The following is a 72,089-nucleotide window of genomic DNA, read 5'->3' as shown; positions in this document are numbered from 1 at the left end:
ACTAGGTGAGCGTGGAAGTGGTTGCCAGGGTCTAACTGATGAAAATGAGATTACCTTTAACAATTAGGAATTTCATTCATAAAAGCCTTTTCCAAAAAAGATTTAAAATTTATAAGCGGAAAAGCACCTTCGAAATGTCAAGTTACAATATTATTTAGAGGCAGAAAGAACAAGATTGACTGTATGTGCCTTCGGGCTGAGAAGCTTGCCGCTCCCTTTCAACACCTGTGAAAGACTACACTGGTGCAAATCTTCTAACATTCTGCGTGGTGTCTGTTTGATCTAAGTCGTGTTTCCCTAGCACTTTCGCACAACGACGCTCTGGGCGTGTTTTTTAGGGAATTGACTAGTTTGAACCTGGGACCTGTTGCTGGTAAGGAGACGCCAGACCACACATGACACGTAGAGTTCAGAAGAGTTCAGTGAGACTAGCGATGATATAATCAAATACTTAATGATTTCAGCGTCAGCTCCACTGCACTCCCTGTATAAGAATCTTTATACTAACGATATTTAGTGGAAGGGGTTCAAGGCTTTCCTCTTTTTAGTTAGCTGGTAAAATAACGTCGAAAAAGCAGTTAAGTTTACCATTGAAAATTTTATTCTACTCACAATATGTTGTTTATAAATTGCACTATTGATAAAAGGAAATATTTTAATACAGGATGATAAAAACCAACTGCGTTCAACCAAAATGTGAACGAATATTCCCTGAATGGGTTTCCAAGTTCTACAATGGATCGAAGGATCACCTATGCCATATCACACTATAATCTAGATTTAAATGAAGTTTCATGAAAGAGAAAACTATCAAAAATGGTCTACAGTGACCCTCAGTCATCTTTAATTACTTATTTAACTTGTCGTAAATTACAGTGGCTGATGCGGCTTCTCAATAATTATATAACAGAAAAATCTAGTAGCAAATGTGAATACCATGAGCTTTAATTGATGATCGACATTAGTATTATGCAAAAATGGGGTGTAACAGATGAGACTTCTGCAGTTCTGAGTGAAGCCTTATGTGGTATCGCATACGTTCATTACCTTGTCGTTGGTTAGGCAGCGTCAGGGGGCGGCAGGCGGCGCAGCTCCACGCATCTCGCCGTCTCGGAATCAACTCTCTCCTAACTTCTCCTTACTACAATTTACCGAAGTTGGTTTAAAAAAAAAAGGTATCAGGCTGTGTTTTCAACTGACCAGTCAGGGTTTTAATGTTAACCTTAAGCTCTGCCTACAAAAATTCTGTCTATCCAATAAGAAACATTATACTTTTCGTGGTGGGGAAATGTTTTTAACGTTTGCAACGTAACAGAGACGCGTATAGTCTCACGCTAAAACTTTCAGCTGGTGTGGTCCTTTTAGTGTTGTCGTAAGATCTATACTGTTATTCTGGAGGGCTCTATCTTTTAACATGTGCTGGAGGGGGGGTGGTCCTGGCGGTTGGCTGGCGACGTGGGTGTCCGTCCCTTATCGTAGGGCTTCCTAGCCTACACGACGGTGCTCTCGGCTTCTGTCCTCGTTTCTTCTCTCGGAACTGAGTCTGTTTCACGGTGGGAAGGTATGACATGCATTTAGGCGTTCTTGTGTTAGTGTGTGGTATTCCATTTTCTCACTCATTGATCGTATTACTTTGGTTAATTTAATGTTAGGATTTATTCGGAGCTATGAGACATACTGCCGGATTTGCTATCATGTCAGTGTTTTCATGGAAGGTGTTGGATTTGCCTGACCCCTTACAAACTGCAACACACCAGATTACTTTAAACTTAAAATTTTCACAACTCACACAAACACATTAACTATGCACTTTGTAATAGGAATGGAAATGGTACAAACACTCACACTAAGAAATTATTTGCAACCAAAAGTGCAATTTGTTTTTAAAATACTCTTACGGTGGAAGGGTGGCAACTTTATAAAAATGACTATTTAAATAAGACCCATGAAATTCAGACTTACATAAAGTGTACAACATGCTCTACTTTACACATATACCGCATCGCAAGCTGATATGCAAGATAAAAAACATATATAAGGAATTCGAACTTTACACCTTAATTCTATAAATTCGTTAACACCGAATCCGGCAAACATAACAGAGGCAGCAATTAACGTACGGCAGACCGACAGACAGACAGACGGACACTAACTGCCTAACAAATGCGGACGAGAGACAGACGAACAAGCTGGGACGAGAGACTGACCAAACAAACAAGTAGAATTTAACAAGTAACTGAAACAACATATCACGAATCACTTAACTTCTGATAACTGCGATTTCTGGCAAAGACCTGGTGCAGCACCCGCAAAACGCTCTCCCGCAGGTTGCTCTAAACCTCCCCAATTCCACAAGGGAAAAACGGACCACCCAATTCACAAATAACCACCTTACCGCGGGTGGGAAAACGGAGAAGAATGGTGGGACGACCCCAAAACAAAGCGGCTGGTGACCTCACCAAAAAAAAAACCAAGTAGAATTTAGCAAGTAACTGAAACAACATATCACGAATCACTTAACTTCTAATAAACTGCAATTCAGGCGAAGACCTGCCGCAGCACCACCAATGCTCTCCCGAATCGTCCGCTGCCAGCCGCTTCCTCGGACGCAGGAAGGCGCGCCGATCTCCCGTCTCACGGCGTCGCAGCTCTCCCCGGCCAGCCCGATGTCGTGGATTCGCTCCTGTTGCTCTCGTGTGAACCGCGAAGCCGCTACCCCTTCTATACGGCACTGCCCACTGGACTCACGTGGGGACCTCACATGCGCCGACGCTCAAGGCGGACAAGTCATCTCGTGTCTCGGTGCGCGACCGACCAACCGATCGATCCAACCGCCAATGACCGTTGCCGGACCAACTCGAGCAGACTGGCGGCCTAATGCGCAGACTCAGAAGCAGGAACTCAGCCCCGACCGGGCGACCACTAGCTGAGTTCTGTTACTGGCGGAGTGGCAAGACTCTCATTTTCTGGCTTTAAAGTTTTGTAGTAGCTCCTGATAACGCCTGCAAAAGGATGTCCGACACGATGTGGCGAGGTATCCAACAACGTTTGTCACCTCAGTGGAAACCTGTTTGCTCCAACTAAGCTTTGTTTTTGCTAGCTGTTCTGCTACTACAGACAAAGAGGTACCTGTAAACGAGGTCATGCAGCGTAAAGGGTGAATGGCGGTGAGCATCAATTCAGCAGTATACTGCAGCACAGTTCAAGGAGACCGGCAAGGCATTTAAAATTTCTCACTTCTGATGCTGTCGTGCTATAAATACTGGCCCGTGGAAAGTTTGGACGGTCAGAGTAATTACTATTCCTACATCAGTACAACACTTTGAGTAGATTCTGGGTTTCCAGAAAGGACATGATACGCGAGCAAAAAACATGTTCTAAAATTCTACAGAAGATCGAGGTCAGAGATATAGGCCTATAGTTTCGCGCATCTGCTCGACGACCCTTCTTGAAAAACTTTTAAAAAGTAGTTTTATTTACTTGGAACGGTTATTACATTGTATGCAATCATGACATTGTCACACCAAGTTCCATTGCACCTATTCGATCAGCATCGATCACTTTTCATACAAAGTCACAGGTAACCAGTAGATTTCTTTCTAGTCTATTATGCAATACACATTTTACGTCAGGCCGGGAAAGAAAAAAAGAGAACATGTAGGTTCAGTTCAGGTGAAGGACCTTACCATAAAACAGGACCTGCCCTTCCAACCCACCTTTCAGGACACGTCTGTATCGAGGAAAGATTCTGTGACAATCTGCGAATGAAAAACTTGAGGAGTTAAAGCGAAGGAAATAGTCTGAATTTTGTGTGTGAACTGATTAGTATCAGCTAGCAACATGGTTAGGCCAAATAATAGACGTAACCGTGTGGAGGTTGAGAATTACGGAAGTGAAGACCAATTAGAGAATATTACTGGATCTTTGATAGGAGGGTCGGGAGCAAATGAAAATGAACAAGCTACGATCCCACATGATAGTGTAGTATCGCAGATTGATATTCTCAACCGAGTATACAATCGCTAGGCAGACAAGAGAATGTCGAGACCACTAGAGAAATCAACTGCGAAAAAGAAGTAGAAGGAATTCGCGCAGGTCAACTTTACAAAACCAAGCGATATGCTTGTACAGCTATTCCGGAAATTATAATTAATGGAACAGCAGAGGTAAAGAGAGCGCGAGGAGGATATCCAACGCCAGAATGAGTTTTTCGAAAAAGTTGAGACTAGCCTAATCGCCACAGTGGACGAGAGGATAGTCAAACGCGAACAAGCGTTGATACAAGAACTGAATCGTGCTCTTGACGATAGGGACCAGCGCATATTAGAACATGTTAACAGCGAAATAGAAAAGGTTGAATCTGAGGTACCGGAAGTGAAGAAAAACTTACAGGAACTACGCAATATAGTAAATACTTTGGCCGGAGAGGTATCAGAGGTCAAAGAGGTGCAGGAATCCCTCGATGCCAAAGTTAAGCAATTAACCAAAGGCATCGAGGAAATCTATTGAGCGAAGGGTAGAAGCTGAAGTGAAGCTTGTAATGCTTGACCATGTTGAACACAAGAGTCAGCAAGGTACCTCCATGAACCACGAACCCGTAAGGCCCGAGATTACAGAAAAGCCAGCGAATGACAGTGATAATAGAATCACGAACTGTGCCGCACCTAGCCCCTGTTGCAGTCGTTCATGTAATGCACAGCAGGGCGAAAATTACGCTTCAAATCGAGGCGCGTGCGGAAACCCACTAGCAAACAGTGTAACTGTCAGTCCACACGCAGCGAATACAGATAAAAGTAACCCGATAATTGTTCGCAATGAAGCACACACTCGGAGCACACTGAAACAGGAAGAGTCATTACTGAAACGTAGACAATTTCAGGTATTTTCTGAAGAGAAAAAATCCTGTCATCCAGTAATATTTATAAAAAGTTTAAAGAATGTGTGACCTGCATCGTGGCAGGAGAGGCAAAAGATACAGTTTGTTATCTCAAATATTACCGGAGATGCCGCATTATGGGCATCTGAAGTTGCCGAGAACTTTCATTCTTTTTGTGAGTTCTAGCATCAATTTATGGCCGAATTTTGGTCGGCTAGTATACAAGAGAGATTGCGGAAACAGGTATACAATCCGGAGATGTACAATTTCAAGCAAGGAACACCTAGAAAATATTTTGAAAACTATATTAACAAAACAAGGTACTGGTCCGAGCCGATCGCTACATGCGACGTGCTTAGGATATTGAAATCTAAGTTGCCGAACTCAATAAGGAGAGAATTGGTACACGTACCTGATAACGATTTAGAAACAATCATGTCGGTTGTGGATTCTCTAGATTTGAAACAAGAGGATGCACGACAACAAAGCAATAACGGTGAGGGGATAAATAATAACCCTAAACCTAGAAATAACGGTTATAGAAATCAAAACCGAAATAAGAATTGGGGACATGAATGTGGCGGCAATAGATATGAGAGAGTGAATGGATAAAAGGGAGGTAATGGGAGTAGAGGAAGTGGTATGTCGAGCGGTAACTGCTCGCCCAATTAGGATTGAAATGACACGATGTATCGAAAAAGGAGAAACGATGAGAATACGGAAGTAATTTTCAACCTAAAAATATGAAACAAGTTGGCCAGTGGCGTCAGAATGTGACTGCTAACTGGTCGGCGCAGTCAAATAGAACTGAGCAGGGAGTCCCGATTAATAGAGTCGAGGTTATTCCTATGCCGGAGAATACTGCGACTCCAAAATGGGTTAATAAACTAAGTACCTCACAAAATAGTGAGAATAGACAGCACAATGTGCAAATAGTAACCGAGGAGAACCAGTCAACAAATTGCAGGGGGTCGATGTAAGCCTTTGGCACTCGACCACCAGGAATAGAAGCGAAGGCAGACTCGAAAATAACAATAATCGGATGGCAATGCTGTGCTATAATGACGGTCAGGATTTGTGGGAGGAATTAATCACCGAACCGCGTAAATGTTCTGACCAGCAAACAGAGATTGTGCAGGCTGCAGTACACGTGACAATAAACGGTCTACTTGCTAAGGTTTTGATTGACACAGGAGCGGCTCTGTCAGTCATGTCTGAAGATTTATTTAACGTTATTAACGACAGTAAGAGACAGCCTACGTTGCCAGTTCAGAATTGTAAAATTACGGGGGCGCTAAAGGGAAAGGCACAAAGTGTCAAGGCCCAGGTGCAGGCAGGAATAGAAACAGGAAATGATGCGATATTATGCACGTTCCTCATTGTTAAAAATTTAACTGCAACTTGCATCCTGGGATGGGACATCCTGAGGGAAAGAGTTCTATAATCTACGTCCCTCAGGGCTCGTGCTTCCTGCGAACGCCTACCAGGTAGTTGCAATTACCGTCGATTGAAACAATGGCAAGGCACAATAGGTATCGTTGGTGGTTCGAAAAGATAGAAGTAGAACCCTTTATACTCAATATTCAGGATAATGTACCACTAAAGGCGTATCCTGAAACATATGAGCAACATGACGAAGAAGTCGTTCAGATACGACAGGAGATTCAATCCAAGGTTAAGGAGTCAGGATATTTAACCGATGAGCAGCAGCATGAGCTCTCTAAATTATTGAGTGATTACGCTGGCACATTTTCGGAAAAACCCAGCATACTTCAAGGCTACGTATATGATATGCAGATACATCCGCATCAGACGTTTTGTCATGCTTCTTCTTTCATGCCGTGGAGTAAACGTGAAGCTGTGTGGAAGGAAATAAAGAAAATGTTGAATTGGGGAATCATTGAACCGTCCCTTTCTCCCTATAGTAGTGCCTTACTAGCTGTGAAAAAAGCGGATGGTCTCGAGGAAAAAATGAAACAGGCGCTGCGGGCTTTGAGTCAGCAGGCGGCTCTCAGGAAACGACGATATGACCAACAATTAAAAAAGGTGCAACAATACCGCGAAGGAGACCTCGTATTGTTAAAGGTGCACCCAAAAGCATCAGAAATAAAGAAAGTAAACCCAAAATGGCAAATAATCTACACAGGACCGCACAAAATATTCAGAATTGCAAATGAAGGATGCTATATTCTGGTGTATCCCGACTCAGGAAAGAAACGCGGGTTATAGCGACACCATAGCTTAAAATTGTACCTACAGACAGACACTTGAGCAAGTGAGCATTTGTTCTTGACTTGTAATGCACATAGTAAAATACTTTGGTAAGGTAGAAAATTTATGTTCATGAGTCAATATCATTGATATTTTAGTAGTTTTAGGATAAGATATAGTGGTAATAAGACCTTCAGTCTGAAGGATAAACTTGATTTCGAATCAAAAAGAAGCAGCAAGGAATAAATTGCATTGAAGGTAGAATTAAAAGACAGTTGTCAGTTTTGTGTGTATATTCTAAATATAAGAATTTATCGTGAATTTTTTTGTGAGTAACCAATATAACATGTGATTTAATATTATGTGAACAAGAACCTACCGATGTAATTGGAAATAATAATGTGAAGTAGTTACTAACAATTGACTTCTCGGTGTGTGAATATAAAGAATCATATTGTGATTACTTAAGAACACTATTGAGACCACATAATAGTTTGCTTGTTCTAGTAGTGGCCTTCAGCCATTTAATTGCACGTGTCCGAGGGGCAGTATTGAGAACTGAAGAGAGCGTCTCATGTAGAGAAAGTAACTTCATGACACCAAGTTTAAGGTTGAGGTCTATCAGGAAATGAAGAGTGCGAAAACGTGGATTGTATCTATGAAGTTGAGAACTGGGATTAGGGCAAATGGTTCCTCACTTAAAATTTAGAATAGTTAAGGGTGTGGATCTGTGATGCATGGCTCATAACACACGTGTGAGGATCGATAGTTCAGACGGCCCAAGGTCTATTTTCGGCACGAAAGTTTGAGGACAGTTGATGACAAAATGTTATAAATAACATCAAATCCTAATGTGGACAAAATGATAATGTCATGACTTGTCAAACTGAAAACGTAATGTCCATCTTAACAGGATAGATAAGTCGTTTTCCAGTGAGATTAGTCAACATTTTTCCGGACTGAAACTTCTGTCATACATATAAGAAGATTATACTTCCTCTCCCTTACCCCTTGAGAAAACATGCACTTTAAATGATAACACGCACAAACAAATTTTACAAGTAACGGAATAAACATGCATGTACAATCGTGTGGAAGAACTGAACAGTACTGTGGTATGTCTGGTTCAAATACATCCTTTTGTCCCAGCCATACCAGGGGCCATTGTACTGTTTCTCCTGCGTGGACTTGGGTTTTAAAAAATGTAAATTAAATATTACGATAAATGTTATAAATAATCGACAAGTACGTCAAAGAAGAAGAGATAGAACTACAATGGAGATGTTATTCCATGGACTCTTGCGCTTCTATGAACGAATTATCTTTCCTTTGTCATTCGCTTATCTTATCTGCTTGGATTCGGACCTAAGAGGACGTTCTTGTGTAAAGCTCATCTTGCGGTACCAGCTTATAATACACTCCTGGAAATTGAAATAAGAACACCGTGAATTCATTGTCCCAGGAAGGGGAAACTTTATTGACACATTCCTCGGGTCAGATACATCACATGATCACACTGACAGAACCACAGGCACATAGACACAGGCAACAGAGCATGCACAATGTCGGCACTAGTACAGTGTATATCCACCTTTCGCAGCAATGCAGGCTGCTATTCTCCCATGGAGACGATCGTAGAGATGCTGGATGTAGTCCTGTGGAACGGCTTGCCATGCCATTTCCACCTGGCGCCTCAGTTGGACCAGCGTTCGTGCTGGACGTGCAGACCGCGTGAGACGACGCTTCATCCAGTCCCAAACATGCTCAATGGGGGACAGATCCGGAGATCTTGCTGGCCAGGGTAGTTGACTTACACCTTCTAGAGCACGTTGGGTGGCACGGGATACATGCGGACGTGCATTGTCCTGTTGGAACAGCAAGTTTCCTTGCCGGTCTAGGAATGGTAGAACGATGGGTTCGATGACGGTTTGGATGTACCGTGCACTATTCAGTGTCCCCTCGACGATCACCAGTGGTGTACGGCCAGTGTAGGAGATCGCTCCCCACACCATGATGCCGGGTGTTGGCCCTGTGTGCCTCGGTCGTATGCAGTCCTGATTGTGGCGCTCACCTGCACGGCGCCAAACACGCATACGACCATCATTGGCACCAAGGCAGAAGCGACTCTCATCGCTGAAGACGACACGTCTCCATTCGTCCCTCCATTCACGCCCGTCGCGACACCACTGGAGGCGGGCTGCACGATGTTGGGGCGTGAGCGGAAGACGGCCTAACGGTGTGCGAGACCGTAGCCCAGCTTCATGGAGACGGTTGCGAATGGTCCTCGCCGATACCCCAGGAGCAACAGTGTCCCTAATTTGCTGGGAAGTGGCGGTGCGGTCCCCTACGGCACTGCGTAGGATCCTACGGTCTTGGCGTGCATCCGTGCGTCGCTGCGGTCCGGTCCCAGGTCGACGGGCACGTGCACCTTCCCCCGACCACTGGCGACAACATCGATGTACTGTGGAGACCTCACGCCCCACGTGTTGAGCAATTCGGCGGTACGTCCCCCCGGCCTCCCGCATGTCCACTATATGCCCTCGCTCAAAGTCCGTCAACTGCACATACGATTCACGTCCACGCTGTCGCGGCATGCTACCAGTGTTAAAGACTGCGATGGAGCTCCGTATGCCACGGCAAACTGGCTGACACTGACGGCGGCGGTGCACAAATGCTGCGCAGCTAGCGCCATTCGACGGCCAACACCGCGGTTCCTGGTGTGTCCGCTGTGCCGTGCGTGTGATCATTGCTTGTACAGCCCTCTCGCAGTGTCCGGAGCAAGTATGGTGGGTCTGACACACCGGTGTCAGTGTGTTCTTTTTTCCATTTCCAGGAGTGTATAAGTTGTACCTAAAACCCGAAAAATATAATGGTTATTTTGTCCAAAGAATTTTGAGAACGTGGTCAATCTCTTGTTAGTCTGATAACTAGACTGCCTTAAGTAGATATGGGCCTTAACAAAGAATTTTCATTGTTAGGCGCCGTCCTAGAAATTTTTTTAACATTTTTCTTTTAGCTCATCTACGAGACGTGCCGTCGGTTAGGACAATTAACTTTATTTCAGATCCCACGAGACCGGAGGCAGCTACTAATAATTTAACAATTTTACTTACAGATTTTCTTTATATAAAGAGATAACGTTCCAGGCGGAATAGGTCTGGTCACAGGATTCCAGTTCCATTATAGGATTTCATTTGTAGATGCTACTCTTGTTATCTTACATTGGGGAATCGATACGAAACCACGACATTCAGTTAGGTACTACAGTAGTGTACATCGAACAGACTTGGCAAATATTCTCTGGTGCAATAAGCACACGGCTTCTCACGCGCCTAGTGTTGGAAAAATAAGAAAAGGACAATTAATTGTAGACGATTACGTAACTACCCTGAGAACTGAGCTAGTTTACTGAGTCCTTATACACGCCGGGCTAAACAACGTATTACACTGTTAATAATATTCCTATAGTAGTTATTTCTCTTTTATGTTGAGCCATTGCATTAATGTGTGTTCCTTTTTTGTATAAGTCACGGCTCATATTTTATTTTATTACATTACACTAATAGTCACAAAACAATATTTTTTTAAAAATTTAATACATTACATCACGCATCAGACATCTAGGATGTGTATATGCAGACTGAAGCGAAGAACGAAAATTTGACTGAGACTGGGATTCGAGCACAGGCTCGAGTCCTAGCCTTGGTACATATTTTCATTCCTCGCTTCAATCTGCGTGAGTACCAAAAAAATTTAGACTTGGGTACAAAAATATAAATATATAACTGAATAGTTACTTCATTGGACAGAACTGACTCAGAGAGGGAATATCATATATTTAAAAAGAAAAGCTTTAAAAACAAGGCAAAAATGATTTTTCATCGTTTTTATGGGGTTGTATTGAACCCACTCGTATTACGAATGGTACAACAACCACTGACACAAGAAACTCTAAGAGTGGGTACAAAAATAGGTAGGAAATAACATTTTCGTTGTTGCAGTTGTTTCGTGTGACAGCTGTTCAAAATAATACTGATCGTTCTATTTTCATTAGTGTTACATTCTGGAAATAAACAAACAGTTTATGTTTGGCTCGTGTTGGCCTTTGTGATACTCACTGCAATGAAACATGAATAAATTTCAATTTTTTTTTTACTACAGAAATGAATGAAACATCATCAGATACAGTTGACACAGAGGAAGAAAGTCATATACGTATTTTGAAAATAATAGCTTTGAAAACAAGGGAGAGATATATTTCCCATGCTCGTATTATCTTAACCCAGCGGTACTTGGAGTGTTAAGGTAGTACAGATCTTGTTTATGCTATGTTTTCATGATCTCGCATCGAAATGCATGTGTGTTTAGGAAATTGTGTTAGCTCACGGCGGACTGTTGCTGCCAATGCCCTGAGCAGTGTATTTCACTAAGTCTGGAAACCTCGATAGAAGCTTTCTACAGTAGGCAGCGCTGGTCCAGATACAGAGCCCTGCACCGCCAGTTCCGTGCGACAAGAGTTTCTGGGTCGCCGCCGACAGGTGGCAGTGGCGTCGCCTGCTATCTCCGTGCCGGCAGGAACCACGGGCCGCTTCTCCGACCCCAGCACCCAGCAGCCGACCGCAACGCGGCTTCATGGCAACTCACCTGGCACTGATTTTCCATTCACGTGCTGTGTATACCCCAAAGGTCGATAACACGATGCAGCAACATAGTAAGCAAAAATCGGCAACGGATCAAATCCCTGCTACCGGGAAACGCCACATTCACATGATTAGGACGTGGAATTTATTGTAATAACTTCTCAGCTTAGGAATAAAAACTGTGTTAGAAACTATAGCTCTTATCACCTCTTCTCTTTAACTGCATTAAAACAACTGTAACCATGGAGATGATAAATTACAAACTTGAATTAGTATTTCCAGGTAATAAACATAACGTTTTTAAGTTAAACTGCCAAGTTGTTGAGGATGATTTTTGGAATAAGTTCAGAAATTGTAATAGAAGCATTTCCTTGTGCCAGCATTTCATCTTAGAAAACAAAATTAATGATTAATTCCAAGAGTGGGCCAAAGTACATAGTAACACAAGTTGGTAAATTAGAATATCATAGTTAATTTAAACACGTTGCAGAAACCATACAGCAGAACCAACTAGAGGATACAAATTAGTTAAACAGGAATAGCAATAGTATTAACTAATGTTAAATAAAGCAAGATATGGATCTCTACAAATACGTGACTGAAACACTATACCACAAAAATGGTTCATCAAAAACGAATTTATACATGCTAATACTTAACAACGAACTGGAAGCTGAAATGATTGGAGGTATTTGCTCCCAAATTACCAGAAAAATAAAGGTTGCAATATGTACAGTACAATAGACAGTTGGAAAATTGACAAATAATGTGGAATGTACTGAACTATACAGAAGATATAAAAATTAGTGGTGAAACGAGGGCAAATACATTTTCACTGCTGAATGAATAATAAAAGAAGATATTGTTCTATAACTGGAAAAAGAAGGCAACAAGTGTAGGAACTGCGAAACGGTAACAATAACATTATCAAGGAAGCATATGTATATGTAATATGAAGAAACTATTTTAAGAATAAACGCAAATGACACTCGAATGTCACTTGTAGCACAAAAAAGAAATCAGGAACATAATGGATGGGAAGAAGGCAAACACAACTTGGGGAGAAAATGAAAGAATGATAGGAACCTTCAGATAAGGATCCAAGTTGACCAATATGAATACAAAAAGCTGAACAGCGACTTGTTGATGCCGCGTATTTCACATTCAAAATTATTTTCACTATAATGAGACTGTTTCTTCTCAGGCATCATGTGTCGAAGACTCCTTCTAATATTTAATAACGGACTGAGGAGGAGACCAATGTTCAGAAATCATACATTACTTCATCTAGGTCCGAATTTCGTTCTTCTATTGTAACCTGAAAGTTGCCATCTGATTACATGTTCGTTGTGGAAAACACTTCATTCAGGTGATAACTATATTGAAACGAGGCCTCCAAATGGACTGACCATAAGCGAAACAGTCAGGATTGAGATCTGCCTGTTTTTGTTTTCGGCTTGTAGTCCAGCTCCATGAATGTACTTTAATAGGTACTTAAGCGTACAACTCTTGTGGATAGACTTACCTTGCTGATGTTTCCTCTCGGGATACAGGTCTACAACTTCATAGATGTCTGAGGTGGTACAGCAGTTTGAATTTAAAAAAAAAAATCTTACAACATACTTCCTTATTCTCTTAACTTTCAACACAATAGAAACATACACCCAAATCATACACAAGGTGAATAACAATATGGTTCCGACACAAGTTGCTACCGTGAAATTATTGAAACAAAAATGCAGATTACAGTTAAATGTCAAGTGACACACAATATATTCCAACCTCCTCCGTCATTGTCATTGTCAGAACAACCATTGGGTACCTTCGGCAGAGGCTCCTAATTCCTATGGCCCCAGAGAAGTATGCGTCACAATTTTACATGTGTTACAACTTTAATTATTCTCGATATAATTTTAAATAGAGTGGATGGCAATTTTTATATCAGCCCATCACAATGATTATGGCAGTTCCTTTCAGGCAGTCGTTTTAGTATGCATGCAAAATATGCTTGTAATATGTTGATTTAATTCTGTTTACGTGCAGATAGAAGGACTATAAACGAACAGTAGTTATAATTAGGAAACAAGAATTGAGTATAATATTTTTGTTATGTATATCAAATGATATCACATCATCATCGAATTAAGGATATGGGAGCAGATTTTCCAGAGTCAAGTTCCTTTCCAGTAATTAGTTTTTTTGTAGGTTCAAAAATTAAAAGAGTGTGCTTCAGATGGAACCAATTATCTGAATTGTGGTAATTCAAACTCCTCAATAATTTCAAACGAATTGTTTGAAAGGTGTCAGAAAATTAATGTGAACAATGATCTCGTGTGAAGCTGGCGCGATTATCACGTGGACGTTATAAATTTCTGTGAATAAGAGGTGGTTCTGACTTTCAATAACTATCAGTCATTATGTTTAAATAGGAATTCAAAAGCTAGAACTTGAATCCCCTATGAGAGCTGACAGAGTTAGTACAATTACTGGGAAAAAAGAAATTGAGGACTTCAGTACGTTGCCATATTTTTGAAACAAGAAGAAGGGACGTCTTAAATCTTTCTCAGTGAAACAATAGAGAAAAGAGAAAATGTAAAGTTGTTTCGTTATAAATGCGATAGTTTCGTAACTAATAATAAATAAATAATGCATAATTTACATATATATTATGTCTGAATGCATACCAACTGAACGATGCTGTAGAATTACCAGTGTAGGAGTCGTTGCTCAATGATATTTTGCTGATGGATGGATCATCTTCAGTAGGTCCACTTTATTACAAAACATTTTGTAAGAATTTACACAGCTGTGATTAGAGTTCACCTTATTAATCAACGCAGCTTTCAAGGTCTATACTGAAAGAGCGTTTTTATCATTTGTGCACAAAACATTCATAAGATAAAACACTCGTTCAGCGGGAATGTCATTTCCAGATAAACAATGCGAAAGTTCGAATGTTTTAAGGAAATTGTCATAAGATGCATTGCTCGTATTGCAGTGTCAAACAGTTTCTACCCTACAGCTGCCAGGTGATTTTTATTTTTCCTGTTTCCATTTTTCTAATATTTTCCGTGATATACACTGATGAGCCAACAAATTATGACCACCTGCTTAATAGCTAGTTTATACGTATTTGGAACGAAATACATTACTGATTCTGCCTATCACGGATCCGACAGTTTATTGGTAGTGTTTTGGAGGTATGTGACGTTAGATGACGGCGCCTAAGTCACGTAATTCGCATCAATAATGGGCCACTGATTTTCGTACTCGGTGATGGTGCCCGATAGCGACCTACATGGGTTCCATTGGATTTACATCAGGCGAACTTGGTCACCGAGACATCAACATGAGTTCACTATAATACTTCTCAAACAGTTGTAGCACGGTTCTGGCTCCGAGACTCGGGCAGCTGTACTGCTGGAAGTTGGCACTGCCGTCGGGGAAGCCATCAAGCATGAACGGATGCAGATGGTTCGCAGGTTTGTCTCCAATTATACTACATGTTCCATGCAAGCGCAGGAGAGTGTCTCCCATTGTCTAATACTCCTCCCTCCAGCCTGCGCCCGTTGCGCGCTGCACCTCGATGACGGCGTTTGTGGAACGACTGTTGACACAGTGAAGCAAAAATGTGACTCACCCGACGAGCTGACACGTTTCCATTGATCTACGGTGGAATCCCGGTAGTCCCGTGCCCTCTGCAATCTTAATTGACGATGTCGTTGGGTCAACACGGAAACACGTAGGAGTTGTCAGCTGCAGAGCTCCATGTTCAACAATGTACGATGAACGGTGTGCTCCGAAATACTTGTGCATTCACTAGCATTGCGCTCTTTCGGTAGAGATGCCACAGATCACCATCTGCCCTACATTACAGACTAGGTAAGCCTCCGAAACCACATCCTGTGAAGGGTCGTGGACATCCAACCACTACATAGTGGTAATTTCGCTCTCCTGTTGCATCTTTCCGTAAATGCTCACGAAAGCAGCACGTGAATATTAGACCAGGTTCTACGTTTTCGAGATACTCGTTCATAGCCTCTGCGTAATAATAATCTGTCCTTTGTCGAAGTCGTTTCTCTAAATGGATCTCCCGATTTGCAGCCCATATCTTCGCTAGGTAATTCCCCTTGCGTGTCTGCTCCGCTTACATACTTTTGATACTGCGTCACCAGCCCGCTACGTCACCAGGCGTCATCAAACGTCCGGTGGGCAGTGGTCCTAATAATTTGTCTGAACAGTATATATTCTTTATTTAATATACAGATACTCATTATACACACTAGTATCGTCTACAAAACTTAAGGAGCCATTTCAAGATTGAAGTTTACAGTCTTTTTTATATCCTTCCTTTGATTTACTCCTGCCTTAAGTATTACCCAGCAACAGTCCCGAAAACTCGAAATGGGTTCGAGCCACTTACTTACATATTTAGCTGCAATTGGATAAAATGCATGAACATACGGTTCAAATAAATTTTGCGATGGAACTTCCTGGCAGATTAAAACTGTGTGCCCGACCGAGACTCGAACTCGGGACCTTTGCCTTCCGCGGGCAAGTGCTCTACCAACTGAGCTACAGAAGCACGACTCACGGCCGGTACTCACAGCTTTACTCACAGCTTTACTCACAGACTGCGACTAAGCCATGTCTCCGCAATATCCTTTCTTTCAGGAGTGCTAGTTCTGCAAGGTTCGCAGGAGTGCTTCTGTAAAGTTTGGAAGGTGGGAGACGAGGTACTGCCGGAAGTAAAGCTGTGAGTACGGGACGTGAGTCGTGCTTCGGTAGCTCAGTTGGTAGAGCACTTGCCCGCGAAAAGCAAAGGTCCCGAGTTCGAGTCTCGGTCGGACACACAGTTTTAATCTGCCAGGAAGTTTCATATCAGCGCACACTCCGCTGCAGAGTGAAAATCTCATTCTGGAAATTTTGCGATCTTCGATCAAAGACTCTCATTTTCCAGGTTACGAAGAATAGATCCGACAGTTCACGCTATGAAACCGTCTTCACCCTGTGAAACTAAATTAGCTTATAGATCATTTAACTGGTTAAAAACTGTAATTCTTTCACGCTCTGCTCTTAGATCTGCAGGGTGAAAAACTGATGTTTGGTTGTGAAGAAAGTACAGCCTAGCTTCTCAAAACGGATTTTCAAAGAATTGTTTGATAGTTTGGATACATTCCAAATATGATTTTATAGGAACAAATATACTCACAAGAACATCGACCGCCGGTAGTAAAGCATCTGACTCTCTCTTACAGTAGCCTAAAACTTTCTTGTACTGGTGGTCTACAAAATTCTTACGATTAAAAAAAATTCTTAGTATTTTCAGCCCTTACAAAATACACAGAGAAACAATAGTATATCTCAGCAACAATGCTTCCCATATTAATACGACATTAGTAGCCGTCTGGATACTATTACGGATTATACGAGCTAAACACCAACCCCTAGTAAATTATGACCTAAATTACTTTTCAGTCTTTGCAGAGTTGTTGACGCTCTTTCTGGATACACCTCGAAAATTGCAGTTCATATTATGTGCCCAAAAAGTGATTGCTTTTTCTTGTAAGTTATTATTATTCGAACATTAGCTCAAAAATGTGGCAGTGATTTCAGACGTTGCTTCAGGAAAGATTTCAGATGCGGTATTTAAACTTACATCCCAGAGAAGAATTACAGTACCCAACAAGGATTGGAAATAAGTTCTGATGCACCCGTGATTACTGAAATAGAATTAGGCTTCTGTAAATCAGCTTCTAGTTGAGAAATGGCAGATGGGGTTAAAATATTTAATATACACGTTCGAAACTGTGAAAATAAAATTTTAGTTCGAAAGTATGCTGGTTGAGTTTAACAGGACAGGTCGGTGGTCAGAAAACTTTTTTGTAGTGGGCAGTATGGTAAGCGAACGCTCTGTTAACAGCTGTTAGATTCATATCTTTATTACCAAACCTTTCACTTTAAAAAATTTTTGTCAACACTGTTTTAGAAGAATCATCATAATTTTTCTGTTTTTCCTGTTTGTACGTTGTGACACATCCGATCAGCGCCCGTGTCTTATACTGAAAGTGGATGCAGACTTATTGCTTCGAACGTCGGAGTCAGAATTTTTTTTTTAAGTTATGGGTATTCCTTTCCTAGATCACTATTAAAAAATTACACTTGGTCGGTGGTGGCATATTATTAATTTCAATCGTCCCACACTCGCAGTTTACAAAAGTTAACTATATGTTGGTATTTCACAAATGCAGAACACAGTACTGTCTTCTATCAAAGTCCCGAAAGTACGTCCTCTTCGGCGGTGGCATATTATTAATTTCAAGCGTCTCACACTCGCTATTTACAAAAGTTCACTATATTTTGTTATTTCACAAATGCTGAACACGGTACTGCCTTCTACCAAAGTCGCAACGGTAAATAATTTGTTTTGACTGACACTCAAGCAAATGCGTTTGCAGTTTTCGTTTGTGTTGGCGGCATTCAAATCAAACACGGGCGATTTCAATTTAGTAGTCGATAGAGCAGTGCGACAGTCCAGTTGTCGTCAGCAGCTGTACTTTCTCAAGTGAAGTCTCCACAGCGTTTCAGGTGCGTGTCAACTGTAGACCCGTAAATATACAGCGCTTTGCTTTGTCTGCTGTTAGTCTCTATAAATATTTCATGCAAAACAAGCTATTTTGAATTTTTTGGAACTGTAATTAACGACGTTTTGTGCCCATTCATTGCCACAAAAAAGGCGCATTTTGACGTAGCGTTTTACCTTACAAAATTAAGAGGGTGATTCCCTAAAGAAAAATAACTGTCCTGGCTAATAAGGGATTTCACAGTACAGAAGCTGAAATTCTATCATGTTGCATTCTAAACAACGATTTTTGCGCAAATATTTAAGTTCCGATAAAGTAGAGCTTTCCGTCTGTAGTAGTTCATTATACGTTGATCAAGTTGTTACAGACGATCTTACGCTGTAAAAATAACGGAGACTTCAAGAAGTGTATTACAGGTTTCTGTATGTCCATCCGTTTGACTGGAGGTCTTGGGGACCACGGCCGTTCACTATTGTAAGAGAATGTGAAACGTCCCCTTTTGAACAATTATACATGACTGTGCTTAAACTGACACACAATATTTTGTTAGCGCAACGCAATCTGACTTTCAAAATTCCCTACAAAAGAATGGCCCTGACTAACATTAAAGTATACCTTTCACAAATCACTTACCTCACAAAAATCTTCGCTGCCCAAGCTACTGCAATACAGCGAGCGCCACTACTGCCAGCTAAATAAAAGATTCAAACTACTGAAGGCACTAACTACTGATAGGGATAGTTAGCAAATGAAAGATATTAATAGAGAACAAACAATGTATTTACCTTGATATCATCATATATAAATATAGCAGTTCATGACAAATTACAAAACTCCGCCATCTCTCTCCACACATCCACCACTGCTGGCGGCTCACCTCCAACTGCCCCTCTACAATGGCAGACAACAAAGCAAACTAGCCACAGACTGCACAAATGAAACGCCGGCAGCCGTCCTTATGATCTTACTTGTTGTACAGCTACCAGTTTCGGTGCTTCAATGCGCCGTCTTCAAGCTTTAGTTGATACTGAAGGGGTTATCATGATCCATACATACGCTGCATCAGCGGCCAACATAATTGGTTTACACAGACTGTAACTATGATGTCAGCACTAGAACCATCAACTGGCAGTTGATGGCTGGAGTGCTGACGTCACTGTTGCATATAATAGCCTGCATAAACCAGTTATGTTGGCCACTGATGCAGCATAAACTATTTCTCATTAAGAACACTGCTTGAAGTCCAAAAAGAATATTTAATAGACGACCACAAATACAGGTTGATTCAAAATGAAAGGGACAAAAAGAAAGTATTCAGGAATGCACAGGACTGTGATTACAGTAATGACTTTATTTCAGAAATACACGTATAGACTGAAAGGTAACTCTCTCAGTTCCTGCGCATATTCATAGTTTTTCAACGTGAGTTCCATTCGTGCCAAGGCAGTTCTCTGTCCGGTACAGCAGTTACTACCGGACACTTTCCAATGTAGTAAGCCGCGCCGACTACCCGGTGCTTTAGATACTGAAAATCCTGCGGAACTGGGGATATGTAAATCATTTCCTTGACATATTCCCAAAAGAAAAAGTTCATTGGTGTAAGGTCTGGTAACCAGGGGGGGGGGGGGAGGGGGGGAAGGGCACATAATGAACGGCACATAATTGGACCCGATCCTGTGCTGTGGAAGATGTTCGTTGAGCTGACTACGTACGAGGCTATGCCAACGTGACGGGCTCCGTTCTGCTGCAAAACGAAGTCAGGTATTTCCTCTGTCAGCTGAGGCGGAAACCAGAGAGGAAGCATATTAACTTTAGATTCTGCGAAGAACAAACAACAAAAGATATTGCGGTTGGATGTGGGAGAATCACGTTCATATGCCAGAGAGGCATGAGGGTTTCGTGTACTGCATATTCTCAAATGGTTCAAATGGCTCTAAGCACTATGAGACATCTCAGGTCATCAGTCGCCTAGATTTAAAACTATTAAACCCAACTAACCTAAGGACATCACACACACACATGCAGGATTCGAACCAGCAACCGTAGCAGCTGCATGGTTCCGGACTGAAGCGCCTAGAACCGCATAGTCTCAAATAATGCTTTTTCACTTTACCACTTAACTGAAAGGTGGCTGTGTCTGTCTGCGAAACCATCCACCTCCATCCGTGCTTGATAATCAGTGTATGTCTGTTGCCTTTTTGGTTTATAAGTTGATTTTAGCGCTTGCAACATTTGAACTGTGTCAGCCTTGAACTGTGGACGGCACACTGTTGAATGCAACATACTCAGTTCTCTGTTCTAAGGACGTGTGAATTTTGTAGGGCTTTCATTCGTAGATCGTACTAATGCTTTCCACCACTGCATTACCAATGGACCGTCGTAGTGCGGTTTTCTTCTTACACGTGAATTTCGTCTTAGCGAGTTAATTTACCCATCAAGCATTTTTGTCACGGTGTGGTGCCAGTTTAGCGAACTTGGTTTGAAAAAGTCTTTGAACAACGATTATTGATTATGTTTGTGTATTCTACGACACAGCATTTTGAATACTAATTCCAGCGAATTTCCGTTCTTTCACTGTACGAAGCTGAATTGTGAGGGTTAACCTTTCAGTCTATATGTGTATTTCTGAAATACATTCATTACTGTATCCAAAGAAAGACTTTGTTTGTGCCCCATTCACTCTGAAGCGCCGTATTGTCTATTTATGACGAAAGCAGTCTGTGGCAGCGTTTTATAAATACTTGTCGCAGACAGTGCCAATAGTGTAGTTGTGGTTGTCAAAGAGGGAAAAAAATCATCTTGATACGCAAAGCATGAGTATCAGGCACAAAAATTCTGACATCGTAACTGGTAGTATAAAAATCAAAGCTTCGTATAATGACGAAGCGCGGCTGAGAACTAATCATTGATTATTGATTTGTTTGTGTGACAGTGGAGTGAGGAACATCAGAACAGCTTTGGAGAAACGTAACCTGTCCTGTTAACTATACAGGAGGTTTAACCATTGTAGGTACCAACGAAAGTGTGTAATAGACAACGCTGAAATACACAAAAACAACTGAACACAGGGCGTGGAGCCAGTGGTTTACCTAAGAAAATGATTATCACTGATTACACGAACAGAGTCCCCGATAAACCAAACTGCAGATATTCAGTTGAGGACAAATACATTGCAACAAGTATTACACATGGGCACCATTCACGTGAAGGCAAGCCTCATCATGTCTCCTCAGCGATGTTCATCACATTGAAAAATCTCAAGCTCGTTCTGAATGCACTGCCAGTCATTCACAAAACGTTCTCTTAGTTCATTGCCACCGTCGGCAGGGCAGAAATATCCGACGTACAAACAACCCAACGGATTCACTTCGGGTGGACATGGGAGACCATGGTATTGCTGAGCCATGACTGATATCGTTGCTGTCGAAGATTCGTGTTACGTATCTCCGAATAGCCACACGAAACATTACTGGTGTGCAATCATTATTTCACCACAAGCAGCGTCATCTAAATACACTGACACCGGCCTCGTTGGTCGTACGGTTCTAGGCGCATCAGTCCGGAACCGCGCGACTGCTACGGTCGCAGGATCGAATCCTGCCTCAGGCATGGATGTGTGTGATGTCCTTAGGTTAGTTAGGTTTATGTAGTTCTGTTTGTTTGTTTGTTTGCTTCTGGTGTGAGAGAATCAGCCGTCTAGGTATACCTAGACGCCCAGGGGACGCCCGGATGTGTAAGGCTTAGTTGTCAGGACACACCCTTCGTGGAGGCTTCTCTCAGATGGAGGCAGCAGAAAAATGGGCTGCCACAGGGCAGTGTCCTGGCACTCACCCTCTTCAATATATACACTAATGACCAGCCGTTACCAGAAGGAACACAGAGCTTCATATACGCAGATGACCGAGCAATCACAGCACAAGATCACAGCTTTGAGAGGGTGAAGCGTAAGCTGACTGATGCTCTGAAAGAATTAACTGCCTATTACAGGGACAATCAATTGAAACCAAATCCTTCTAAGACCCAGACCTTAGCTTTCCACCTCCGAAACTGACAGGCTTGTAGAAACTTGCAGATAGATTGGGAAGGAACCTCTTTAGAACACTGCAAGACTCCAAAATACCTCGGAGTCACTCTGGACCGTGCTCTTACATATAAGGAACACTGCTTAAAAACAAAGCAAAAAGTGGCTGCCAGGAACAATGTGGTTAGGAAGCTGACAGGAACAACATGGGGAGCACAGCCAGACACAGTGCGCACATCCGCATTAGCCCTCTGCTACTCTGCAGCTGAGTACGCTTGCCCAGTATGGTGCAGATCTACACATACAAAGAAAGTCGATGTTGCTCTGAATGAGACATGTCGTACCACTACGGGTTGTCTAAGAGCCACACCTGTGGAAAAACTGTACTGCTTATCCGGCATAGCCCCCCCCGGACATCCGAAGAGATACAGCAGCACGGAGTGAAATGAAGAAGGCATTAACATCCGAAGCCCACCCACTACATGGCCACCAACCGGCACAGCAAAGACTTGTGTCCAGAAAGAGCTTCCTTCACAGTACAGAACCACTCACTGACACTCCACATCAACACCGGGAGAAGAGATGGCAGGTCAGATGCCAGCATCTGGAGGAGTGGCTGATTCCGCAAGAAGTTCTTCCCCCAGGTCACACAGAGAAATGGTCCACATGGAAATCACTCAACCGCCTACGTTCTTCTGTCACAAGATCCAAGAGTAATCTTGAGAGTGGGGCTTTCAGGTGGACTCTCTCCGGTGTGACTGCGGAGCTGCCGTGCAGACATCAACACAATGCACATTACCTCCAACTGTGTACACCATGGAGAACCTCGTAAACGCTACACAAAGTGCACTGGACGTTGCAAATTTTTGGGCATCCACTGTATAGATTAAAATTATCTTATGTTTGACAACACAATCTGTGTCTAATCATTTATTTCATTCTTGACTAGTTTAATTTATAAACCATAATGTATGTATGTATGTAGTAATGTATCTAAAATTGTTTTTGGTTTGCTTCTGACACGATAAATAAATAAGTTCTAAGTTCTAGTAGACTGATAACCTCAGCCATTTGAACTAGCCAAATACAATGACGAAAACAAATTACCAACACCAAGAACGAGTTATGCAACATAAACAACAATTGGTAGGCTTTTCTCTACATTTAAAAGATGGTGTCTATTCAAATCTCCCGCCAGTCACATAAGTTGCACTAGTGGCATAAGTATGAGGATGTAGATCAGGTTTGCTCTAAATACACGCTGAAAGGATCGTGAGAATTAGTTACCTTCGAGATTACAAGTGGTGACTTGGGGTCAGTCAAGAATGCTTTCAGGGAGAAAAAGACGCCATTATCAACGCGCAAGTGAGTTTGCACTAGATGGCGTAATTTAGGGCTACGAGGAGCAGGATGGTCCTGTGATATTGCGGAAAGACTTGGCAGGAATGTAGCCACTGAACATGATTGCTGGCAGCGGTGGACAAGAGAATGTACAGTCGCAAGAAGACCGGGCTCCAGTCGGCCACGTGGCACTACTGAGAGGGAGTGTTCGGCGTAAGGCTCTGTACATCTGCAGCAGTAGCAGCATTCTGAGCATTGGTTGGCGCAACAGTGACACAACAGACTGTTATAAAGCAGTTAGTTCTAGGACAGCTGCGAGACAGATGCCCTGTAGCGTGCATTCTACTGACACCAGCCCACCACCATTTGTGACTCAAATGGCGTCAAGCGAGAGCATATTGGAGTGCAGGGTGGAGGTCTGCTGTGTTTTCTGATGAAAGCTGCCACTGCCTTGAGTTCAGAGGTGGTTGTGCGTTGGATAGGAGAGGGTCAACTGAGGGCCTACAACCGGTATGTCTGTGTGCTGGACACACTCGACCTACACCTGGAATTATGGTCTATGGTGCGATTTGGTATGACAGCAGGAGCACTCTCGCGGTTATTCCACTCCCCCTGACTGAAAATTCGTACGCCAGTCTGGTCATTCAGTCTGTTGTGCTGCCATTCATGAACAGCATATCTGAGGGTTTTTCCCACATACCGCACTTGTAACCCAATATGATGTACAAAGATTCGAAATGTTCCCTTGGCCTGGTCGATCACCAGATCTGTCCCCAATCGAATACATATGGGACATCATCGGACGACAACCACAGAGTCCTCCACAAACTGCATTAACCCTCCTTGTTTTGTCCGACAAAGTGCAACAGGCATGGAACTCCGCCGCACCAAGTGCCATCTGGCACCTGTACAACACAATTCATGAACGTTAGTATTCTTGCATTCAACATTCCGGCGGTTACACCGGTTATTAATGTACCACTATTTCATATTTGCAATGGCTTTTTTGACATTTACATTAAGCGGGGGGGGGGGGGGGGGGGCGGGTGGAAGGACGTCAAACGGGCCGACTTGGAGTAGGAGAGTCACCACAGGACATTTTCATTTCTACTGTCTATACTTTTACAAATAAATTCATAAAACTTTGTTACCATGACCAGGAAGGATTGAGGACTCACACTCATCGCAGTGGAAGTTCAAAAACGTAGCAAAATACCTTGTTTTACATGTGAAATTTCATCATTTTTCACTTATTACTGGCTGCCTTTGTTGGTATAGGTACACTATTTTTCCTAAGTAAGAGAGATTCTTCGATGAATTTTTCATAGCATACAAACAGTAGTTACAGGTGTATGAAACTCTATAATTTTCGAAATCTATTAAAAAGCTGTGGAAAAGATTGAGATGATTAACTATAAACTTTGAGATTTTTCTAAACATCAAGTTTAAAATGTAGCAGTTCATTCATTTTTTCATAAATTAAATAAGTTCTAGAGTTTCATACACCTGTACCTATGGTTTGTATGCTGTGCAAAAGTCATCGAATAATCTCTCTTACTTAGGAAGAAAAGTGTACCTATGCAGCCAGTAGTATGTGAAAAAGTGATGAAATTTCACATGTAAAAAAATGTGTTGTGTTACGTTTTAGAGCTTCCACTGCTATGAGTGTGAATCCTGAATCCTTCCTGGTCATGCTGTTAAAGTTTTATGAATTCATTTGTAAAAGTATGAACAGTGGAAATTAAAATGTCCTGTGGTGCCTCTCCTGCTCCAAGTCGGACAGTTTGACGTCCTACCCCCCTTAACTTGTGATCTTGCAATGTTAATCACTTTGTTATGGTAGCTAGAGATATGCGTTCCCGATATTTCATTACCCTATATTAATCATTTTCTGCTGTTGCGATATTTTCCTTTCAGTATACGTACTCGATTAGCTCGTGTTGCAAGAAATGTGTGTAGACACGACCAGTAGGTCGGGGAAATCATTGCTTTCCTTACAAGTGTTTGTTAGGATTATTCCCGTGTTCATTTTCCTTCGTTCACCCCTCTCATTTGTACACATAAAATGATGATTATAGAATTCATAAACGAGAGAAATAATAAAACCCTAAAGAAATATAAGAAAATATACAAAGAAGCAACACACTCCAGTGAAAATTTATTAACTTCGGAGTGGAGAACTCCTGAACAGATTAGAAAGAGTGAGTCAAAAGGAAACGTTTCACCTCTGTATGGAATGTTTGGGGTTCATCACTCAATTTTTTCAGACCCGCCACTGAAAATGAAATCTGCTGAACAGTTCAGGCCTTGCTGTGCAATGACTAAGGGAGAGTTATACATACCGTTTCTTCTATCTAGTGCTCAGTGAATAAATGCGGTAGTTTGTTGAATGAGTCACATATTGTCAGTATTGTGAACGACAAATCCCATGCAGAAAACACACTCTCACACACATACATCTTTAAGTTTGCAGTGTGGTAAAACTGGTAAAAAAGGGTATTTCGGTAACTGAAAAATTTAAAATTTATTAGATGACAAACACAACTGTTTTTTGTTATTTCTTTAAGGTTAACTTCTTTACGTAGTATAACTTTTTACCCCGACATTGAAGAAGAGGCGTAACCTTAACAATAAGTGTGGGTTAGGTACCAAATTTCAGAAGTATGCAAATTAGTGCTCCATATTCTTTATCATGAAGTAAAGAGAGATGACATAGTTTTTAAGGTTCAAAATCGTAAACGCTGGAAGTTTCTACCGTAGATTTAAATTAAGTATTATTTTCTGAGTTTTCCCTCTGGGTACAAATTACAGACACATAAAACCAAACTGAAACAGTTTCAGAATGCAGGCGTTCCTGAGTGTAGAATAAATGAAGGCGTGAAATCGCGAAAAGATTAACTTTGTTTCAGTAATTACTCTTTAATTAACTTCTAACTAGTTATCAAGAATAATTATCGGTCGACAAATTATTCACACTCGGGGTGAAACAGCACCTTGTTTCCACTGGGGGAGAGCTTGTTGAAAACTAATCAACTCTGTAAAGGAATTACGTGTAACACGATGTTCTACCACGGGAGTTATTTACCAACGGCAAAGATAAACGATAACAGGTTCAGCATACATTGCTTCATTAAGCTGTCACGCACATTAAGGTGCCACAATCTTGTGACGAGCGTTACTGATTCTAAATAGATTGCCGCACCCCTGCAGTTACATTGTTTGCTTTCCTTTCAACCAGTGTGATTGACACCAAAGAACTTTACCCTACCTGTGGAAGTTTACGTCTGTCGAAAACGTCGCTGACGCTCTGTGACATTTCACGCCGTTTTTTGTCATTTCTTTCTTCCTCTGTGTCCATATTTGCAATTTAACGCACGTACATTTTCAGGGAATTTTTTACATGCACAGAAACGATCGCTGGCGATTTCTTCCATATTTCTCTATACCTAAAACTTCACTTTGAATGACTGTAGGAAAATACAACCTGTACATATTATCGATTTTCTGTGATTTACGATGATAGTAACAGCATTTTTGCACAATGACAGTTGCGTATTTCCATATATTCGAAAGATTACATGGCCGCTTCAATAAATATACTATCTTATTTTTCAGTCATTCTTGTGGCCAGCCGAAGTAACTTGTTACTTGGTCCTACATGCTCCCCACCACGGATAATTGCAACTGCTGTTCACAACATTATTAAATAACAGCTACATAAAATCACGTATATAAGTTTATTGATACATACGGTACTTCATTTTTACCAGTAGGATCTATGTATTGGGGCAACCATATAATAAAAGCAAATAATTTGACTGCTTCGACGTATTTATCTACGTTTCTTGTAGTTTTATGTCTACATCTACCATATTATTGTGCGTTACGTACTGAACTGTTTATCAGCGGGCTCAGTTTCAAAGTACACTGGCAGGAAAACATTGCAACAGGAAGAAGTTGTGCATCACAAACAAAAGTTAGGAGGCGTGTTTCTACAACTGAAAGATGATGTTTACCGAACTTTCGCACCAGATGCATAAGAGTGGCGCCGGTAGTGCCACTGTGAGGATGGAAATCAAGTGTTCTTAAAATACACGCTGCAACCGTCATAAGCGTTAGTTACCTCTGAAATTGGACTTGGTAAGCTAATGTTAGGCAAGAATACCTTTAAGGCGACGAAGACACCATTATCAGCACCTCAATGAGTTTAAACGAGGTCGTGTAATAGGGATAAGAAGAGCTGAATAATCCTTCTGCTATACTGCAGAAAGAATTGGCAGGGATACAGCCACTGTACATGCCTGCTGGCAGCGGTGGTCACGATAACGTACGGTCGCAAGAAGACTTGGCTATGGACAACTACGTGACACTACAGAGAGGGAAGGCCATCGTGTTCAGCGTATGGCTGTGGCGTATCTTTGCATCTGCAGCAGTAACTTCAGCAGCAGTTGGCACCACAGTGTCACAACGAAATGTTACCAATCGGTCACGTCAAGGAAAGCTCCGAGACGGACACCCTGTACTGCCAATTCCACTGACCACAAACCACCGTCTTCTGTGACTTCGAGGGCTCACTGGAGAACAGGGTGGATGTCTGTTGTGTATTCTGATGAAAGCTGATTCAGCCTAGGTTCCACCGATGGCCGTGTGTTGGCTAGAAGGAGGACAATTGAGGACCTGCAACCAACGTGTCTTCGTGCTAGATACACTGTACCTACACCTGAAATTGTGGTCTGGGGTGGAGTTTAGTATGATAGCAGGAACACTTTCATGGTTATCTCACTCATCCCGACTGAAAATTTGTTCGTGAGTCTGGTGATTCAACCCGTTATGATGCCACTGATGAAAAGCGTTCCAGGGGTGTTTCCAGTTTGCAGCATGACTGCTCCCGCCTACACTCCGCCGTTGTAACCCAACTTGGTGTACACAGTGTCGATACGTTGCCTTGGCCTGCTCCATCAGAAGATCTGTCTCCAATCGAGCACAAACGGGACGTCATCGAACGGCAATTTTTGTTTTAGGAATTCTTAGTTATATAATACGCTTTTTCCACATCGTGAGTCCTTTCCTCTAAAACAGGTATTTCTGAACGGTTTTTCTTGAATAGTCACCAGCAAATACTTAAATTTTTTTCACCTTTTCTATCGGCCCAGTATCTGTTATGAAATATTTTCGAGCACTTTCGTATTGCTCATAAATTTTGTTTTCTCTGCAGAGATTCTTAAATCTGACATGTTTCTTGTCACTTCCAATTATTTACTTGCACTACTACATTTTCAGAAATGGCTCTGAGCACTATGGGACTTAACTTCTAAGGTCAGCAGTCCCCTAGAAAGAATTACGTCAACCTAACTAACCTAAGGGCACCACAGACATCCATGCCCGAGGGAGGATTCGAACCTGCGACCGTAGCGGTCGCGCGGTTCCAGACTGGAGACCCTAGAACCGCTCGGCCACAGCTGCCGGCGGGATAGGCTACAATGCTGAGCTGCACCAAAACAGTCTCCAGAGCGAATTTCACAACAACAACCATAAAATAACCTATGCCTTCAACGAAAAAAATGTTGAAAAAGGAAAATATTTTCAGTAATACGGATTGGTTAGATTAAATTTCTATAGTCGACGATGTAAGCTGGTTTGTGTACTTAAGATGCATGACGTGTTTTCCGAGCCAGTTAAATTCCCATTACATCAAAACAGACTATTAATATTAATTTTTTAATTTTTCTAGCCAAAATATAAATTTAAACATGTCTTAAGTAATGGTTTCGCATTTTATACATTCCACCACAGATTAATAACGTACAAAATGTTGTACCATAAATATATTATTAGAAGATTAACACTTATACCACTCGATGTGCAATGATTCAAAAAAATAGTTCAAATGGCTCTGAGCACTATGGGACTTAACATCTGTGGTCATCAGTCCCCTAGAACTTAGAACTACTTAAACCTAACTAACCTAAGGACTTCACACACATCCATGCCCGAGGCAGGATTCGAACCTGCGACCATAGCAGTCACGCGGTTCCGGACTGAGCGCCTAGGACCGCTAGACCACCGCGGCCGGCTGCAATGTTTCAAATCTCTGCACATTGCTGAATGTATGTGCCAATTTTTGGAGTTATTCTGTATCATGAAGATTACGTACTTGTAATGTGATGTTGTATGAGTGCAAATTTAAGAGTTACAGGCGGGATCTTGACTGAGTTCAATATATTACGTTACCAGAATAAATTACAAATAAATGAATATGTTTAACGCAAACGATTGTTAAAGTTAATCCATAGAATCAACAATTCTGCTTGCAGCAGACAAAAACTTGAAGAAATCCAGAGCTACAACAGATTTTCGTCGAGAGTAACTACGCAAAACAACACTAAAAATTATACGGGGTGAGTCACCTAACGCTACCGCTGGATATATTTCGTAAACCACATCAAATACTGACGAATCGATTCCACAGACCGAACGTGAGGAGAGGGGCTAGTGTAATTGGATAATACAAACCATAAAAAAATGCACGGAAGTATGTTTTGTAACACAAACCTATGTTTTTTTAAATGGAACTCCTTTAGTTTTGTTAGCACATCTGAACATATAAAGAAATACGTAATCAGTCCCGTTTGTTTCATTGTAAAATGTTAATTACATCCGGAGATAATGTAACCTAAAGTTTACGCTTGAGTACCACTCCTCCGCTGTTCGATCGTGTGTATCGGACAGCACCGAATTACGTAGCGATGCAAAGGGAACGGTGATGGACCTTAGGTACAGAAGAGACTGGAACAGCACATTACGTCCACATGTTAACACCTTTTTATTGGTCTTTTTCACTGACGCACATGTACATTGCCATGAGGGGTGAGGTACACGTACACACGTGGTTTCCGTTTTCAATTACGGAGTGGAATAGAGTGTGTCCCGACACGTGAGGCCAATAGATGTTCAATGTGGTGGCCATCATTTGCTGCACACAATTGCTATCTCTGGCGTAATGAATGTCGTACACGCCGCAGTACATCTGGTGTAATGTCGCCGCAGGCTGCCACAATACGTTGTTTCATATCCTCTGGGGTTGTAGGCACATAACGGTACACATTCTCCTTTAACGTACCCCAATGAAAGAAGTCCAGAGGTGTAAGATCAGGAGAGCGGGCTGGCCAATTTATGCGTCCTCCGCGTCCTATGAAACGCCTGTCGAACGTGTACCTCACCCCTCATGGTAATGTACATGTGCGTCAGTGAAAAAGACCAATAAAAAGGTGTTAGCATGTGGACGTAATGTGCTGTTCCAGTCTCTTCTGTACCTAAGGTCCATCACCGTTCCCTTTGGATCCCTACGTAATTCGGTGCTCTCCGATACACACGATCGAACAGCGGAGGAGTGGTACTCAAGCGTAAACTTTAGGTTACAATATCTCCGGATGTAATTAACATGTTACAATGCAACAAATGGCACTGATTACGTATTTGTTTATACGTTCAGATGTGCTAACAAAAGTAACGGGGTTCCATTTAAAAAAACGTAGGTTTGTGTTTAAAAACATACTTCCGTGCATTTTTTTATGGTTTGTATTAACCAATTACACTAGCCCCTCTCCTCACGTTCGGTCTGTGGAATCGGTTCGTCAGTATTTGATGTGGTTTACGAAATATATCCAGCGGGAATGTTAGGTGACTCACCCTGTATTCCGTTTCCAGTTCTCAAATATCTTTCTCAAGCACTGGAATACACCTGTTATGATAGTGTCAATTACGGCTTCATTTAGTTTCCGAGATCGGTAGTTGAAGCCTTATAATTTAATGTAGGCCTTTCCGCCGTAAGATATTACGGATCGCAATCCCACTGTAACGGTTGCTACCGCTCTCTAGCTAATTAAGTAATTAGGATGAGATGCGGAATGTTCCTGCTGAAATACGCTATTTCTCCGGCCATGCTAAGAATACAAGTTGTTCTTTACGAGTTTGTAGCATGTGGAGAGCTACACTCACCAAATCGTAACGAGATGGTGTTGCAAACATCTTTCAGTTTCTGTTGCTCATGTGTGCTTAACTCATCTTTTGTAAAGCTGTCTCGACGTCCCCGTTGGCTTCCTTCACCACCGATAGCAGATTCTAACATGTGTGTCATCAGTTGTGAATGACAGCATTGGAAGTATGAAAGTTTTACGCCACTACAATGAGTAGTAGTAGTAGTAGTAGTAGTATGGTATTGTGCCTTGCGACAGGTCTTGTCATGGGTTAAGCCTCTTCCACTTTTGTCTGTCAATATCCAGTCTTTTAATTGCTGAACATTTGTCTCCTTTGATATTGTCCAGCATTTGATATCTTCATTTTCTTCTTCCCCGTTTTCCCTCCACCATTCCTTCTATTCCTTCCTTCAATAAACAGTCATTCCTCAAACATTGTTCAATCTAGTTCTGTTTTCTCTTTCTGATGACTTTCAGCATGTTACTTTCTTCTCCAACTCTTCTTAATACTTCTTCATTGCGTACTCGGTCTTCCCATTTCACTTTTTCCATTCTTCTCCATATCCACATTTCTAGTGCCTCGAATCTTCTGTCATCTTCCTTCTTCAGTGTCCAGTTCTCCGCAACATACAGGGCAACGTTCCAGATGTAATATTTGGCAGGTCTTTTCCTCATATCTTTGTTTAGTGGTCCGCAAAGTAATTCCTGTTTCCTCTAGAATCCTTCTTTTGCCATTACAATTCTTTTCCTAATTTCTGTTAAACAATACATATCATCCATTACTACTCTCCCCAAGTAATGAAGTTATTCACTTGCACTATTTCCTCTCCCCCTATTTTCATACGGCATTTTCTCCCCTTTCCTCCAGTTACCATGCTTTTCGTGGTGCCCCTGTTAAGCTGAACAACCCAGTGGAAGGTTGAGGAACCAACCCCAGCGGAAAACTGGGTCATCGAGCCGACAGGATTGTGGAGGACAGTGGAAGGCAACGGGAAACAACCACTAGTATTACTTCCCTAGACGTTAATGGGATGGACCTCTTAGTACTACAATGAGAGTCATGAAATAGAAAGATGCCACCTAATTCTTTAAAAATAAGGAAAAAAACAGTCCCAGAGCCAATAGTTATACCAAAGTTTGTTGAGTCTAATATTCACTAATTGAGCACCACTGAAGGCTCACAAAAATGTCCATGCCACTTCAATTACCATTTGAGGTCGGATAAACGAGAGATCTGATATGAACGTTTGCTGTGGCTGAATAACACATTCAGTTGAGTTGAATTACACAAAATTTCCCGCCTTAGTAAATACAAGGTGTTTGTGTGAAAGTTCTAGACTGTGTACTAGTCGAACACAGTGCAGTGAGCTATCTAACTACAGAGCTTCTCGTTTGGCTGCATAGGGCACTTATCCGGTAGGTCGGTTTAGTCGACCAAAGATAGAGAACATTATATTAAATACTAATTACTAGTTGAGCTTGGTTTTCCAATAACTAAAATCGTGGTTGGCAAGCTGTCAGTGTGGCTAATGTCGACAGTTTAGTTAGGAACGTAATTAAGCATTTAAATATTTAATACTGATAAACATAGTTATACTTTCGCCACCGAGACCTGCCGTATCAATCACCGCATTGTCTGTACTCTCCATCAGAAAATGGCTCCGACTCGCATCTTTGTTCTCGCGCTTCTTAACTGTGAACCAAGTATCGATCACTGACCAATGCATCCTTAAGATTTTGAAAAGCTTCTTGGCACTCATCTGTCCATGCAAAGGGGACGTCCTTGCGACGCAAGCAATTAAATGGAGCCGCGATTTGTGCAGCATTCGGTGTGAACGGAATGTAATATTTCATTTTCCCTAAGACTGACTGCCATTCTTTGACACTGCGAGGAACTGGCAGAGCACGTATAGCTAACAAATGTGACTGAAGAGGATGTACACCCTGACTGTTTATAACATGACTAAGATTCTGCAACTGAGGTTTAAAAAAATCTCACTTGTTCAGTCTACACTTTAGTCCTGTATTAGATAACATATGAAACAAAGCACGCAATGTCGTCCAAACAGTTTGAACATTTTGGCAATTGAGAAGTCAGTTGGGTAACCGTTGGGAGCAGGCGGATGCGGAAGCACTGCCAAAAGGTAAACGCAAATATTTAAACAAGCTTCAATGAGTGTTCACAACACACACTTTTTGAGGTTCTCCATCTAGTGGAATTTGAAAATATGCGTCGCGGAAATCAGTTTTTGAAAAGTAGCGACCAGGACCTAGTTTGTCCATCAGATCCTCTGGGCGTGGCAATGAATAAGTATCAATTACAGTTTGTTTGACTGGCGTAGCACTGAAGAAACTGTCTGCTTGCTAGTTTTGCTAATGACCGCAGTAGGCTTTGAATACACTGCATTGATCACATGGGTCTTATGACTAGATTTTTGTGAGTGGACGGAATTCTTATGTTTGTTCCGTTACAAACATACAGCTTGGTTGTCGCCTGTCCTGCCACAAGCGTAGCACTGTGCTAGCCTGGACGGGCAATTTTAGCGTTTGGCGTTTTTACCATGAATAGCCCCTAAGGCATGACTTAATTCCGTCCACCAGTGTAGAGAGCTGCTTATAACGTGTGAAGAACTGCTTATGCGGCGTGGCCACACATGCTGTTGCTGCCTACTAGGCTGGTCGTAACCGAGGGACGACTGAATCCGACAAATTGATGGCTGTTCAAATTTATCAGCCGACATGGCACCTGTGTCATACTGATGTAGTATTTGCACTGCGTGATGAAATGATGGATCTGACAGTTTCAAAATCTGTTCTGTAACTCGTGACATCAGTGTCATTGTGCATGATCACATCATGAAATATAGCATTTGAATATGAAGCACCACAAGCACATTTGAATTAGCATTTCCTCGTCATACCCTGCAAATCTGTTACGCACTCTTGGTAAGTTTGTTCTGACAATTTCTTACAACTAAAGAATTGGTACCTAGTTGCTACCACATTTACTTGTTAGCCATAATAATTAGTTACCCAATCTGTAACCTGATCATAGGAAAGTTCACTCAGAGTTGCGTTACGGAACAGTTTCTGAATAAGACGAAACACTGCACTTCCTACCGTTGACAAAAAGCAATGTAGTTTCACAGTACCTGGTACATTGTGAGCAAATACGTGGGCTTCAAATCGTTGAAACCACTCAAACCATTCCTTGTCTTTGACATTAAACTCGCGAAAAGACGGAATGGCACTCGGAGCTACAGTTGTTGTATTTTGCACAGTATAGGTGGCTAGAGTCGTCAGGACTTGCTGTACCGTGTTTAGCGGCGAAGCAATTTGCTGGGTCTGAAACATCTGTGTTAGCTGCGTTGCACCAATCGCTTGCAGCTGAGGCCCCTGAGCAGAGGGTGGAAGACGTGGGTTGCTCATACTGTAAGAGACAAATACAAGAAACAGACAAGGTACGCAATAATAAGAAACACACAAGTACTATTAGGTAACACAGTAGCCATATGGTTTTTTGGTTACTGAATCTATACGTCACCCAAGCTCTCTTTGAATGAGGGTTTGGCAGAAAGTAAAGCATCACATTTTTTTCTTCATCTATGCTTCATTGAACATAATGAGGATTACACACATAAAGAATGGTGATTTATCTACACGTCCTATTTTTCCACGTAACCTCTATCCCGTTCTAAGGCCTTCCTTCAGGGCGAAACAAGGGCATGTATGCCCTGTAGGTATCATCGTTGTCCTGGTGGCGGAGGCAGTGCTTCACCGTGTGAATCACTTCTTCATCGTCCTCAAAATGTCTTCGACGAATGCCAGTTTTTAATGATCCAAACAAGTGGAAGTCTGAGGAGCTAAATCAGGTGTGTCAATTGTGACAGCCGTGGATGGTCTCTCCGAGCGCCGCAAGTCATGGAGCTCCACCGAACCGCATTCTGATGACCTCACCCTTCGTGCCCAGTGACTATCTGTTCTTTTGTCGACAGCAGAATTTGTTCGAATGTGTGTGAAATCTTATGGGACTTAACTGCTAAGGTCATCAGTCCATAAGCTTACACACTATTTAACTTAAACTATCCTAAGGAAAAATACACACACCCATGCCCGAGGGAGGATTCGAACCTCCGCCGGGAGCAGCCGCACAGTCCATTATTGTAGGGCGCTACACCGCCCGGCTAACCCCGCGCGGCTCGACAGCAGATGCTCCATAGAATATGCACAAGTGTTTGTGAATATTTCCCACAACTTCTTTCGATGCAGTCAGAAATTCAATGACGGCATGTTGCCTGTAACGTACGTCACCTACAGACAACATTTTGAAACTGTCCTGCAGCGACTCTGTTAGAAGTGACGGAAACCGGAAGCGCTCACTGAGGAGACTTCAGAAAATACGTACATAACGTTTCAAATTCGTAACATTGTTTACAGCTCAGAAAAAAAAATTGGTGCATTACTTTTTGGACAACACTTGTATCACGTAAAGTTTTGCCACAATGTGACTTCATAATGAACTTATTTATTTATTTTACTTGTCCAGGACTTACACAACTCGAAATAATAAAAATACAATACAGTGAGTAACAATATAATACAGCAATACAAAATAATAAAAGTAATAACTTCATTTTGCAAGACATTGCCGGTTTCCTGTTAGATGCTCCAGAGTTCCGCTGTCTTGATGGTTTATGGCTTACTGCATATAGGTCTTCCGTGCTTGGGCCTGCAGCTGATCACACGTACAAAACCCGCCTTCAGACGTGTAGGCCCACTTCCTCAGGTTCGTCTTGCTCCGTGACGCTCCTGTCCTCAGTCGGTTCACTGCCTTTCGTGACACGTAGGACAGATGAAATACCTCGCCCGATACCTCTTCATGTTGTCCTAAGTCCTTTCGGTTAGTAAATTTCTGATGGGCGACTTCCAGGTGCTGATGGAACCGCTGACATTGTGCCCATGAAACTTCTCCTTGATCTCAGGGTAGGTTTTTGTGGGTCATGTCCGAACAAAAATTGCCTGGGATCGATTACCCCTTCCTTTTTCCCAGTTTCTACGGCTGTTCTTTTGTGTACGCCCCGTGGAGCTACACCCATAATTTGATAAATTTGGGTCACGGGAGTTGGTCGTAGGCAATCAGTCACAGTGCGTCCAGTTTACTGAATGCCTTAACCCACTGTCTGGCATGTGTGGGGAGTTTCGTCACACTAGTGCTGCGGGTATTTTGGAGTATCTTAGTAGCATAGCTCTTCCCACTCAGGTAATATTTAACTTCCTCCTGGCTTCTCGGTTTCTCATATAAGAGCGACAGACCTGTGTATTTCCGATATTTGGCTTGAAGTGGTTATCATTATAATTTCTTTCAGACATCTTCGAGGTCTCCAGTCAACTTAATCAACACTACCTCAGAGGTTTTGGCTTGGGCTGCAGTTGCTGTGTCACCTGTATAAACAAATGTTCTTGTTCCAGGGTGATTTCTTGGTCTTTAGTGTAGATGTTGTACAGCAGAGGTCCCAGTATACTTCCATGAGGAAGACCAAACTTCACTGTTCTCCATCGGCACTTCTTATTATGCACACAGAAAAAAAACCTTCTGTTTTACAGCAAATATTGGATAATCGGTATTAAACGGTAGCCATTTGTGACTGAATATATTTTCTAGTCAGCTTCTCGTGGGTGACGATTTCATACGCTGCGGGCAGATATATGAATGCCAGTACTCTGATTTATCGTTTCGTATCTTGTATGTACCGAGTCATGACTTTCCTGGGCTGTAAACTGACTGCTCATTTATAACGTACTTTTGAACATGTTGAGGGATACGATCGAAGAACATCCTTACCCAGACTTTATATAGTTGGCAGAGACGATAAACTGATTCGAAGGGCTTAGGATCCTTGGTTGTTTGCGAGGCTTCAAAAGTAATAGAATTTTGTCTTTGTGCCAGATCTTACGGATCTGTAATTTTGAAATGCATTTGTTCATTAAACCCAAGACTAGAAAAATTTGTAGAGCACCTGTTATTAGAAGGAAAAGTAATTTAAATTGTTTAGACGAACAAGGGTTTTATTGGAATATAACATGGAAATATTTTATTACATAGAAATTGTGTGTGCTTTGGCTTATATTATCTTCCTTTTTTCTCCATTATAAGTTTAATGTGGTTTAATGTGGTTCATGTTGTGGGTTGCTGTAATCATGTCCTAGTTCATGAACCACGGGCAACGTATGAGTGGCCAAGTAAGTGGTCCCGACAGTCGGGATACCAGTTACTTTGGAATAAGGCTGGGCATCTCGGACATATTCTGAGTCGTGGTCACCTTTGTGCTCATACGGCAAAGACTACCAAATCCACCGGTTAGTCCCTCAACCGTTAGGGGTAAAACCCAATGGGACTCGGGGCAAGTAAGGCTAGCAACCTGCTTCCCTGGTACTTTAAATATGATGCTGGCAACAATCAGAGCAAAATGCCTCTGACCTTTGGAGGTGATGGAGTCCCACCTCTAACTGACAAACCAGGGACTTCTAAGATACGACTTGGCAAACAAATGGTAATGAGGTGGGGAGCTATTAATATCAAAGGGGCTGCCCTGGGAAGAAGGTAGAGCTGGCAGAGGCTGCAAGTAATATGGGGCTGGACGTTTTAAATGTTAGTGACATTCGGGTAAGGGGTGAGAAAGAAGAGGACGTGGGAGAATACAAGGTCTACCTGCCAGGAGCCAAAGCAGGAATAGCACAATGGGGTGTAGGGCTTTACATCAGGAAAGAAATGGAACCCATCGTAGTTGCAATAAGGTATATAAACGAACGACTGATGTGGATGGATTTGACAGTATCTAGCAAGAAAATTAGGATTGTGTCAGTATATTCGCATTGTGAAGGGACAGATCAAGATAAGATGGATAGCTTTTATCAGGCATTCAGTGATGTAATTGTTAGAGTAAAGGACAAGGAAAGTGTTCTGCTCATGGGTGATTTTAACGCCACGATTGGAAATCGAACAGAAGGGTATGAAAAGGTTATGGGTAATTTTGGAGAGGATATGGAGCCCAAAAGGAACGGAAAACAACTCTTGGATTTCTGTGCCAGTATGGGCTTAGTAATCACAAACGCCTTTTTTAAACATAAGAACATTCACCGGTATACTTGCGAAGGCAGGGGAACTAGATCTGACACTGACTATATAATAACAGATCAGGAATTTAGAAAGGCTGTGAGGAACACACGTGTATTCAGGGGATTCTTTGATGACACTGATCATTATATAATCTCCAGTGAAATTGGGATTGTGAGGCCGAAAGTGCAGGAGGTCAGGTCCATATGTAGGAGGATAAGAGTGGAGAAACTTCAGGACAAGGAAATGAGGCACAAGTACATAACAGCGATCTCAGAAAGGTACCATTTAGTTTAATGTAGTCAATTACAGTCATTGGAAAAGGAATGGACAAGGTACAGGGACACAGTACTAGAAGTGGCTAAAGAATGTCTTGGAACAGTAGTGTGTAAAAGTAGGATGAAGCAAACAGCTTGGTGGAATGACACAGTCAAGGCAGCCTGTAAAAGGAAAAAGAAAGCGTATCAAAAATGGCTACATACTAGAAATCAGGTAGACAGAGAAAGTTATGTTGAAGAAAGAAACAAAGCCAAACAGATAACTGCAGCATCCAAGAAGAAATCTTGAGAAGACCTTGGAAACAGGTTGGAGACTATGGGTCAAGCTGCTGGAAAACCATTCTGGAGTGTAATTAGCAGTCTTCGAAAGGGGAGGTAAGAAGGAAATGACAAGTATTTTGGGAAGGTCAGGAAAACTGCTGATTAATCCTGAGGATGCCTTGGGCAGATGGAGGGAATATTTTGAAGAGTTGCTCAAAGTAGGTGAAAATACGATCAGTAATGTTTCAGATTTTGAGGTAGAATGGGATAGGAATGATGATAGAAATAGCATCACATTTGAGGAAGTGGAGAAAATGGTCAATAGATTGCAGTGCAATAAAGCAGCTGGGGTGGATGAAATTAAGTCGGAACTCATCAAATACAGTGGAATGTCAGGTCTTAAATGGCGACACAGGATAACTGAAATGGCCTGGGAGTCGGGACAGGTTCCATCAGACTGGACAAAAGCAGTAATCACACCAATCTTTAAAAATGGAAACAGAAAGCATTATAACAACTACAGAGGTATCCCTTTAATCAGCGTTGTGGGTAAAATCTTCTCAGGTATTGTTGAAAGGAAAGTGCGAGCATTAGATGAGGACCAATTGGATGAAAATCAGTGTGGGTTTAGGCCTCTTAGAGGTTGTCAGGACCAGATCTTTAGCTTACGGCAAATAATGGAGAAGTGTTATGAGTGGAACACGGAATTGTATCTTTTCTTTATAGATCTAGAAAAGGCATATGACCAGGTTCCTAGGAGGAAGTTATTGTCTATTCTACAAGATTATGGAATAGGAGGCAAACTTTTGTAAGCAATTAAAGGGTTTTACATGGATAGTCAGGCAGCAGTTAGAGTAGACGGTAAATTGAGTTCATGGTTCAGAGTAGTTTCAGGGGAAAGACAAGACTGCAACCTGTCTCCACTGTTGTTCATATTATTTATGGATCATATGTTGAAAACAATAGACTGGCTGGGTGAGATTAAGATATGTGAACACAAAATAAGCAGTCTTGCATACGCGGATGACTTAGTTGTGATGGCAGATTCTATTGAAAGTTTGCAAAGTAATATTTCAGAGCTAGATCAGAAGTGTAAGGACTATGGTATGAAGATTAGCATCTCCAAAACGAAAGCAATGCCAGTAGGAAAGAATTATAAACGGATTGAGTGCCAAATAGGAGGAACAAATTTAGAACAGGTGGACGGTTTCAAGTACTTAGGATGCATATTCTCACAGGATGGCAACACAGTGAAAGAACTGGAAGCGAGGTGTGGCAAAGCTAATGCAGTGAGCGCTCAGCTACGATCTACTCTCTTCTGCAAGAAGGAAGTCAGTATCAAGACTAAGTTGTCTTTGCACCGTTCAATCTTTCGACCAACTTTGTTGTATGGGAGCGAAAGCTGGGTGGATTCAGGTTACCTTATCAATAAGATTGAGGTTACGGATATGAAAGCAGCTAGGATGATTGCAGGTACTAGTAGATGGTAACAATGGCAGGAGGGTGTCCACAATGAGGAAATCAAAGAAAAACTGGGAATGAACTGTATAGATGTAGCAGTCAGGGCGAACAAGCTTAGATGGTGGGGTCATGTTACATGCATGGGAGAAGCAAGGTTACCCAAGAGACTCATGGGTTCTGCAGTAGAGGGTAAGAGGAGTCGGGGCAGACCACGGAGAAGGTACCTGGATTCGGTTAAGAATGATTTTGAAGTAATAGGTTTAACATCAGAAGAGGCACCAATGTTAGCACTGAATAGGGGATCATAGAGGAATTTTATAAGGGGGCTATGCTCCAGACTGAACGCTGAAAGGCATAATCGGTGTTAAATGATGATGATATAAGATTAATACAACTTATTCGATTGATTCCCAGGGCTACGTGTCGGTGAAGCGATACATTATTCTTCTGCCAAGCAGGTATTCCAACGACAATTATTCAGTCTTAGTTAGTATGGCTTTGACGTTCTGGTGAAAGCGCTTGCAATACTGATAACATCCTGAATCTCGGGGTAGGGTTCTCACAAATTTATTAATTGGGTTACACGTGCAGAGATGTTAATACAATTATTTTGATCCAAAAGGTCCACGCCTAAAAAGAAGACCCGAAGAGTTGGCCATACTGGTTTCTGCTTCACTACCAGCCCACCCTCAGTCATCACAATTTAAACGTCACAATCATTATGACTAAATGAAGTATCATATGAAATATCTACAATAAAAACCGCTAAAATTCATTTTCAGAGCAAGACCGCTAATCGCTAAAAGAAGTCAGTGACAGGCCTTTCCTGTTGTCATGTCGCGTTTCAGTACATTGAAAAACCATAAATTATTTCCCCTTCCCCTTATGACTTGCGGTAAACGCACCTGAATCAAGTGTTTCACTACAGGCAACATAAACGATTAAGATGTCTCACGATAAATCACATATTTTGTACAGATCAACTTTTAATGCACTGTGGTAACATACAGGTGGATACATTTTCAAATTCTGTGTAAGACAAAGTGGGAACTGTAGAAATCATCGGGAAGCCGCTAAGATATTCAAGTAATTTCATTGTTAGAAATAAATATTAACACAGGTTGACTTTGTACTGAGTGAAGCCGAGTGAGGCTATGTGTACATAGCAGAGTAGAAAAGAGTGAACAGATTTCGTATTTGTGACCTACATTTTATGCGAGTGTGTAGAAACGCGAATGGAGAACAAGTTCTGTTGACTTGCGGTCATTATTAAATTATGGCCCTCACCGAAGTAAGTTCTGGATTTAAAAATTCTTTGGGTTACACAAGACGTCCGAGAGAGAGTTGGGTTCTGAAATTTTAACAGAGAAATTAGACTTTATAACAACGTACCTCTGCCTCTGTGGCCCTGTTTAAATGGCGGTAGTTAGTTCCTTTTGTCGACAATCGCGAAGTATATCCGATTCAGAAGCGCCCAGTAATGTTTCTATAATGGCATGCAGTAGTGATAGTTTACTATTGTTATGGCTATTATATTATTAAAGGCCTTTGTTTTCTGTCTTGCAGAATACGTAAAACAATTCCATAACTGAATTCACTACGCCGTAACAATGTCCTCAGCACCAGTGACGGAAAACGTGTGCTCCAGGTAAGCTTTTACATTTCTGTGACTAAGTAAATAATATGTGAAAGGAGTATTTATTTACGTACATCGCTTAAATGACATTACCCAACCAGAACATCCATCTGAACACTGCCAGTTAAAGTAAGTGCAACATGTTGCGCCTAACCATAGAATTTTTATCTAATTTGATTTGTTTTTTCATCCATGGATCATCTTGCAATCACATAGTGTTTGTAAACATAATACGATGAAAACTCATAGCAGAAAATTTACATACAAGTAGTGAAAAAGTACTGATTTGTGAGAATACGACAGGTAATCGACCGCGGCCATGCTAAAGAAAACATTCTAAAATTTATCTGTGTTCATTCAGGCAAACGTAGAAAACCCAAATCAAGATGGTCGGACAGAGCAAACTCCATCCAGTCGAATGTGAAGTCCGTGTCTCAGAGACTCCACCACTCCATTAGAAATGTTTTAGATTAAAGTTGTAGGTGGCAAAGAGACTCATGCGTTGCTACAAATAGTCGTGGTTTTGAACGTAATTTTGACGGTGATTTGCAGATAAAAGTGACTCTTTTTATAAATGTGAATCCTGATTACCAATATATCACAATGAGACAACATTTCGTTTCGAAAACTTGTTACAACTACACAACAATGAAATAATTATCTATGACAATGACTTAAATCAATCTTAAACGAGAAAATGATGAAAGAAACTCTTATTATTTATTCTTTTGCAATATATTTACTGAAGAAAATGATAATTTGATATGTGTATGACTGTTACAAATTTAAGTGTCAATACTTTTATCCCGTCAGTAACAATGCATCATGACTCTCTTTTTTGTCTTTCAGTGCTTTAAGTCCATGTACAAGCTTCGTATTACGCAACTCACGTTTTAATTTATACTAATTACCATTACCCTAATAAGTTATACAAGAGCAGGAAACCTTTCCCATATTCAGCGGTCTGTTCATTGTACGTGTGTGTCTCCGTGTTCTTCTGTCATCTTGTAATTTTTTTTTCTCATCGCTCACACGTTTTTCCCAAAGGTTATCATACTTCTACCCATCATCCTTTTATCTTTTCTGACCATTTGCTCCATCTCCACGTCGTTAGAGTCCGTGAACAGCGTAATCCAAAGCAAAAACTAGCATTCGCGTTTTTGTAATATAGTATAATATACAGGATAATTACAATTAAAGTTAAACTTTCAAAAGCTGTAGAGAAGCTGTAGCAATAACACCACTGGTCATAATTACGTCAAATTTCAAAGGAATATTATCTCAGAAGCGGGAAAACGTATGGCAGAAGAAAAACGAAAGTGTGAAAATTGATCATTAGATGGCGCTGTATGTGTCAGAATACGTAAATGGAAACAGCTGTCATGCGCACGACCCATTGAAATTGGTATACACACGCCGGGAAAACGGATTTTCCTCCTTTCGCTACTGCGACGTTCGCCATGATTGTCTCAATGCAGGATCGCGCTGTGCTTGTAAATCTGTGTAAGTAGCCTGTTTATGTTTTTGTATGTTGGCAGCGCGATGTAGCGCTCTGCATTAATAACTCTGACAGAGCTGTGCTCACTCTGTAAGAGACTCTGTGGCTGGTCGGACTAGCACTTGTGGGTGAACAGCCAGCAGTGATGGATGTTGGATGTGAGTAGCCGGCAGTGATGGAGGTTAGAGGTTAATAATTAGCAGTGGTGGACGTTTGCAGTATTAGCGCGAGCAGACATTCTGAATGTGTATCCGACATGGAGATTTATTACTGATGATTATATAATTTTTGAACTGGTTGTCACTTGATGAAGGTTGTTGTTGTGGTCTTCAGTTCTGAGACTGGTTTGATGCAACTCTCCATGCTACTCTATCCAGTGCAAGCTTTTTCATCTCCCAGTACCTACTGCTACCTACATCCTTCTGAATCTGCATAGTGTATTCATCTCTTGGTCTCCCTCTACGATTTTTACCCTCCACGCTGCCCTCCAATACTAAATTGGTGATCCCTTGATGACTCAGAACATGTCCTACCAACCGATCCCTTCTTCTGGTCAAGTTGTGCCACAAACTTCTCTTCTCCCCAATTCTATTCAATACTTCCTCATTAGTTATGTGATCTACCCATCTAATCTTCAGCATTCTTCTGTAGCATCACATGTCGAAAGCTTCTATTCTCTTCTTGTCCAAACTATTTATCGTCCATGTTTCACTTCCATACATGGCTACACTCCATATGAATACTTTCAGAAATGACTTCCTGACACTTAAATCAATACTGAATGTTAACAAATTTCTCTTCTTCAGAAACGCTTTCCTTGCCATTGCCAGTCTACATTTTATATCCTCTCTACTTCGACCATCATCAGTTATTTTGCTCCCCAAATAGCAAAACTCCTTTACTACTTTAAGTGCCTCATTTCCTAATCTAATTCCCTCAGCATCACGCGACTTAATAAGACTACATTCCATTATCCTTGTTTTGCTTTTGTTGATGTTCATCTTATATCCTCCTTTCAAGACACTGTCCATTCCATTCAACTGCTCTTGCAAGTCCTTTGCTGTCTGTGACAGAATTACAATGTCATCGGCGAACCTCAAAGTTTTTATTTCTTCTCCATGAATTTTAATACCAACTCCGAATTTTTCTTTTGTTTCCTTTACTGCTTGCTCAATATACAGATTGAACAACATCGGGGAGAGGCTACAACCCTGTCTTACTCCCTTCCCAACCACTGCTTCCCATTCATATCCCTCGACTCTTATAACTGCCATGTGGTTTCTGTACAAATTGTAAATAGCCTTTCGCTCCCTGTATTTTACCCCTGCCACCTTCAGAATTTGAAAGAGAGTATTCCAGTCAACATTGTCAAAAGCTTTCTCTAAGTCTACAAATGCTAGAAACGAAGGTTTGCCTTTCCTTAATCTTTCTTCTAAGATAAGTCGTAAGGCCAGTATTGCCTCACGTGTTCCAGTGTTTCTACGGAATCCAAACTGATCTTCCCCGAGGTTGGCTTCTACTAGTTTTTCCATTCGTCTGCAAAGAATTCGTGTTAGTATTTTGCAGCTGTGACTTATTAAACTGATAGTAATATTGATGATATTAAAGTGATTGATGATATAAAGTGATATTAAACTGATATTAATGAAGGTAAAATCTGCTAAATACGTTGTTTGCTCTGCAACAAAATCTTTTCTTTGCCTATTGGTACTTAGAGCCTTCAGTAGTTAGAATCTTTTAATTAGCTGGCTTTATTGGTGTTTGCGGCATTGCTGTAGTTTGTGTAATGAAGATTTTCTGTGAGGTAATTGACTTATGATATCTATGTGCTATTGTTAGGATTTCTTCTTATTCAGGGCCATTCTTCTGCATTAATTATTTGAAGCCAGGTTATCATTTCTAAGCAGTCAGATTGCGTCGCGCTACGATATTGTTGGTCAGTTTTGAGATGATAAGGATAAGTGAAGAGAAAGTAGGCTCAGTACGTTCAATTTCACTCAGCAGCTTAAGAACACTGAGTAAGTACACAGCAGTTTAAGTAAAAAAAAATCATTATTAAGAAGTTTCAGCTGTATTACAAGAATGACAACCGTGCACACGTCGCTCTGCTGAACTTCCCGACACTGAAGGGTTTAAAAAAAGGTGTTCGTTCGATGATTGCCGTGGGTCTGGAGAAAATGATTGGGAAATTCGAAATGACGGGTTCTTTTGGTGTGCAACCTGGTAGAGGGATGAAACGAACTGATTCGACGTCAGTGGAAGCAGTGGCCACAGCAATGCAGGAGGAGGTGTGCTAACGTGCAGTGCACGGAGAACTGCCCGAACATTGGACATACCCGTGAGCGCGGTGAGTTAAATGCTACGAAGCATCTTTCATTGTTATCCATTCAAAACTAGCGACGCGCACGAGTTGCTTCCTGTTGACGTGCCAGCAAGAGAGCTTTGCTTTAGAATTTCTTGCTCGCAAGTAAGTGGACAATGATTGGCCGTGAAATATTTTGTGGACAGACGAAGCCCACTTCCATCTTACAGGATATGTCAATACACAGAATAGTCGAATACGGGCAACGGAAAATCGATACGAAAATCAACCAGTACCACTTGACCTTCAAAAAATCACTGTGTGGTGCGGGTTTACGGCAACATTTATCTCAGGGCCATATTTTTTGGAAGAGACAGGTGCTTCTGGTCCTGTTACCTGTACCGTCACTGGTAAGCGCTATGAGTGTCTTTTGTGCAGCGTCATTCTAGCTGTCCAACAGTGTGGAGGTGTGGGTGCGATCATTTTCATGCAAGATGGCGTACCTCCGCACATTGCAAATCCAGCTAAGCAGCTGCCGAAGCGCCATTTCGGAGATGCTAGAATTATCAGCCGCCATTTCCCTACAGCCTGGCTTTCCCGATCACCTGATCTTAATCCGAGTGACTTCTGGAGGTGGTGCTATCTGAAAGATGATGTGCTCAGTGTTCCGACTGAAAACTTAGCTGAATTGAAGGCACGAATTGCGCAACACATTTTGAAAGTGACCTCGGAAACACTTTGATCTGGTGTGGAACGTGTTATTTAATTTCATTTGGAATGATGCTTTCATGCTATTTTTGACCTCGGGACAGATTTTTCCCGACCTATGTGTCATGCATGGATTTGCCGTGGAGGATGGACTTCCGTAACTAACAGTATCATGCCCGTACACCCATGCGCACTGAGTAGTACAGTTGGTTTAATGCCATACGTACACCTTAGGCATTCGTTGTCGACCACTATTAAATTATGATGCTTACAGCGCCATCTATTGCTTCATTTTGTAACTACTTATTTTTCTTCTGCTATACATTTTCCCCCTTCTCCGATAACATTCCGTTGCAATTGCACGCCATTCTGACCGGTTGCGTTATTTCTACAGCTGTTAGAAAATTTAACTTTATTATAATCACCCTGTAGTATTATTAACCTTATTGGCATCCATCCCTGTGGAACAAAGAATTTAGCTATTATCAATATGATACAAACCTTCATACCATGTCAATGCATTTATTTAATCATGTTTTGTACTTCGTTATAATGAGTTTGATCCTTTCTTACAGTTTCCACCTTGACGTGTCTTCTTGGTGTTTTCAAATTATCCTTGATGTAACCCTCCTTCTTTCATCATTTCCATCTCTTCCCTGCTGGCGTCATAATAAACAATGTTCAAAATGTATGAAGACAAGTGATCCCTTACTTATATTAATGTCTCATGTATTTGAGCTGTGGCTGTCGACTGGTGTGTGCAGAAGTCTCCGGTGTGCGCATCACACAACCACCATCTCTGGTGGACCTTTCCTATTCACGTCTCTCTGTGACTTCAATTCTGCTTCAACAAAAATACACAAACTAAAGTGACCACCGACTACCTCCTTGTATTGGTCTAGGTACACTTTGGTGAGGACCTTAAATACACACATCATTAGACAACATATGGTCTCGACGTGGACAAAGATACACATTTACTGTCCTCAATACAGGTACAAGTACACTACACCAAATGCCCTAAATACATACTTCAACTGACTTCAATAACCTTTATCCAAACGCTTCCATGGTGTGAACACCAAATACTCTACACTAAACAACCCTAGCTTTCTTGCAATCTAGGACCAACCAACAAAACAATGAGTGTGTAAGTCCTCATGGTACCTTGAGTGACAGAAAGTTTCCCTCGTTAGATTAAATTATCACAACAACTATCAAATTTTCCTAACACTCCATTACTACTCAGTTATTCCTTAGATTCATATTATTGAGGAATCCGCATATCCCTTTCACAATACATGTTGGCGCCCTTATGTTGCAACGAATTCCCTACAACGACCTTTGTCCACATGACTCTTCTCAGTTATCTACACAAAATATTTGTGGATTGTGCAGACAGTACTTAAACATGATCTCCTTCATACAAGAAGTTACTGAATAACAAAACACCTATACAAAATAAAGTAACAGTCACTAAACATTATTACAATGACATCACTATTTCCAACAATAAATTATTCACTGCATGTATATACAACTCAATATTCCCCCCAATTTCTGATTGTCGCATTTCCTATATTGCTCATTCCTCCATCTCGGACAAGTGTCTAAAATAACATTGGATTGGCCCTTCCTCTTCTTCTTTTCCCAGGACAGACTACCTGTCTCCGTCATCCTCTTTCTCCACATCCTGTCCTTCCATTTAAACTTTTTGATTGTTGGCCACCTTCTTTTATAAGGAAGCTAGCGAGCAACTAATTAATCGACCCTCCTCATACTATCTAATTTCCACATCTTCTGCTTCATTACTATTCTGAGCCTCAAAATCATTAGCTTCCTTCTACGCCTGCGGCAAGGTTTCTGTCCTATTTACATGTCCAATTAAATCAGCAAGCCTCAATGCAGTTTCTTCTATGGGTGTTCCTAAGCCATTCCCACATCTCTCGCCAGTCTTTGCTGTGACGGACGTCCTGCATGGTTTTTGTCCTTGTACAATCACTTGCTGTTTTCTATTTCTATCTAGCTCATGCCAGTTTTCTACTAAATGCGGTCCATTATTTGCTTGCATCTCTCTTGTTAGGGTAAGGATTGAATGGAACTGCCCCTACGGCAGTATATTTCTAATCCTCTTTCTATCGTTATTCCACCATGGCAGCCTGCAAAATTTATTACGACTGTTATTGTTATCTTTTTCTCTCCTCCTCTTCCGGAACTGACTCTCAAGAACTGTTACTTCTGATTTGTGCAAGAGTTCTCGATTGCTTCGATGTCATCGGTGTATATACCTACCTTTATTTGTCGGTATCCAGTCGATAGCTTCATGTAGCAGAAACTTATGATTTCATTAGCACTGTATATGCGAGCTGATTCTTCCTCAGTATCGTGTCCACAACTTTCACAGGGCTCCTTTGACCTGATTCTTGCAAATCTTCCTCGTTGCCATGTGTTGCTTACATCGTTTCTGTGTTCCCTTTGACCAGTAGCTCATAACGAAAGACTCTTCAAACTCCCTGTACGATGTGCAAGTTAGTGTAACGGTCCTCATCCTTGTTGCCATATCTGCTACTACATGAGCACACGAAAACTCTAATTTACACTGTAGTGGCCATGTTGATGGAAATGACAAATCACATTGAGTAATCCATGCCTTGGGGTGGGGCACAGTCCCACTGCTTTGCACACACGAAATCTGCCTGAAGGAAGGAAGTACTTAAAATGAAATGCCTCTTCCTATATGGCTCACGTCCTAGTTGCTACTAGTGACACTCTGTTCTCATCCTCCCATCTTGCATTTGCAGCGCGCTCGTTACTGAATCTTGTCCTTGCATTAAACTTATTCATGCCTCCTTCAGTGGCCCTCCCCAATGGTAGACAACTGCGTGTTTCCCTGACACCTACCTCAGAACCTAGCACTTGTCTTATTTGTTCTCTGAATCTGTCAACATTTTGGTTTCTTTGCTCTTGTGATTCTTTGAACTGTGGTAGCGACTGAACTTCTTGTCATGTTGTTGTTGTGGTCTTCAGTCCTGAGACTGGTTTGATGCAGCTCTCCATGCTACTCTATCCTGTGCAAGCTTTTTCATCTCCCAGTACCTACTGCAACCTACATCCTTCTGAATCTGCTTAGTCTACTCATCTCTTGGCCTCCCTCTACGATTTTTACCCTCCACGCTGCCCTCCTATACTAAATTGGTGATCCCTTGATGCCTCAAAACATGTCCTACCAACCGATCCCTTCTTCTGGTCAAGTTGTGTCACAAACTTCTCTTCTCCCCAATCCTATTCAATACTTCCTCATTAATTATGTGATCTACCCATCTAATCTTCTGCATTCTTCTGTAGCACCACATTTCGAAAGCTTCTATTCTCTTCTTGTCCAAACTATTTACCGTCCATGTTTCACTTCCATACATGGCTACACTCCATACGAATACTTTCAGAAATGACTTCCTGACACTTAAATCAATACTGGATGTTAACAAATTTCTCTTCTTCAGAAACGCTTTCCTTGCCATTGCCAGCCTACATTTTATATCCTCTCTACTTCGACCATCATCAGTTATTTTGCTCCCCAAATAGCAAAACTCCTTTACTACTTTAAGTGCCTCATTTCCTAATCTAATTCCCTCAGCATCACCCGACTTAATTAGACTACATTCCATTATCCTTGTCTTGCTTTTGTTGATGTTCATCTTATATCCTCCTTTCAAGACACTGTCCATTCCATTCAACTGCTCTTCCAAGTCCTTTGCTGTCTGTGACAGAGTTACAATGTCATCGGCGAACCTCAAAGTTTTTATTTCTTCTCCATGAATTTTAATACCTACTCCGAATTTTTCTTTTGTTTCCTTTACTGCTTGCTCAATATACAGATTGAACAACATCGGGGAGAGGCACAACCCTGTCTTACTCCCTTCCCAACCACTGCTTCCCTTTCATGTCCCTCGACTCTTATAACTGCTATCTGGTTTCTGTACAAATTGTAAATAGCCTTTCGCTCCCTGTATTTTACTCCTGCCACCTTTAGAATTTGAAAGAGAGTATTCCAGTCAACATTGTCAAAAGCTTTCTCTAAGTCTACAGATGCTAGAAACGTAGGTTTGCCTTTTCTTAATCTTTCTTCTAAGATAAGTCGTAAGGTCAATATTGCCTCACGTGTTCCAGTGTTTCTACGGAATCCAAACTGATCTTCCCCGAGGTTGGCTTCTACTAGTTTTTCCATTCGTCTGTAAAGAATTCGTGTTAGTATTTTGCAGCGGTGACTTATTAAGCTGCTAGTTCGGTAATTTTCACATCAGTCAACACCTGCTTTCTTTGGGGTTGGAATTATTATATTATTCTTGAAGTCTGAGGTTATTTCGCCTGTTTCATACATCTTGCTCACCAGATGGTAGAGTTTTGTCAGGACTGGCTCTCCCACGGCCGTCAGTAGTTCCAATGGAATATTGTCTACTCCGGGGGCCTTGTTTCGACTCAGGTCTTTCAGTGCTCTGTCAGACTCTTCACGCAGTATCGTATCTCCCATTTCATCTTCATCTACATCCTGTTCCATTTCCATAATATTGTCCTCAAGTACATCACCCTTGTATAGACCCTCAATATACTCCTTCCACCTTTCTGCTTTCTTTTCTTTGCTTAGAACTGGGTTTCCATCTGAGCTCTTGATATTCATACAAGTCGTTCTCTTATCTCCAAAGGTCTCTTTAATTTTCCTGTAGGTGGTATCTATCTTACCCCTAGTGAGAAAGGCCTCTACATCCTTACATTTGTCCTCTACCCATCCCTGCTTAGCCATTTTGCACTTCCTGTCGATCTCATTTTTGAGACGTTTGTATTCCTTTTTGCCTGTTTCACTTACTGTATTTTTATATTTTCTCCTTTCATCAATTAAATTCAATATTTCTTCTGTTACCCAAGGATTTCTACTAGCCCTCGTCTTTTTACCTACTTGATCCTCTGCTGCCTTCACTACTTCATCCCTCAGAGCTACCCATTCTTCTTCTACTGTATTTATTTCCCCCATTCCTGTCAATTGCTCCCTTATGCTCTCCCTGAATCTCTGCACAACCTCCGGTTCTTTTAGTTTATCCAGGTCCCATCTCCTTAAATTCCCACCTTTTTGCAGTTTCTTCAGTTTTAATCTACAGGTCATAACCAATAGATTGTGGTCAGAGTCCGCATCTGCCCCTGGAAATGTCTTACAATTTAAAACCTGGTTCCTAAATCTCTGTCTTACCATTATATAACCTATCTGATACCTTTTAGTATCTCCAGGGTTCTTCCATGTATACAACCTTCTTTCATGATTCTTAAACCAAGTGTTAGTTATGATTATGTTGTGCTCTGTGCAAAATTCTACCAGGCGGCTTCCTGTTTCATTTCTGTCCTCCAATCCATATTCACCTACTATGTTTCCTTCTCTTCCTTTTCCTACACTCGAATTCCAGTCACCCATGACTATTAAATTTTCGTCTCCCTTCACAATCTGAATAATTTCTTTTATTTCATCACACATTTCTTCAATTTCTTCGTCATCTGCAGAGCTAGTTGGCATATAAACTTGTACTACTGTAGTAGGTGTGGGCTTCGTATCTATCTTGGCCACAATAACGCGTTCACTATGCTGTTTGTAGTAGCTTACCCGCATTCCTATTTTCCTATTCATTATTAAACCTACTCCTGCATTACCCCTATTTGATTTTGTGTTTATAACCCTGTAGTCACCTGACCAGAAGTCTTGTTCCTCCTGCCACCGAACTTCACTAATTCCCACTATATCTAACTTCAACCTATCCATTTCCCTTTTTAAATTTTTTAACCTACCTGCCCGATTAAGGGATCTGACATTCCACGCTCCGATCCGTAGAACGTCAGTTTTCTTTCTCCTGATAACGACATCCTCTTGAGTAGTCCCCGCCCGGAGATCCGAATGGGGGACTATTTTACCTCCGGAATATTTTACCCAAGAGGACGCCATCATCATGTAATCATACAGTAAAGCTGCATGCTCTCGGGAAAAGTTGCGGCTGTAGTTTCCCCTTGCTTTCAGCCGTTCGCAGTACCAGCACAGCAAGGCCGTTTTGGTTATTGTTACAAGGCCAGATCAGTCAATCATCCAGGCTGTTGCCCTTGCAACTACTGAAAAGGCTGCTGCCCCTCTTCGAAGTAGTATTTGAGCTGCTTGACCCTATACTTACCTCGCACAATTTTCACTCCATCATTTCCTGACTACTTTACACTAACTGATCTATGACTTCATGCACATTGCTGACGATAGGTTCAAAAATGGTTCAAATGGCTCTGAGCACTATGGGACTTAACATTTGTGGTCATCAGTCCCCTAGAACCTAGAACTACTTAAACCTAACTAACCTAAGGACATCACCCACATCCATGCCTGAGGCAGGATTCGAACCTGCGACCGTAGCGGTCACGCGGTTCCGGACTGAAGCGCCTAGAACCGCACGGCCACACCGGCCGGCGACGATACGATCTTCAGTGTTGTCTGTCTGCTCTTCTGTCCTAACTATCCGTTCCTCCTGCTCTTTCTGCTCATCACTAATCATCTAAAGGTCTCGTTCTACAACTAGAAAGCTGTTCTAACAGAGAATTTGTTTCTTCCTGCTCCTTTTTTGCCCTCCTGGCCATCTTTTTCGCTACTTCCGTCTCTTTCCGAGCCTATGTAGCTTCATGTTTTGCTTCCTTCACTATCATTCTGAAGTCCTTCGGTGCTAGAGTTGCTTTTACCCATTTAATCCTCACTTCTTTTGTAACTACTCTAGCTTCCTCTATGGCTTCCTTCCTTATTTCTTCTAACCTTGCCTTCATTTCCCCCATCGTCATCTCTGCTTCCTTTCTCATCTCCATACCTCTTCTCTCATTTCTTTTGCACTTCCTATAATCTTGTCTCTCTCCCTACTTTTTCTGCTTTTTCTTTGAGTTCGTGACGCAATCGTGACTGCTTCCTCGCTGTCGTAACCGAAAGCGCCTGCTAATTCCTTGTTTTCTTATGCCCTTGTGTCTGACTCGGATACTGTATGTGCTACCTGTTTCATGTTATCTGCTCCTACCCAGTATCTAACTCTTTTCTTTCCTGACTTTGCTCTATGCTTGTTTCTTGATTCACTTTAGCCTGATCCATTGCTAAACTTGTGTGGCTTCTCGTTGTCATTCAAACCATGAACTACTCAAACATGCTTAAGAAAACCTGCGGCAACAAAACTGCAAAAAAAAAAAAAAAAAAAAAAAAAAAAGAAAAAAATTATGACATACCTACATAAATCAATCCAAATCTAACAAAGCTGTTGTCAATGCCCGTATTCCAAAGATATGTAAAGAAATCCACAAAACAATAAAAATGCTGTAAGAGAAATACGGCTTACCCTAAAATTATAAAAACGCGGTTCTAGTGTATCTCAAAAACTTTTCAAGAAGAAAGGAAAAATTTTGACTAACTAAGATTAAATCAGTGTTGTTGGTTCAATGTTTCTAACTTAACTGCTCCAAAATCATCACAGAGATATCCGAAATCATTGGCAGGTTTCACCAAATTACCCAAAAGCCCGACACTGTATTAAAGAGAGATTAATGTTGCTAGCATGTTGCCGATCTTTATCTTTGCCCAAAGAGTCCTGCTATTTAAATGATGCACAACAGAATTAAGAAACGCTAATTTTTGGCATATCAATGAAGCAGTGTGTGGGGAACCATCACAAATTTTCAGTGATGTTGTATGGGGATGACTAACCATGGAACGAAATGCAAACGTAAAATAAATCCCAGAGTTTATTAACAGTAATTGATTTTCTTTAAATAGAGGCAAAAAATTCAGTAAAGACTATAATTGAAGTATATGACGGATCTTTTACGTTGGGATAAATTTATTTTATTTTTTGTTACATGTTTTCGTTAAATAGCTGAATAAATTGTAATTAGGAATAATTTAACTAAGCAGAGTAGAAAAGATAAAGTCAAAGAGATGTTCATTGGGCGGACATTGTCGTAATGTAACGTCATTGTGTTGTTCGGTTGTTAAAACAAGTCGTTTCTGTTCCTTTGTGCTGTTCGGTCGTGTGCGTATCCGAAAAGAATTAATTCGGGGACTATAATAAACTTTCACATAATAGTTAGGATTCGATGTTTCGACCAAAGGGGTTAACGTTCAGTGTTAATTTGAATTGTGGGTGACAGGATTAGTTTTGACAGATACGTGAAAACGGACGTAACGAAAGTTTATTTAATTAACGATTGCGGGCTCATTAAAAGGTATTATCTCATGATTAGGATCAATCCCCCTTCCTCCTAGATAGTGATCATTCATTAACATTTACGTCATAAGAAAAAGGATTATTAATAAAAGTGATGTTAAATGACAATTACCTGTTATTCCGTTAGTGTGGAATCGACGTAATATCTCTGATATGACATTGATAAATAATTTGTGTTAAATACTGAACTGAGAGAAGAAGTAAGTTGAAATTAGTGAACATTTGATACTGAGACTATAGAGGCAGTGGCGCATAAGGTTTCTCTTCTCTAAAATGGCAAAACCGCTACGAACTTTAACTCAATATTCGACATTATGTATTGCAAAGACATTAGCAGTTCATACTTATTTTGACGACGCGCTTTTAAACGAAGGAACGTTGACTCTCTACGAGTAATAAAATTAAAACTAAAAACATAATTAATAACGGCGAACTCCGCTTTAACAAACTGTATTGCGTGTCGTCATCGGGCAATAACTGCTCAACCCTGGAGACTTGTGTGGTGAAATTAGAAGTCGGGCATTTAAAACAAACTAAAAAATTCATTCAAGCTACAGTGGAGTCGGCACAACACGACGTGGGCAGTTATAAGTGTAACAAGCACAAATAATAAACTAAGAAACAAAAATTTTGAAACGGAAAGTACATAATAGTAAGTTCAGATCCCGAAGGTGTTAAAAATTAAATGACCGAAGTCAGCCACTCGACGTGATTACTTATCACGCTTGGAGCAGAAGTGAAGTTGTGGTGCAACTGTGTCTACCCCAGTGGCCAAGTGGAACTTAACTGCGTAATTATGGAGGGTTATTAAATTCGTCACAATCTTTATTGCCGGCGGTGCCAGTGAACGTCATGACGATTGGAATGTAAAAGTGCTGTCTTCAGTTCGCACCAATGGCTCGTCAAGTATGCCTGCATCCTACGGTGTCTTGCAAAAGGTCTCAACCAAAAGTCTGCTTGGCAAAGTCTCCTGTTGAAGCACCACGACCCAAGTGTGTCCCAGTTGAGAGCAAATACGAAGTTTTCTATTGAGGGCAGAAGCCAAAGAGACTAAAGAGTGCAGAGAATTTCTGTTCTGTGATAGTTTCTCGCACCTCAAGTTACCAATTGCCAATCACAGAAGCCACACTTATTTTCCCTCCAGTGTTAAAACTAAACTGACACCACTGTGGTCCCGTCGACTTAGGGACTATGCGGCCGTCCCAGTTAAGTGTAGTGATGCTCAGGTTCCAGAAATTTGCGTCTAGAAAGTTTTACATCAGGATGTTCCAGCCAGTGACAATACCTGATTTTTGGTGGTTGACATACCGTTTTATAATGTGGGAACAGAAGAAAAAAGTAAAAAGATAATGTCCAAGATGATGATGATGACTAAGCGCCGAACTGATGTGCAACCATTTTTTCCAGAGACTGATCATGTATTTTAGAAAGTTTTCAAGACATGTATCTCCTTTCAAAGTTACTCTAAAGAATGGTTCAAAAAAACTGCCCGTGCTGTTTAAGACACCTCATTCGAGCAGCGAAACGTTTTGCAAATGTCAACAGCTGTAATAATTTTAGCTGGTGGGCGCCTGACTGTCAGTGCCTCTCCAGGAAGCGTGCGGCATACAGTGGATGTGGAAGACTCTGGGCCCATCGCCAGTGTACCGCATCTGTAGACCTGCGCTTTCTCCTCCTCCTAAGTTCAGAACCGGGCAGGAGATTAAGGAAGTATCCTGTTTTGGAATGCACTTTTATGGACAAAGCTCACTGATGTCTTCATAAACTGTATCGAGTACTCAAGCAAGGTATATCTAGAAGCAAAGAGATGAAAGAAAAGGGAGAAATTGCCTACGCAATCCATGTTATTGTACTGTAATTGGTAACCTACGTTTTCGTAGTCTCCCCGATTTCAACTGCACGCGATATGTGCACATCGAAAGGTATCTATTTTTAGTATCAAAAATGTAGCTATCTTGCACATTAACGTATCAAGCAATGAAACAAAAGGTGACGCTTTTCAAAGTTATAGGAGGCTGTCGCAAAGGAGCATCAAGGGTTTGTTTTCACTCCTCGACAACGCACCAGCTTATTCTGTACAGCACACAATCACAAATGCTGCTTCTTTGGCCTGTCACATTTTGTCTCAATGCCCATATTCTACTGACATCCCACACAGTGGCTTATTCTTCTTCCCTTGGATGAATATAGCACTGTGTGGTTTGCGTTTCCAAAACGACAACAAGGTGATTTTCTAGATGGAACGTTTCAGGAAACAGCCAAAATACAGACTTCTACGACCAAGGTCTCTGCTTACTTAATTTTTCGATTGGAAAATTGTATATCTAAGGACTGAAACCATACCTGATTATGACGATCTAAACTTAATAGTCATCCCTTCATCCAATCCTTGTAGCAGGTTGTTTATCTAATAATGGCTTGCAGGGCTAGTAAAAATTTTGTTTTTCAGTATTTTATGTCGTTACTGGAAAAATTTAAAAATTTAAAATGCTGACTTATTTTAGTCGTTAAGAGGCACAATCACAGCTTATATGATTGCCACAATAAATCATGCATTAAAGTTAGAAACCGTGTGTACGTTATGAGACAGTGTAAGTCAAGGAGCGCAAATTATCCAGTTTATACTCACCCATTACTTGATAACGGGAGCGTTTAGCGATTTTCGGTAAGGTTACACTTAACGTCAAGCCTTTTAGAAACCATTTCTCGCTCAGCCCCCACACAAAATGAAAAGGTGGAAGTTTATAGCTTACCACATTTTTGCTTTTCTTGCAATACAATTTCAGCGTCAGACATGACGTTTTAAATTACTACTTCTTTACTATTACCTCTATTCACAAATCTTTTTGAGGTCAGTATCTACATATACCGCCGAATATACACTCCTGGAAATTGAAATGAGAACACCGTGAATTCATTGTCCCAGGAAGGGGAAACTTTATTGACACATTCCTGGGGTCAGATACATCACATGATCACACTGACAGAACCACAGGCACATAGACACAAACAACAGAGCATGCACAATGTCGGCACTAGTACAGTGTATATCCACCTTTAGCAGCAATGCAGGCTGCTATTCTCCCATGGAGACGATCGTAGAGATGCTGGATGTAGTCCTGTGGAACGGCTTGCCATGCCATTTCCACCTGGCGCCTCAGTTGGACCAGCGTTCGTGCTGGACGTGCAGACCGCGTGAGACGACGCTTCATCCAGTCCCAAACATGCTCAATAGGGGACAGATCCGGAGATCTTGCTGGCCAGGGTAGTTGACGTACACCTTCTAGAGCACGTTGGGTGGCACGGGATACATGCCGACGTGCATTGTCCTGTTGGAACAGCAAGTTCCCTTGCCGGTCTAGGAATGGTAGAATGATGGGTTCGATGACGGTTTGGATGTACCGTGCACTATTCAGTGTCCCCTCGACGATCACCAGTAGTGTACGGCCAGTGTAGGAGATCGCTCCCCACACCATGATGCCGGGTGTTGGCCCTGTGTGCCTCGGTCATATGCAGTCCTGATTGTGGCGCTCACCAGCACGGCGCCAAACAAGCATACGACCATCATTGGCACCAAGGCAGAAGCGACTCTCATCGCTGAAGACGACACGTCTCCATTCGTCCCTCCATTCACGCCTGTCGCGACACCACTGGAGGCGGGCTGCACGATGTTGGGGCGTGAGCGGAAGACGGCCTAACGCTGTGCGGGCCCGTAGCCCAGCTTCATGGAGACGGTTGCGAATGGTCCTCGCCGATACCCCAGGAGCAACAGTGCCCCTAATTTGCTGGGAAGTGGCTGTGCGGTCCCCTACGGCACTGCGTAGGATCCTACGGTCTTGGCGTGCATCCGTGCGTCGCTGCGGTCCGGTCCCAGGTCGACGGGCACGTGCACCTTCCGCCGACCACTGGCGACTACATCGATGTACTGTGGAGACCTCACGCCCCACGTGTAGAGCAATTCGGCGATACGTCCACCCGGCCTCCCGCATGCCCACTATACGCCCTCGCTCAAAGTCCGTCAGCTGCACATACGGTTCACGTCCACGCTGTCGCGGCATGCTACCAGTGTTAAAGACTGCGATGGAGCTCCGTATGCCACGGCAAACTGGCTGACACTGACGGCGGCGGTGCACAAATGCTGCGCAGCTAGCGCCATTCGACGGCCAACACCGCGGTTCCTGGTGTGTCCGCTGTGCCGTGCGTGTGATCATTGCTTGTACAGCCCTCTCGCAGTGTCCGGAGCAAGTAAGGTGGGTCTGACACACCGGTGTCAATGTGTTCTTTTTTCCATTTCCAGGAGTGTACTTGCAAAATTTTAACACTGTACGATACGCAGTTCAGAAGATAAGTCGCCATGAATAATGAGAAATTTTCTTAAAGTGATGCGCAAAATATCCTGATTATTTCCATTAATTTATCTGTAACTAATGAGAAATTAATAAAAACCAACATGGTTAGCAAAGTAAAACCACTGCAGCCCTCGGTCTTAAATGAAGTGTATTTGACCTAGGTTTCGGCCACTTCTATGAGTGCCTTCATCAGAAATAAGTCATTTAAAATAGGCATGTCACGTATAAATTAACTATGAAACGATAATGCTTTAGTCACAAAATATTAAAACAGAACACAAAGAGGCAGGACACTAAGGGCTGCTCCACATGTCGACCTGCGGCATTTCTGACGAAGGCACTCTTAGAAGTGGCCGAAACCTAGGTCAAAAGGACCCTTAAGCACTGTGTCGAATAGTGTATTTTAAATACGACATTATGCCATCTTAGGCACTGTATAACATTAAAACAGTTGATAATGGCACTTTAAATCTGATCATGTAATGTAATCATGATCATGTAATGTAACACTGCAATTAAAAAACAGTCTAATGGTGGTACTGACTTTATATTATGACGGTGGCCCCACATAAAGGAAAAAAAGTAATATAGGTTAAAAGGACTTCACTTTCGCGACCGGGGGCTGCAATTCTTTTAATTTTACTTTATAACAGTCGGTGATAACGCAGCCACGTTCATAGCTCTATCATGATTAGGATGGTACGTCTTCACCTGTAAAGGTTTTACATGTGTAACATCAAATACCGGGTGACAATTATTGGACTAAGTTATATGAAAAAAACGTAAATTAGTTACAAACTACAGCGTGCAAACAATTTATTCAGTATTTAAACGCCATTACAATTATTCCGATTTAGTTTATGACATGTTCGATATGCCTGCCATCATTGACGATGATGTGGCGCAGGCGAATAGAGAAATTCTGCATCACCCACTGCAATGTGGGAACAATGATGCTGTCGATGATCTTCTGTTTACAGCAATGGATTTGGGGTTATTGCTGTATTCCTTGTCTTTAATATAGCCCCACAAAAAGGAGTCGCATGTGTTTGGATCCGAAGAATATGATGCTCAATCGAGGCACAAGCGAAGTGGCCTCTGGGTACCCCAGAGCCCGAATGCGGTTCCCAAAGTGCTATTCCATGACATCAAACACTCTCCTGCTCCGACGGAGTCGAGCTCCGTCTTCCGTGATCCACATCTTGACCAAATCAGGGTCACTTTGGATAATGGGGATGAAATCATCTTCCAAAACCTCACGTACCGGTTGGTAGTCCCCCTGCCATCAAGGAATATCGCACCGATTATTCCGCGATTGGACATTGCACACCACACAGTTTGATCGCGAAATGCCGATTCTCAGTCCCCCAACTGCACCAAGTTCACTTATTGATGAACCCGTGCAATTGAAAGTGGTCTTCGTCGCTAAACTAAGCCACACTAATTACTAATACCCATCATGCCCCGTTGCCAACCGCGCAGTTTGTACGTCCTAATGCAAACTGTTCAGAAGTCATGACGATTCGATGTAACATCATTCAACAATCGTCACACTTTATGTAACACTTTAACTCATCTGTAGATAAATGTGTGTTCATTTTAACCATTCTCATCCTATTTTTAATTTAGCTGATTTTCATATCAGGGATACCATTCTACATTTTAAAGGCTCAGTCAGGTTTCTGGGCCTCACTTCTTACTCCAAACTGTCGTGCCCACCACATCTGAGAGAGTTGAAAGCCAGAAGGTCCTGAATATCTTCAAGTGCCTTAGACACATGCCTCGAGAGCAGAGAGAGCGCTGGTACTCCAGTTTTATAAGACACCCATGCGTTCGCTGGTAGACTACTGGTGCACAGAGTATGGGTCAGTAAGGTCTAGCCGGCCAGAGTGGCCGAGCGGTGCTAGGCGCCTCAGTCTGGAACCGCGCGACCGCTACGGTCGCAGGTTCGAATCCTGCCTCGGGCGTGGATGTGTGTGATGTCCTTAGGTTAGTTAAGTAGTTCTTAGTTCTTAGTTCTAGCTGACTGATGACCTCAGAAGTTGTCCCATAGTGCTCACAGCCATTTGAACCATTTTGTAAGGCCTACCAAACCAGATGTTCACTGACGCTATCCACCATGAGGAGATTAGGCTGGCCACGGGTGTTTGTAGAACCAGCCCCGTACTCAATCTCTGTGTTGAGGCTGGAGAACCGCCACTCACTATCCTCACCATCCAGTGACAGCTCCTCATGCTGTGTCATACATGTGACTTCCTCACAGCTCAGTCTTCATCTACATACAGTACTGTCCCTCGTCCATCTCTTGAAAATCTTTCCTCTAATCGTCCACGAGCGACAGTGTCGTTTGGGATCAGCGTGCGACGTGTGCTGAAGTCACTTGATGTGGAGCATGTACAATCCCAAACTCCACGGTTTTGACTGCCTGCCAGTATGCTTACTGCAGAGGCGCAGAGTAATTTTACATACGGCGCAGTACAGGGTATATGGCACTGCTACATCTGTTTTGAACACTTCAGTTATTGACATTTTAACTGAGCACCACAGTTCACAGTTCTTTTCAGATGGTCGTTACAGGGGGACTTCGTTGGTCTCTCTGTTTTTTGGCCTGAAGATGTGCTCTAGGTGTGAATGCCTTGCGACTTTACTGGCTTCGACGCAGAAATATATCCGATGTCGCGGACGCTGGAGCAGATGAGATGTGCTTCAAGGGCTAAATTCCCTGTCTGTTGGACTGTCTGAGTGCCCTTCACTCTCTACAACGCTTGTACCCAGCAGATAAACTAGTACAGAATATCCAGGAAATCATCTTCCAACTACAGCGGTTTGGGAAGGAGGCGCTTTTCTGCTGGGTACCACGACACTTGAGGATTGCAGCGAACGAAGAGGAAGATGCAGCAACCAAGGATGCGTGTCGCGATCTTCAGTTATTTCAGTGTGCCATTCCCCTGCATGCTATCTGCAAGCTGTTGAGGTACAGAGCCGTGCATCAGTGAGAATACGAGTGGCTGGAAGTGACAGATAATAAACTGAGCCTAATAAAGCAGCCGTGGCGTACCTCTTTCCAGCTACAAAGATTGCATGAGGTCAACCTTACTCGTCTTCGCATAGGCTACTGTCTTACGACGCATGGCTTCTTGCTCCGGCGCGACGCACCTCCAATGTTTCATGCTTGTGGAGTACAGATCACTGTGCTCCACATTCTACTAGACTCGTTTATTTTCCGACCAGAGAGCATTGGCAGATCTACTCGCAGGTGTGCCCTGCATTTTAAGCGAGCACGAGACGAATGTGATTAGAAGTTTAATGTTTTGTGCCTTGTCCAACTTGTTTCCAAATTTTAGAGAGATGTGGTCAGTCAGTCACATTTCCCTGTGCTTTTCTTGTAGTTCCTCTGTGATTTTACTTCTGTTGTAATCTCATGCCTAGCACCTTCGACCCTTTTCCGTCGTTTTAAGGCCTGTGAGGTAGAGTGATTTTGTGGGTCAACGCGAGTGAAATGTGAGTGCCTGAATGAGCGTCATTTTATGGGCCTCCCACTCACTCTGTGACAACAGTCTTAGTGATTTTGTCCACATTCTTTTCTTTTAATATGTTTAAGGGCGCTGATAACATCGGCGCTGTTTCTTATACAGTTTCTTATACATAGCAATTTGAATCTTTCTTTTCAGCGTTAGTAAAAAAAAAAAAAAATGCGCATCAACACCTGTGCGCAAAAGTTATTCCTGTGTAGTATAGTAACGCAAGTGTACCAGTTAAACAATACGAGAAAGATAGAGTTGCAGGTGGGCTGCATATGTGATCACTACTGTACGATATATCTTACATGTGTAGTGGTTGTGCGTGTAGAGCGAGGAAACTTGCGGCACAGGGTTTGCGAATGGGACGAGGTATCACTCCTGCGTAATTGCTTGACCTGAGGGTGTGCCGTGTCTGCGACAAGTGGAAGGACGTCCCCCCCCCCCCCCCCACACTACCACTCGACCACCATCCCCCGAACCATTCCCTCGCTGTCGCTGCCCAGTTCCGCAGTCTGCCCGGACAAGTGACAGTGAGGAGCTGACAGCCGCGTGACAAGTGACAGTCGACTGCCACGCTACCAGGAGTTGCACGGATGGCAGTGGAAGCAACGGAACTGTCGGGGAGACGTCGGCACTGTACAGCCAGCCCTTCAAGGAGCTCGCACTGGTTTGTCAGGCCGCACAAAGCGATTACCTATTTCTCACTCTCAGCTGTAGCCTTTGACATTAATTCAAAGTGTTCAGTACTGTAATTCGTATCCCAGTGAGCATATAGGAACTTTGCAAAATAGAACTGACACTCAGTTTGAGTCTCATAACTTCCACGTACAACACTTCACGAGCAGTTGACTTGTAGTGTACTTACACACTGACGCAATCCAAAATACGAAACTCGCAGACACATAGGGTTTTCTTTACCTTGTTTCCTATCTACGTTTGATTTACAGCAAAGTGAATATGGAATATTCTTCTTTCTTCTTGTTATCCCTTGTGTTTATCCCGTCAGTAGTGACGTCTGATTTTCCAAGATTTAAATATTTTATTGCTTAACTTTACTGGCAAAGTGTAACAGTTGTCAGGGTAACGCATCTGTCTGCGAATCGTGTAATCTTCCTTCCGTGTATTATAGTAATTAATGTTTGTTGATTGGCGACTCCATAGAGCGCTGTGTGCACAACGACCATATATGTGAAATTAGAAGCAAGGTCAGCGTTGGCCGTAATATTGATGGTTTATTGACAGCAAAATCGATTTTCAATCACATAGTGATCATCTTCAGAGCTGTAGTGTACAAATTAAACTCATAGACACTGGTTTCAAGTTATTATCAGTAACCAAAGCTATGAAACGATCACAGTAACTACACCAAAGGCATACATTTCGCATCCTGCGTGGAAGACACAGTCACCATCATACTTGGCTCCAACTTTGATTACTCAATGGGCTCCTCTCACATCTCGCACCAGTCTTCGAGTATTTGTGCAGAACTTCATGAGCAGGACTCAACGCTCAAATAACAGCTGAACACATTGTATAAAAACACTTGCTTAAAAGATGCACCCAGAACGATGCAATCACCTACCGCTACCACAAAGAATTTCCCATAGCTTAACACGGAACTCTTATCGTCCTTTACAATACTATCCTCTACACAGAATAGTATGTGGAAAACTTCCGATGTCGTCAGCTTCCTGCGACCTGATCAAGTACTCTCGGACACATCATCCCATCGACCTACCTACCTCACTTCATATTCCACCAAAATGTTTGAAGCACTCCCAAACCGCCACCCCCAATATGGTGACGACACTGCCTACCTAGCAACTCAACGCGCCCTTCAACTCTCCCAGTACTCCCTCCCAGCTCCTTTAATCTCCTGGTGCAGTGGTGTAATACGTGGAAACTTCATATAAATCCGCATCACTCGGCGTTTCCGCCGTCCACGTTTCCATCTCTCCACCGTCGTCCAACCCTGTCTAACACAGAAAGCATTCTCGACTAATCCTTGTCATAAAAGTAATATGGGACACACATCTCTCTACCACAGAACACAAAGACCGAAACCAACTAAAACTACTACTTTGAGCTCTACATCCTTCCGCCATTATCCTCACCTACAATTCCTCACCTCTCAACAAATGCCTTGGAAGCACATGCACTCTGCCATATTTATCTTCCACAGCTCGTTACTTGTTCCAACTCATACACTACCCATACTTTTTTCTATTCGTGAAGCACCTTCTGATCCGATACATAATCGAGAAACCCGATCCCGACACCGAATTTCCCACGCACTCATAACTAATTCAGGTACCCTGATGAGCCATTACGTCCATATTCCACTTTCCATGCATCTTCACGCCTCATTCAGCATTCTTCAGTCAGCTCCAACAGTTAAACGCTGTTTCCAATCCTAGTCATACCATTTTACTAGATTCCATCATTTCATTTTCTCCTTTGCCCTTCCTCCACCTTGCTGACTTTTAGTCGCTAACTGCGGTTCTACAGGACTCCAGAGTCGTAGTCATCATACCACTTTCATCATGACCATTATGATTTTCTTGTATCAACACCATCGCCATGAGAGCCGGGAATCAATGATATTATCATGAGTGATAATATTTTAACTGTAATATAAAATCGTTTAAGAAGTTTTAAAAATCATCAGTATTTTCCACTTATGTGTTCTTTTCAAAAAATCATTTATTGTCATCTATCTTTATAGAAAAATCTGTAAATTTAATCTACCAAAATGTTTTTAACAAAATTCACCTGTTATATTATCCATCTATGTATTTTATCCATCTTTTAAAGATATGAACCTCAAGCTGAAGAGCGGTCTACATCCTATACCAGCCCGCCACCTTTACGGGCAATTGAAACAACGATAATGGAAAAATATGTTGATATGCATTTATGAACCAAATATAGATCTTTCACTACATTTTTGGTAAACATTTTTGGAAACAGTGATCAATAGAGTATTGCATTTTAACTGAATTCGGTCTTGATCACAACACTTATGTCTCAATAACATAGGTGACCGGTTTCGGTTATATTTATATAACCATCTTCCGACCCATGGCTTCCTTGTAGGGTGGTAGACGGAGCTCTCCTCAGCAGCTACGAAGTCTACTGAAGATGGTTATATCTAAATATAACCGAAACCGGTCACCTGTGTTATTGAGACATAAGTGTTGTGATCAAGACTAGTTAAAATATAACAGATCTTTCACTGTTCTTCGCTTTAAATGCTACATATTTCAGTGTTCGGACAGACTCTTCATTTGGTGAGCAGTTGGTCGTCAGTTCTGAGTGGTACAAGCAGTTAATCATTTCAATTTTTTTTCCAGACTTTCGTTTCTGTCTTATTTATGAATTATCAGCATGAATTTTCTTTTTTGCTGTTTGTACCGTTTCTGGACGTTGTGACTATTACTTTACTGTATAGTCGAACAAATCCTGCAACGTTTACAACTCACATAAGTTTCGTCAACTTGCAACAACAGTGAAAACTGTCAAGCTCATCTTCAACATACCAACCAAATTTGTATTTTATCTAAAAGATTTGGAAATAAGTATATAATGCATATTCTGCCATATTATATAAACAAAATAGCGTGAAATTGGTGCAACAAATCCAGTCTACCATCTGAGAATTGGTACATGTCCTAAACTGCTTATGGTGACACTGAGAATACATTAAAAGTGTGGGTGGTAGCAATTTTTATCTTAAGTAATAAATACCCTGTGAAAAATTATCACAACAATATTTGTCTTCCGTCACGATCTTCTGTAGCACAGCAGAATTCCATTGATAATATGATGCACTACCCAATCATTTCTTGCAGTGGCGTCGGCGATGTTGTGCGTATCTTCCAGCATAGTGCCATCACTGACATCAAATCATTCAAGCTGATTGAGTTAAGACAGTATCAGCTAGATCAGACAGTATGTTTTGGCCTGCCTTCTTCACCACAAGAATTTTTTGGGGTTTGTCCTTAGCCAGATCGATTTAGTAGCTGGAACCATCAGGCACGTGTGGCCAATCTAGCCTCTTCATTGTATGTGGGACGAAAAACGTAAGTGTGCTTCACTGTTTATGTATGACCTCGTCGTTTATGCCGAAAGTAGAGTATCGGTTGTGAGTTTTTTGATTACGTCTATACTTCTATTTCATTTTGCACTGCACGCTATTCTTCTGATAATACATCACCGCTTCTTATACGTAAATGGACTGGACGTGTCCTCAAACCTGTCAACCAACAAGGTACTGAAACACCAATTGTGATCATAACTTCACCATAGGTAATTAAAACGGTGCAACACAGAATGTCTACACCATCTTAGACACTAGATAGTCAATACGGGCTGCAGCTAACTTGTACTATAATCAGAGCCATTATGTCATGGAATGAAGTCAAGAAGTGCCCTCATATATGCCTAGGGAATCTCCCTTCACGGTGTTTTTATATTATTTATCGTACAATTCTGATTACTGCACAAGCACATCCTATACCTTTTCGATGGGTAACAGATTATGTGAACGTGCAGCCTATCTCATCAGTGGTGCCCGTCGTTTTCTTTTTTTTTCAAGAAGTCTTGCAGATGTATCGCTTCATGTGAAGGAACAGTATTTTCCTCCTCAGTAATGGCATTCAGTGTTGAACAGACGACGGGCAGTACGTTGTAAACAAAAGGCTCCCTCTGACGTACCGTTTTACAGGTATGTCCAATATATCACCACCTCGTAGGACGAAAATTGGCACATTGTATATATTGGTACCTTAATCAACCTCATGCAGCGTTTCTTCGGCAAGTAGATGAGCAAAACTTGTGATGAATATACGCCAGTTTTCCAGTCAGGACTCTATCGGCTACTGAGACAGCCCACACTGCGGAAAACGGCGAAGAAACATCGTCACAACATCCGCACTTTGTAATGCATAGGCTTAAGATGGAGCTAAGGGATTAACTGAAACAACAGTACAAACATCTACACTGAAGATAAAAATCACTACACACACGACCAACACAAATTCATGATATCTAGAAACTGACTTGACGGCCAATATATTATTCATCGCCTACCCACACTGAAATGCATATTTTGACGAAGGTACACTTTGGGATTAATTACTGTATGACACTGAAACTTGGTAGATACGCTAATCGTTTATGAGGAACTTGTTTATGCTGGAAAAAATAAGTTCCAATTCTGGTCATCAGGTAAAAAAATCTGGCGCTGTACGGTATGTCGTCGTCTTCTCTGGGGCGCCAAAGACTGAGACGGCGTGGAGTTTTACAATTATTTATTGAACTCTCTTTACAATTTCTGCCTCGTGGCCTCTCGGCGCCCTAGTACGGGCACGCCCAAGGAGCCACATCGCCGTGAGGTCAGCTGCTGACGCCTGCTGCACCAGCAGCTGAGAAAGCGTCAGTTTTGATGTCTGTCATGAACGGACCATGCGCCGTGAGGCCAGGTTGCTGTGAAGTCTGGGTGTCAGTCCCTGGCGGCGTCTGTGACCAAGACCGTGCTGCAGCCGGTCCTGCTGGAAGTTCTCGCTGTAGTTAGTCAGCCATGGCGCCGACCGAACTCTGGCCGACCTCCAGAGCTGAAGTTGACATCTGGCGACGAACGGATGACTCCTGCGAGGTGGAAGAGACTTCCGGAATCGACACCTACTAAAATTGAGAATTCGGACACGGACACGGACCACATCCGTCTTCAGATCCGAACTGCTTCCTAATGGCTTCTGTCTGTTGCTGCCGGCGCTCCACTATTTATATCTGGCAGGAGGACGTTTTTACCCCCGGTGGTAGCTTTTTGTTATTACTCCTGCAGTATATTGCAGAGTAACTTAGCGTGCTGGCCTCCTTACTCAGCACTATCCAGGCGTCGCTCAGCGCCCGGTCATTGAGCGTCCGAGTTTCAGCCGGTTGGTAGACTGCTGCTGTCAGCAAGGCTCTCTGTGCCTGCCTACTTTGCCTCGGTCGCCAGCGTGCCTCTGATGTGCCATTCCCCACTGCGTGAAGCAACACTTACTACATGTGGCCGCAACACTGTGTAAACAGCAACTGTATGTGCTTTTCTGTCCACGTCCCATTTCTAAACCATTACATATGGAAACATTTTTTGTGCCTTTCTAGTACTCACAGCGCCAGATTGGCACGTGGTGGCCAAAATTGGAACTAATATTTTTTTCAATGTAGATCGGTTCCACTGTAACAACATCTACCAAGTTTCTCCCCTGTATGATAATTACGTCTCAAACTGGACCTGTATAAGTATCTGGGCTTTAATTATAATCACTCATTTCTTTAATATGAACGTCGAGATCCATATACACCACTCTTATTAGACCGCGGTGCAGAGACCCCAATGACAGCAGGTAAAGCAGCGTGGCTGGCTGAGACGTCAGTGTCCAGCGATGCCGACAGTTGTTACGCTCGCTCAGAAACGCATGTCCTACTTTGGACAACGTGGCGTCACGTGACAGGTGCCAGTGGCACGTACGACTCCCACGATTCTCGTTGAGATCGTCAGTAGCCGGAGAAAGATTTCACCCCAGCAGGCGACCACGGTAGGTGCTGGAGTAATCACCATAGTTACGACGTGTGAGCGGCCACTGTGACCCTCGGACGCACCACTGCCCTCTGAGCCGGAAGTGCGGCTGCTGATGAAAAGAGCGTGTAAGCGGCTCATCCACGACACACAGCGCTAATCACACAGATGGTGGACTTATTAGTTGCAGCTGCTTTGGTAAAGATGGCGTCGGCTGCGTGTTGACCCATAATCTCAGGGTGATTGGCGACGCCCTGATTTTGTGGTGGGTGCGGTCCCTCTTTGTAAAAAGCAATGAGTTTTTCTACCGGTTAATGATACATTGGTGATATCGATGCAGTGCTTCCAATCACGTACAAATCAACACATCCATAGCTCGAGGATTTAGTAACGACCTCGCCTGTCCTGAAGCTGGCATCACCATCACTATGAGGCGCGGCCTGTCTTACCTTGTGATATTGATGTACGAATGCGTCAGTGCCCGTCGGCTCCCCAGAGACTGCAGAGTTGCTATATCCTTAGCAGCACCCAAAAAATTGCGCCACCACTACGTACCTTCACCCTTTAGGAAGAACCGGGTTCCAGGTCTCTACCCGTATCTGGTCTGCTACATACATCGATGTAACACCATTACTTCCAAGTCTCTGTACGTCCATTAGTTATGGCTGCCGGACTCTACTGTTCGACCCAGGTCGTCAGTCGGCAGATGATGGTCAGTGATCGCTATAGTAAAATTCCACTAATATCAGTATTGCTGGCCCCTCTTTTGATCACAACCGAGGCAGAATGTTCCTACATGTCGCTCAGAGGCCTGAAGATGGCGCAGTAAAACACTGAAACTGGTGGCCAAATAAAATAAAGTTGGAAGCTAGACGGCTGAAAGGAGTTTAATTTGACATCCTTCATTATTTTCAGTTCTCTTCTTAACAGTAAACAACTTTAATTACAAAGTTCAGAGAAGGTATATTCTCTCTACAGCTCCTACCCATTGGCTCCTTGCCGACTCATTCTCATTAATTCTTCCACACACAGTTACGTCGAGCTTCAACTCTCAACACTAACTAGCCAATATGCATTAAAGCTCTTAGACACGTATAATAACTACTAACATCATTTCTCGCTCACTGTGCCAGCACGGCTCTTGTCCATTCAAGATACCAACAGTGCTCATGCCAACAATAAGCCTAGGACACCGTGGCGTGCCTCTTATACTAGGATACACAACCTTTAATATTACGTTTACACTTGTCAAGGACTACTTTACGCACGAGTAGCTAACCAGTCAAGTGGCACTCGATGCGACGGAGAGGCACACTGATGAGCGGTCCTTCTCCTAACTGTGACGATGTCTGCATAAAACAGACTCACACCTAACAGTGTGGCTGTTGCTGTTACACGCACAGTCATGAACTTACCTCGGTGCTCCTCCTGGTATTGCTGCACATGTTGAAGCATCCGTTCTGCCGAAATTTTCCCTCTTTCCCGTCTGTTATCGATACAAGGAAACGATTAGATCAGGGTCTAATGTTTCATTGAGACACATTGATCACATTTTGCAATGGGAGCACCCCTAGCAGATCATCCGGCCACTACAACTGTGGATGCATAATGTTTAACTTTGTCTCTCCTATAACAACGGCTGACAGGTGAACTGTCAGCCCAGTTATGTCACATTTTGTTCCGTTAATTATTGATTATTGCAGTTCGAATCGCTTAGTGCGTGCTAACCTACACTGGTCACAGTAGTTAGCTACCGCGACTATGCTACTGTTTAACTTGTCGTGGTCGGGGTGCATAGTGCCGTAGAATTTTTTCAGTGGCATCATATTCGCAGTTGACCGTAGAATTTTTTTATTTTACTATTGCAATTTTGAGCTTTGGACCATTTTCAAGTGGTACTGCAACATTTCATGCGTTAAAATCCTCTGACTTGTCTACATGACATCATCAAAAATGCGCCTACTTCACTGTGGAAATACAGTGACGTCAGACGGATACACAACGTACATGTACATGGTTTCACGACGTACGGCGCTTCACACTCGTCTGATGTTACTGTATTTCTACAGTGAAACAGGCGTATTTTTGAGGATGACATGTAGAAACGTCAGAGGATTTTAATAAGTGACATATGCTGAAGCAAAATCTTTTGCAGTACCACGTGAAGACAGCCCAAAGGCCGAAACTGCAGTAGTGAAATAAATGATTTTTGCAACCCTTGTTGAAAACGGGAATGATATGTGCTTTTTCCAGTCACTAGGTACCCATGTTGCTCTCAAGAACTACCATAAACTGGTGTTACACGGCGAGCAAGTTCTTTCGCATAACTTTTGTAGAACCTTACTCTTACCTCATCTGGTCCTATGCCTTTCCACCGCTAAGCTATGTTAGTAGCTTTTCTGTTCTCAATATCCGACTCTCGTACAATGACGAAAATGAGGTCCACATTGCGATGTTCGTCGTGTTTTGATATACCG

This window comes from Schistocerca piceifrons, chromosome 3, assembly GCF_021461385.2.
Source record: "Schistocerca piceifrons isolate TAMUIC-IGC-003096 chromosome 3, iqSchPice1.1, whole genome shotgun sequence".
NCBI classification, from domain to species: domain Eukaryota; kingdom Metazoa; phylum Arthropoda; class Insecta; order Orthoptera; family Acrididae; genus Schistocerca; species Schistocerca piceifrons.
This window is presented reverse-complemented; position numbering follows the sequence as displayed.